We start from the raw sequence: 50771 nt of genomic DNA on the forward strand, positions 1-50771 counted from the left end.
TGTTCTTGAGGTTCATCCATGTTGCAGCATGTGACTGGATTTCCTTTCTTTTTCAAGGTCGTATAATATTCCACTGTGTGAATAAACCACATTTTCTTTATTGTTGCATCATCAATGGCCGTTTTTGGGTTGCTTCTACCTCTTGGCTATTGTGAATAATGTTGTAATGAATGTGGATGTGCAACTATCTCTTTGAGATCCTGCTTTGAGTTATTTCGGACAAAAACGTAGAAATCATATTTGCTGGATCATATGGTTATTCTATTTTTAATTTTTTGAGGAACCTCCATACCGTTTTCCATAGTGGCTGTACCATTTCCCATTCCCACCAACCCAATGTTCAGAGAATTGGAACCCAGGGCATAAGGGTTCCAATTGCTCCGCATCTTCATTAAGCGTTCTTATTTCCTGTTCTTGTGATACTGGCCATTTTAATGGGTGTGAAGTGATTTTATTTTATTTTTTTTGAGATGGAGTCTTGCTCTGTCACCCAGGCTGGAGTGCAGTGGCACGATCTCGGCTCACTGCAAGCTCTGCCTCCCGGGTTCACGCCATTCTCCTGCCTCAGCCTCTCCGAGTAGCTAGGACTACAGGCGCCCGCCACCACGCCCGGCTAATTTTTTTATATTTTTAGTAGAGACGGGGTTTCACCGTGGTCTCGATCTCCTGACCTCGTGATCCGCCCGCCTTGGCCTCCCAAAGTGCTGGGATTACAAGCGTGAGCCACCGCGCCCGGCTGAAGTGATTTTATTTTGATAATTTTTACACTTGATCTTAGCCCAAAGGCTAAGAAGTTATATCATTTTAATAATTTTACAAACTGTGATTTAAAAATATTTTTCTGTAGATACATTACTGCAACTTGTTTTGTCACATTATATTTCTACATATAGAACTGGTTCATTTATTTTACTTTATTTTATTTTGTGTTTTTTTGAGACGGAGTCTCCTCTGTTGCCCAGGCTGGAGTGCAGTGGCATGATCTCAGCTCACTGCAACCTCTGTCTCCCTGGTTCAAGCGATTCTCCTGCCTCAGCCTCCCCAGTAGCTGAGATTACAGGCGCCCACCACCACACCTGGCTAATTTTTGTATTTTTAGTAGAGACAGGGTTTCGCCAAATTGGCGAGGCTGGTCTCGAACTTCTGACCTCAGGTGATCTGCCCGTCTCTGTCTCTCAACGTGCTGGGATTACAGGCGTGAACCACCCCATGCTCAGCCGGTTGTGTGGTTTTAATTGGCACTGTTTTTCCTTTATTTCTAGCTTTTTTCTTTTCTTTCCCTTCCTTCTTCCTTTCTTCCTTCTTTCCCTTCCCTCCCTTTTGGTCCTTTCTTGCCTATTCGTGGACCTTTATTTATTTTTATTATTATTATTTTTTAGATGGAGTCTAGCTCTGTCGCCTAGGCTGGAGTGCAGTGGCCTCATATCTGCTCACTGCAACCTATGCCTCCTGCGTTAAAGCGATTCTCCTGCCTCAGCCTCCCGAGTAGCTGGAATTACAGGCACCTGCCACCACGCCCGGCTAATTTTTGTATTTTTAGTAGAGACGGGGTTTCACTGTGTTAGCCAGGCTGGTCTCGAACTCCTGACCTCGTGATCTGCCTGCCTCAGCCTCCCAAAGTGCTGGGATTACAAGCATGAGCCACCACGTCTGGCCTGACCTTTTTATATCCATATGGATCTGGAGTCAGTTTGTCTAGTTCCATGAAAAACGCTGGTAAGTTTGTTTTGTTGGAATAGCTTTGGAATTACAGATTTACTTATAGGTTTACTGCCACATTACTATATTGAATATTTCTATCCATGAGCAAATTAAATATTTCCATTTATTTAGATTTTTCTTAATTTTTTAGAGAAGTTTTGGGTTCACAGCAAATCTGAGTTTCCACACATCCTTTGCCTCCCTGCCAACCAACACACAGCCTCCCCAATATCCACATCCCCTATTTCCCACATAAAAGGGGTGCATTCCCGACCAGAGTGATGCATTTGTTGCAATTGATGGACCTGCAATGACACATCATTGTCATCCAAAGTTTATGGTTTACATTAGGTTTCACTCTTTGTGTTGTACATTTTATGGGTTTTGACAAATGTAAATGACATGTATCCACCATTATAATATAACACAATGATTTCACTGCCCTAAAAATCTGTGCTCTGGGCCAGGCGTCGTGGCTCATGCCTGTAATCCCAGCACTTTGGGAGGCCAAGGAGGATGGATCACCTGAGGTCATGTGTCCAGAGTTGGTTCCTGATGGTGGGTTCGTGGTCTCGCTGACTTCAACAATGGAGCTGCAGACCTTCACGGGGTGTATTACAGCTCTTAAAGATGGCACAGACCTGGCCAGGTGCAGTGGCTCACGCCTGTAATCCCAGCACTTTGGGAGGCTGAGGCGGGTGGATCACCAGGTCAGGAGATCGAGACCATCCTGGCTAACACAGTGAAACCCCGTCTGTACTAAAAATACAAAAAAATTAGCAGGACATGGTGGCGGGTGCCTGCAGTCCCAGCTACTCGGGAGGCTAAGGCAGGAGAATGCCGTGAACCCAGGAGGCAGAGCTTGCAGAGATGGCGCCACTGCACTCCAGCTTGGGCAACAGAGAGAGACTGGGTCTCAAAAAAAAAAAAAAAAAAATGGCACCGACGGACAAAGACAAAGCTCCCACAGCATGGAAGTGGAGGCCAGCAGGTTGCCACTGCCAGCTGGGGTGGCCAGCTTTTATTCCCTTATTTGTCCCCGCCTATGTTCTGTTTCTGTCCTATCAAAATGCCCTTTTTTCAATCCTCCCTGCGACTGGCTACTTTTAGGATCCTGCTGATTGGTGGATTTTACAGAGTGCTGATTGGTGCATTTTACAATCCCCTTGCTAGTTACAGAGTACTGATTGGTCTTTTTACGATCCTAGCTGCGAGTGTTGATTGGTGAGTTTTACAATCCTCTTTTAAGACAGAAAAGTTCTCCAAGTCCCCATTCCACCCAGGAAGTCCAGCTGGCTTCACCTCTCAAGTCAGGAGTTTGATAACAGCCTGGCCTACATGGCAAAACCCTGTCTCTACTAAAAATTTAAACATTAGCCAGGCGTGCTGGCACATGCCTGTAGTCCCAGCTACTCAGAAGGCTGAGGCAGGAGAATGGCTTGAACCTGGGAGGCAGAGGTTACAGTGAGAGATCGTGCCATTGCAAAAAAAAAAAAGCAAAAAACAAACAAAAAAGGACAACAACAAAAACATCTGTCTCTGCCTATTCATCCCTCCCTTCCCCTTAACCCATGACCAGGACAGTCCTTTTTACTGTCTCCATAGTTTTGCCTTTTCCAGAATGTCAATTAGTTGGAATCATGCAATGGCACGATCTCAGCTCACTGCGACCTCTGACTCCTGGGTTCAAGTGATTCTCCCGCCTCAGCCTCCCAAGTAGCTGCAGGCGCACACCACCACGCCCAGCTGATTTTTGTATTTTTAGTAGAGACAGGGTTTCAGCATCTTGTCCAGGCTGGTCTCGAACGCCTGACCTCAGATGACGCACCCGCCTTGGCCTCCCAAAGTGCTGGGATTACAGACATAAGCCACTGTGCCCAGCCTCAGATTGCCTTCTTTGACTTAGTAACATGCATTTGTTTCCTCCATTTCTTTCTGTGGCTTGATAGCTCATTTATTTTTAGAGTTGAATTAATATTCAATTGTATGGATGTACCAGTTTCTCCATTTACCTACTAAAGGACATCTTAGTTGCTTCTAAGTTTTGACAATTATGAATAAAACTGCTATAATCATCCATGCACAGGTTTTCTGTGTGGATATGTTTTTAACTCATTTGGTTAAATATGAAAAAGCATGACTGCTGTGTTGTATGGTAAGAGTATGTTTAGTTTTGTATTCCTTTACATTTAAAAATGTTTCATAGTTTTTTGAGAAAACATCTAGCCATCTTTTGTTATATGTATATTTTGTATATTGATCGATGCAGATCATTATGTTATATGTATATTCCTAGGTGCCTTATAATTTTTGTTGTTATTGGAAATGCATTATAAATAATACATTATTTCTTTTTTTTTTTTTTTTTGAGACAGAGTCTCACTCTGTCGCCAGGCTGGAGTGCAGTGGTGCGATCTCGGCTCGCTGCAACGTCTGCCTTCCAGGTACAAGTGATTCTCCTGCCTCAGCTCCCGAGTAGGTGGGACTACAGGTGTGTGCCACAACGCCCACCTAATTTTTGTATTTTTAGTAGAAACGGGGTTTCGCCATGTTGGCCAGGATGATCTTGATCTCTTGACCTCGTGATCCACCCATCTCTGCCTCCCAAAGTGCTGGGATTACAGGCGTGAGCCACCGCGCCCAGCTTTTTTTTTCTTTTTTTGAGATAGAGTCTTGCTCTGTCCCCCAGGCTGGAGTGCAGGGGAGCCATCTCAGCTCACTGCAACTTCTGCTGCCCAGGTTCAAGTGATTCTCCTGCCTCAGCCTCCCGAGTAGCTGGGATTACAGGCATGCACCACCACGCCTGGCTAACTTTTGTATTTTTAGTAGACAGGGTTTCACCATGTTGGCCAAGGTGATCTCAAACTCCTGGCCTCAGGTGATCCACCCACCTCAGCCTCCCAAAGTATTGGGATTACAGGTGTGAGGCTCCATGCCCAGCCATATTGAGAGGTGAAACCAGCTGGACTTCTGGGTCGGGTGGGGACTTGGAGAACTTTTCTGTCTTACAAGAAGATTCTAAAATGCACCAATCAGCACTCTGTAGCTAGGATTGAAAAATGCACCAATCAGCGCTCTGTGGCTAGCTAGAGGTTTGTAAAATGCACCAATCAGCACACTGTAAAATGGACCAATCAGTGCTCCATAAAATGAACCAATCAGCAGGACATGGGTGGGGACAAATAAGGGAATAAAAGCTGGCCACCCCCTCAGCCAGCCACAGCAACCCACTTGGGTCCCCTTCCAAGCTGTGGAAGCTTTGTTGTTTCGCTTTTCACAATAAATCTTGCTGGTGCTTATTCTTTAGGCCCGTGCCACCTTTAAGAGCTGTAACACTCACCGCAAAGGTCCGCAGCTTCATTCTTGAACTCAGTCAGACCAAGAACCCACCAGAAGGAACCAACTCTGGACACAATATGTTCTTATTTGTTGTTGCTACTCCAATAAGCAATTAACAAGAGTGCTATCAGAATGTGTAGTATGATCTTGTATTCAACTAACCTGTCAAATACTCTTATCAATTCTAATGCTCTGCATGTAGATTTTTATTTTCCAAATAGAAAATGAATCATGCATATAAGGATGGTGTTACCTCTTCCTACTTCCTAAGTCTCTGATTTCTATATTACATTAGCTAGAAATGCCCATCAAATTTTGAATAAAGAGCATTCATATTTTTAACTTTTATGGGAATGCTAGAGTTTCACTGTTGAACTTGATGTTTAGGAATTTGGCAAATATCCTTTATAGGGTTAAGGTATTATCCTACTAATCCTAATTTGCTAAGATTTGAAAAATGAATGAATTCATCAAATGATTTTTATTAAAGTTATTATATACTTTTTATCTTTTAATGTATTAAGGTTCAGAACAGGAATTCTTTCCCTGTTGTTAACCTATCCTTGCATTTTTGGCTAAACTCTACTACATATTTGCTTCTAATTTAGATGTCATATGGATTCTGTTTTATTATTTAGGATGTTTGTATCTATAGCTGTAACTAAGCTTGTTCTAAAATGTTCTTACCTTTAATTGCCCTGGCCTGGGCTGAGAGACAAGGGCATACTGTATTACAAAACAAGTTAGGCAGTTTTCCCTTTTTTTCCACCCAGTAAAAACAGTTTGTATAAAACAGAATGTATCAGTCAGGGCTGGGCATGGTGGCTTACGCCTGTAATCTCAGCATTTTGGGAGGCCGAGGCAGGCAGATCATTTGAGGTCAGGAATTTGAGACCAGCCTGGCCAACATGGTGAAACCCCATCACTAATAAAAATACAAAACTAGTTAGGTGTGATGGCACGTGCCTGTAGTCCCAGCTAGTTTGGAGGCTGAGGCACGAAATTCTCTTGATCCCGGGCGGCGGAGGTTGCAGTGAGCCGAGATAGCGCCTCTGGACTCCAGCCTGGGTGACAGAGCAAGACCCTGTCTCGAAAAAAAAAAAAAAAATGTATTAGGGCTCTCCAAACCAACAGGACCTATTTTTTTTTTTTTTTTGAAATGGAGTCTAGCTCTGTCGCCTAGGCTGGAGTGCAGTGGCCTCATATCTGCTCACTGCAACCTATGCCTCCTGCGTTAAAGCAATTCTCCTGCCTCAGCCTCCCGAGTAGCTGGGACTACAGGCGCCCGCCACCACGCCCAGCTAATTTTTGTACTTTTAGTAGAGACTGGGTTTCATCATATTGGCCAGGCTGGTCTTGAACTCGTGACCTTGTCACCCGCCCACCTCGGCCTCCCAAAGTGCTAGGATTACAGGGGTGAGCCACTGCACCCGGCCAGGACCCATTTATTTATTTTGAGAAAGTGGCTTATGTCATTATGGAGGTTGAGAAGTCCCAAGATCTGCAGTTAGCAAGCTGGAGACCCAGGAAAGCCAATGTGTGTTCCAGTCTGAAAGTCCACTGGCTTGAGATCCAAGAAAAGCCAATGTTTCAGTTCAAGTCTATAGAATGGAAAAGACCCATGTCCCAGCTCATATGGTCAGGCAGGAGACCTTGCCTCTTACTTGAGGGAGGGGTGGCCTTTTTGTTCTATTCAGGCCTGATTGGATGATGGCCACCCACATGGGGGCATGCAGTCCGCTTTATTCAGTCAAGTGTTAATCCCATCCAAAAATAGCCTCACAGATACACTCCGAATGTTTGACCAAATAAACCGGGCAGCCCATGACTCAGTCAGGTTGACACATAAAATGAAACACATAGTGAGAATGTATTTTTTGAAGGTCTGGACAACTGAGCTGTAAGTCCCAACAAGCCTGTTATCCTTTGCTCAGTTTGGGTGTGGAAGTGTGGATGACGTATTTTTCATCAGGATAATTCCCCTGGAGCCATTCTTTCCTACAAGGGCCTACATGGGATGATCCTCCCTGGCTCCTCCGGAGAAACCCTGATCTTAGTCCTTGAAGACTAACAGCATCCAGGAGACTAAAAAATGATGGGCTGTTTTATCTGTAGAAACTACTAGCCTTTGGGCGACACCATTTGGGGATTTTGTATTTATCACAGCAGTTATGCTGTTATTTCAATTGACCACTAGAGGGCAGTAATGTCTTATAAAACCGGATCCAGCCTAATAAAAGGGCTTTAAAGAAACTAACGTATGATGGATTAAAAGGTAGATTTTTTTTTTGCCCGGGCGTGGTGACTCATGCCTGTAATCCCAGCACTTTGGGAGGCCAAGGCGGGCAGATCACCTGAGCTCAGGAGTTCGAGACTAGCCTGGCTAAGATGGCAAAACCTCGTCTCTAATAAAAATACAAAAATTACCCAGGCATGGTGCTGGGCCACTACTCGGGAGACGGAGACAGAAGAACCTTTTGAACCCAGGGGACAAAGGTTGCAGTGAGCCAAGATCACGCCCCTTCACTCCAGCCTGGGTGGCAGAGCAAGACTCGGTCTAAAATGAAAAAAAAAGAAAAGAAAAGGTCTTTTTTTTTTCCCTCCCCTTCTCTGTCCTTAGGAACTTCAGACTTCAAGAATCTAAGAAACTTGGTCGGGCACGGTGGCTCACGCCTGTATTTCCAGCACTTTGGGAGGCCGAGGTGGGCGGATCATAAGGTCAGGAGATCGAGATCATCCTGGCTAACACGGTGAAACCCCATCTCTACCAAGAACACACAAAAAAATTAACTGGGCATGGTGGTAGGCGCCTGTAGTCCCAGGTACTCTAGAGGCTAAGGCAGGAGAATGGCATGAACCTGGAAGGCGGAGGTTGCAGTGAGCCGAGATTGCACCACTGCACTCCAGCCTGGGCCATAGAGTGAGACACTGTCTCAAAAAAAAAAAAAAAGAATCTAAGAAACTTGTCCAGGACAGGTGTGGTGGCTCATGCCTGTAATCTTAGCACTTTGGGAGGCCGAGGTGGGAGGATTGCTTGAGCCCAGAAATTTGAGACCAGCCTGGGCAACATAGGGAGACCTCATTTCTCCAAAAAAATAAAATTAGCTGGGCCTGCTGGTGCACACCTGTAGTCCCAGCTATTCAGGAGGTTGAGGCAGGAGGATCTCTTGAGCCCTGGAGGTGGAGGCTGCAGTGAGCCGAGATCATGCCACTGCACTCCCATTCCATCCTGGACAACAAAGCAAGACCTTTTGTCAAAAAATAAAAATTAGAGAAAGAGAGGGAAAAAAAAAGGAAAGAAAGTTGTCCAAATCATATATTCCAGTACATAGCAAAGCTGGAATGTTAACCTACGTTTTTCTGATTCCAAATCTCATGGTTTCTGGTGTGGGTACAAATCAATTATTCTTCTTTCATTCTTTTTAAAAAAATTTGGCCAGGTGCGGTGGCTCACGCCTGTAATCCCAGCACTTTGGGAGGCCGAGGCAGGCGGATCACGAGGTCAGGAGGTCGAGACCGTCCTGGCTAACACGGTGAAACCCCATTTCTACTAAAAAATACAAAAAATTGCCTGGGCGTGGTGGCTGGAGGCTGTAGTCCCAGCTACTCGCGAGGCTGAGGCAGGAGAATGGCTTGAACCCGGGAGGTGGAGCTTGCAGTGAGTGGAGATCGCACCACTGCACTCCAGCCTGGGCAACAGAGCAAGACTCTGTCTCAAAAAGAAAAAAAAATTCATTCAGTCATGGAAAGCAGTATAACAGAGTGGCTAAGAATTCAGTCTCTGGAGTTAGACCATTTGGATTAAAACTCTAGCTCCTTCATATACCAGCTAGCACCATAAGTGATCTGTGCCTCAATTGTCTCATCTGTACATGGGGATATTAGAACTTACCTTGTAAAATTATTGCAAAAATGAAATGACACATTAAAAGTGTTTAGAACAGCTGGGCGCAGTGGCTCACGCCTGTAATCCCAGCACTTTGGGAGGCCGAGGTGGGCGGATCACTAGGTCAGGAGATCGAGACCATCCTGGCTAACATGGTGAAACCTCGTCTCTACTAAAAATACAAAAAAATTAGCCAGGCGTGGTGGCAGGTGCCTGTAGTCCCAGCTACTCGGGAGGCTAAGGCAGGAGAATGGTGTGAACCTGGGAGGCAGAGCTTGCAGTGAACCAAGATCGCGCCACTGCACTCCAGTCTGGGTGACAGAAGTAGACTCCGTCTCAAAAAAAAGTGTTTAGAACAGTGTATGCAATGAAAGTTGCAGAGTGGAGCCAAGATGGCCGAATAGGAACAGCTCCGATCTACAGCTCCCGGCGTGAGCAACGCAGAAGATGGGTGATTTCTGCATTTCCATCTGAGGTACCGGGTTCATCTCACTAGGGAGTGCCAGACAGTGGGTGCAGCGCACCGTGCATGAGCCGAAGTAGGGCGAGGCATTGCCTCACTTGGGAAGTGCAAGGGGTCAGGGAGTTCCTTTTCCTAGTGAAAGAAAGGGGTAACAGACGGCACCTGGAAAATCGGGTCACTCCCACCCTAATACTGCGCTTTTCCAATGGGCTTAAAAAACGGCATACCAGGAGATTATATCCCACACCTGGCTCAGAGGGTCCTACGCCCACAGAGTCTCGCTGATTGCTAGCACAGCAGTCTGAGATCAAACTGCAAGGCAGCAGCGAGGCTGGGGGAGGGGGGCCTGCCATTGCCCAGGCTTGATTAGGCAAACAAAGCAGCTGGGAAGCTTGAACTGGGTGGAGCCCACCACAGCTCAAGGAGGCCTGCCTGCCTCTATAGGCTCCACCTCTGGGGACAGGGCACAGACAAACAAAAAGAGAGCAGTAACCTCTGCAGACTTAAATGTCCCTGTCTGACAGCTTTGAAGAGAGTAGTGGTTCTCCCAGCATGCAGCTGGAGATCTGAGAATAGGCAGACTGCCTCCTCAAGTGGGTCCCTGATCCCCGAGCAGCCTAACTGGGAGGCACCCCCCAGTAGGGGCAGACTGACACCTCACACGGCCAGGCACTCCTCTGAGACAAAACTTCCAGAGGAATGACCAGGCAGCAGCATTTGTGGTTCACCAATATCCACTGTTCTACAGCCACTGCTGTTCTGCAGCAACCACTGCTGATACCCAGGCAAACGGTCTGGAGTGGACCTCTAGCAAACTCCAACAGGCCTGCAGCTGAGGGTCCTGTCTGTTAGAAGGAAAACTAACAAACAGAAAGGACATCCACACCAAAAACCCATCTGTACATCACCATCATCGAAGACCACAAAGATGGGGAAAAACAGAGCAGAAAACTGGAAACTCTAAAAAGCAGAGCACCTCTCCTCCTCCAAAGGAATGCAGCTCCTCACCAGCAATGGAACAAAGCTGGATGGAGAATGACTTTGACGAGTTGAGAGAAGAAGGCTTCAGATGATCAAACTACTCCGAGCTACAGGAGGAAATTCAAACCAATGGCAAAGAAGTTAAAAACTTTCAAAAAAAATTAGATGAATGGATAACTAGAATAACCAATGCAGAGAAGTCCTTAAAGGAGCTGATGGAGCTGAAAGCCAAGGCTCAAGAACTACGTGAAGAATGCAGAAGCCTCAGGAGCCGATGTGATCAACTGGAAGAAAGGGTATCAGTGATGGAAGATGAAATGAATGAAATGAAGCGAGAAGGGAAGTTTAGAGAAAAAAGAATAAAAAGAAACGAACAACGCCTCCAAGAAATATGGGACTATGTTAAAAGACCAAATCTACGTCTGATTGGTGTACCTGAAAGTGACGGGGAGAATGGAACCAAGTTGGAAAACACTCTGCAGGATATTATCCAGGAGAACTTCCCCAATCTAGCAAGGCAGGCCAACATTCAGATTCAGGAAATACAGAAAATGCCACAAAGATACTCCTTGAGAAGAGCAACTCCAAGACACATAATTGTCAGATTCACCAAAGTTGAAATGAAGGAAAAAATGTTAAGGGCAGCCAGAGAGAAAGGTCGGGTTACCCACAAAGGGAAGCCTATCAGACTAACAGCGGATCTCTAGGCAGAAACTCTACAAGCCAGAAGAGAGTGGGGGCCAATATTCAACATTCTTAAAGAAAAGAATTTTCAACCCAGAATTTCATATCCAGCCAAACTAAGCTTCATAAGTGAAGGAGAAATAAAATACTTTACAGACAAGCAAATGCTGAGAGATTTTGTCACCACCAGGCCTGCCCTAAAAGAGCTCCTGAAGGAAGCACAAAACACGGAAAGGGACAATCAGTACCAGCCACTGCAAAAACATGCCAAAATGTAAAGACCCTCAAGGCTAGGAAGAAACTGTATCAACTAACAAGCAAAATAAACAGCTAACATCATAATGACAGGACCAAATTCACACATAACAATATTAACTTTAAATGTAAATGGGCTAAATGCTCCAATTAAAAGACACAGACTGGCGAATTGGATAAAGAGTCAAGACCCATCAGTGTGCTGTATTCAGGAAACCCATCTTATGTGCAGAGACACACATAGGCTCAAAATAAAGGGATGGAGGAAGATCTATCAAGCAAATGGAAAACAAAAAAAGGCAGGGGTTGCAATCCTAGTTTCTGATAAAACAGACTTTAAACCAACAAAGATCAAAAGAGACAAAGAAGGCCATTACATAATGGTAAAGGGATCAATTCAACAAGAAGAGCTAACTATCCTAAATATATATGCACCCAATACAAGAGCATCCAGATTAATAAAGCAAGTCCTTAGTGACCTACAAAGAGACAGACTCCCACACAATAATAATGGGAGACTTTAACACCCCACTGTCAACATTAGACAGATCAATGAGACAGAAAGTTAACAAGGATACCCAGGAATTGAACTCAGCTCTGCACCAAGTGGACCTAATAGACATCTACAGAACTCTCCACCCCAAATCAATAGAATATACATGTTTTTCAGCACCACACCACACCTATTCCAAAATTGACCACATAGTTGGAAGTAAAGCACTCCTCAGCAAATGTAAAAGAACAGAAATTATAACAAACTGTCTCTCAGACCACAGTGCAATCAAACTAGAACTCAGGATTAAGAAACTCACTCAAAACCGCTCAACTACATGGAAACTGAACAACCCGCTCCTGAATGACTACTGGGTACATAACAAAATGAAGGTAGAAATAAAGATGTTCTTTGAAACCAACGAGAACAAAGACACAACATACCAGAATCTCTGGGACACATTCAAAGCAGTGTGTAGAGGGAAATTTATAGCATTAAATGCCCACAAGAGAAAGCAGGAAAGATCCAAAATTGACACCCTAACATCACAATTAAAAGAACTAGAAAAGCAAGAGCAAACACATTCGAAAGCTAGCAGAAGGCAAGAAATAACAAAAATCAGAGCAGAACTGAAGGAAATAGAGACACAAAAAAGCCTTCAAAAAATTAATGAATCCAGGAGCTGGTTTTTTGAAAAGATCAACAAAATTGATAGACCACTAGCAAGACTAATAAAGAAGAAAAGAGAGAAGAATCAAATAGATGCAATAAAAAATGATAAAGGGGATATCACCACTGATCCCACAGAAATACAAACTACCATCAGAGAATACTACAAACACCTCTACGCAAATAAACTAGAAAATCTAGAAGAAATGGATAAATTCCTCGACACATACACCCTCCCAAGACTAAACCAGGAAGGAGTTGAATCTCTGAATAGACCAATAACAGGCTCTGAAATTGTGGCAATAATCAATAGCTTACCAACCAAAAAGATGGATTCACAGCCGAATTCTACCAGAGGTACAAGGAGGAGCTGGTACCATTCCTTCTGAAACTATTCCAATCAATAGAAAAAGAGGGAATCCTCCCTAACTCATTTTATGAGGCCAGCATCATCCTGATACCAAAACCTGGCAGAGACACAACCAAAAAAGAGAATTTTAGGCCAACATCCTTGATGATCATTGATGCAAAAATCCTCAATAAAATACTGGCAAACCGAATCCAGCAGCACATCAAAAAGCTTATCCACCATGATCAAGTGGGCTTCATCCCTGGGATGCAAGGCTGGTTCAACATATGCAAATCAATAAATGTAATCCAGCATATAAACAGAACCAAAGACAAAAACCACATGATTATCTCAATAGATGCAGAAAAGGCCTTTGACAAAATTCAACAACCCTTCATGCTAAAAACTCTCAATAAATTAGGTATTGATGGGACATATCTCAAAATAATAAGAGCTATCTGACAAACCCATAGCCAATATCATACTGAATGGGCAAAAACTGGAAGCATTACCTCTGAAAATTGGCACAAGACAGGGATGCCCTCTCTCACCACTCCTATTCAACATAGTGTTGGAAGTTCTGGCCAGGGCAATTAGGCAGAAGAAGGAACTAAAGGGTATTCAATTAGGAAAAGAGGAAGTCAAATTGTCCCTGTTTGCAGATGACATGATTGTATATCTAGAAAACCCCATTGTCTCAGCCCAAAATCTCCTTAAGCTGATAAGCAACTTCAGCAAAGTCTCAGGATACAAAATCAATGTACAAAAATCACAAGCATTCTTATACAATAACAGACAGAGAGCCAAATCATGAGTGAACTCCCATTCACAATTGCTTCCAAGAGAATAAAATACCTAGGAATCCAACTTACAAGGAATGTGAAGGACCTCTTCAAGGAGAACTACAAACCACTGCTCAATGAAATAAAAGAGGATACAAACAAATGGAAGAACATTCCATGCTCATGGGTAGGAAGAATCAATATTGTGAAAATGGCCATACTGCCCAAGGTAATTTATAGATTCAATGCCATCCCCATCAAGCTATCAATGACTTTCTTCACAGAATTGGTAAAAACTAAAGTTCATATGGAACCAAAAAACAGCCCACGTTGCCAAGTCAATCCTAAGCCAAAAGAACAAAGCTGGAGGCATCACGCTACCTGACTTCAAACTATACTACAAGGCTACAGTAACCAAAACAGCATGGTACTGATACCAAAACAGAGATATAGATCAATGGAACAGAACAGAGCCCTCAGAAATGATGCCGCATATCTACAACCATCTGATCTTTGACAAACCTGACAAAAACAAGCAATAGGGAAAGGAGTCCCTATTTAATAAATGGTGCTGGGAAAACTGGCTAGCCATATGTAGAAAGCTGAAACTGGATCCCTTCCTTACACCTTATACAAAAATTAATTCAAGGTGGATTAAAGACTTACATGTTGGCTGGGCACAGTGGCTCACACTTGTAATCCCAGCACTTTGGGAGGCCGAGGCGGGTGGATCACGAGGTCAGGAGATCGAGACCACGGTGAAACCCCATCTCTACTAAAAATACAAAAAATTAGCCAGGCGTGGTGGCAGGCACCTGTAGTCCCAGCTACTCGGAGAGGCTGAGGCAGGAGAATGGCGTGAACCCGGGAGGCGGAGCTTGCAGTGAGCTGAGATTGCGCCACTGCACTACAGCCTGGGCGAGAGCCAGACTGTCTCAAAAAAAAAAAAAAAAAATGACGAGTTCATGTCCTTTGTAGGGACATGGATGAAACTGGAAATCATCATTCTCAGCAAACTATTGCAAGGACAAAAAACCAAACACAGCCATGTTCTCGCTCATAGGTGGGAATTGAACAGTGAGAACACATGGACACAGGAAGGGGAACATCACACTCCTGGGACTGTTGTGGGGTGGGGGAGGGGGGAGGGATAGCATTAGGAGATATACCTAATGCTAAATGACAGGTTAATGGATGCAGCACACCAACATGGCACATGTATACATATGTAACAAACCTGCACATTGTGCACATGTACCCTAAAACTTAAATAAAAAAAAAAAAGGGCCGGGCGTGGTGGCTCACGCCTGTAATCCCAGCACTTTGGGAGGCCGAGGCGGGAGGATCACGAGGTCAGGAGATCGAGACCATCCTGGCTAACACAGTGAAACCCCGTCTCTACTAAAAAAAAAAAAAAATACAAAAAAATTAGCCAGGCGAGGTGGCAGGCGCCTGTAGTCCCAGCTACTCGGGAGGCTGAGGCAGGAGAATGGCGTGAACCCCGGGGGGCGGAGCCTGCAGTGAGCCGAGATCGCACCACTGCACTCCAGCCTGGGCGACAGCAAGACTCTGTCTCAAAAAAAAAAAAAAAAAAAAAAAAAAAAAACAGTGTATGCTACTTAATAAGTACTTAATAAATTCAAGCTATTGTTATTAACTCAACCAGTGTTTCTTAAGCAACTACCCTGTTCTAGTACCACTGTTCTAGGTACTGGGGTAGCAATCATACTCGTACAGAGCTTACCTGTTGGAGCTTAAAAATATTCTAGGAAGGGAGCTGGACAAGAAATAAGAAGTTTATATTTTTCTTTTTCATGAGTGTGAATGAATACGGCCAAAAATACAGCATGGAAGAGTACTGGGCGTGCTGGTGGAGGAAGGCTTGCTACCTAAATGGGGCTGTCAGAGGCAGCTGCTCTGAGGCGACATCCAGAAAAACCCAAAGGAAGTGAGGCAGCCGGCTAGGAGGCTAAGACTCATGCGCATGCATAGGAGCAGAGTATTGGGCAGAGAAGAGTGACGGTAAGGGCTGGAGGCGGGACCACACTGGCCTTCAAGGAAGGGGAAAGGGGCCATGTGATGCTAATTTTATGTCATCTTGGCCAGGCTGTGGTGCCCATGGTTTGGACAAACAAGTCTAGCTGTTGCTACAAAGGCAAATTTTGGGATGTGATTAACATTTAAATTAGTAGCCTTTCAGTAAAGCAAATCACCCTCTATATGGTGGCTGGGCCACTTGGTTGAAGACCTTAAGAATAACGAGTAAGGTCTCCCAAGGAAGAAGGATTTCTGCCTTCAGACCGCAACATCGAAATTCGATTTGAGTTTCCAGCCTTCACACTTGAGAATGCAACATCAACTCTTCCTTAATTTCCAGGCTGCCAACCTGCCCTGTGGATTTCAGAGTTGCTTGTCACCGCATCACATGAGCCAGTCCCTGAAAATAAATCTCTCTTCTCAGGAGTGCTCTAATACAGGCTACGGTCACAGAAGGCAGGGAAGGACGGGGTGAGGACAATGAAACGGGGCCAGAGGTGAAATGAGTGGGGAGCTGATAGGAGGCCTGGAGCCACTGGCCTTTGCACTGGCTGGGGGTCCCTGGAGGGCTCAGAGCAGAAGGGAGACTGGGTGGCCTGCAGTGTTCAAAGCGCCCTCTGGCGGCCAGGAGAAGCAAGGAGCTGCAGGGGCCCGGGCAGCAGGACAGAACCTCCAGAAGAGGCGTGGGGGCCAGGGGACCCGGTGCGGGATTGGACCTCGGCAGTGGCGCCCGCAGTGAGACACGAACACATTCTAATGTATTCTGAAGATGGAGCAGAGGGGATGTGCGGGCATTCTGGGTGCGGGCTGTGAGAGAAGAGGTGTCAGGGTCAACTCAAGGGTTTTTGGGCTGAGCAGCTGGAAGGACAGACAGAGTTGCCATTTCCCCTAGAGCAGGAAGATTTGGGGAGGAGCCTGTCCGGGAGCAGGCCGCGGGGCCAGGAGCTGGGCTTTGGACGTGTTCGTTCTGGATGCCTCTGGGCCTTGGCTGTTGATGTCCAAGCCTGCACCTCAGGGGCCTGGGTTGCAGATGTGAATTTGGCGCCTGTGAGCCGGACCTTGTCTGGACCACACAGGGAGGCCAGCAGAGCCTGCGCAGGACCGGGGCCTGTACGCCTCCCTCTGCGCCTGCATTGCGGGCCTTGTCCTCAGAATTTCTGCCAGCCGCCCTGCGCCTCCCCAGGCAGGGTCTCCCACCAGGAGCACCGTCCTGGGGGCCCGAGGCAGTGGGGGTGACAGCCACTCCTGACCCCTGTTCAGTGCATGGGGCCAGGCCCTTCAGGTCACAGTGACTCACAGACAACAAGCCTAGAAATCTTCAAACCTGGTCACCCATTAACTGGGTCCTGAGTGAGGCCCAGCAGACAGGCCTTGGTTTCTCACCAGAGCTGGCGCCAATTGATCCGGGGAAGGCAGGTGGGTCTTGTCTCCTATTCCTCCCTGGATGAGTTAAGTTTAGCTTTGGGCAGAGATGTCTTACTGTGTCCCAAAATGGTGGGTTCTCAGTGTCACTAACTTCAAGAATGAAGCCGTGGACCTGCAGTGTTACAGTTCTTAAAGATGGTGTGTCCAGAGTTTGTTCCTTCTGATGTTCAGACGTGTATTCGGAGTTTCTTCCTTCTGGTGGGTTCATGGTCTCACTGGCTTCAGGAGTGAAGCTGTAGACCTTACCAGTATTACAGTTCGTAAATGTATTTAGACCCAAAAAGTGAGCAGCAGCAAGACTTTTTGCAAAAAGCAAAACAACAAAGCTTCTACAGCTGGAAGGAGACCCAAGAAGGTTGCTACTACTGGCTTGGGCAGCCTGCTTTTATTCCCTTATCTGACCCCACCCACATCCTGCTAATTGGTCCATTTTACAGAGAGCTGATTGGTCCATTTTACAGAGAGCTGATTGGCCCATTTTACAGAGAACTGATTGGTCCACTTTGACAGGGTGCTGATTGGTGCATTTACAAACCTTGAGCTAGACACAGAGTGCTGATTGGTGCATTTACAATCCTCTAGCTAGACATAAAATTTCTCCAAGTCCCCACCAGATTAGCTAGACACAGAGTGCTGATTGGTACATTTACAACCCTTTAGCTAGACACAAAAGTTCTCCAAGTCCCCACTAGATTAGCTAGACACAGAGCACTGATTGGTGCCTTTACAAACCTTGAGCTAGACACAGAGAGCTGATTAGTGCATTTACAATCTTTTAGCTAGACACAAAAGTTCTCCAAGTCCCCACTAGCTAGACACAGAGCACTGATTGGTGCATTTACAAACCTTTAGCTAGACACAGAGTGCTGATTGGTGCATTTACAATCCTCTAGCTAGACATAAAAGTTCTCCAAGTCCCCACCAGATTAGCTAGATACAGAGTGCTGATTGGTGCATCTACAAACCCCAAGCTAGACACAGAGTGATGATTGGTGCATATACAATCCTCCAGCTAGACATAAAAGTTCTCGAAGTCCCCACCAGACTCAGAAACCCAGCTGGCTTTGCCTAGTGGATCCCACACTGGGGCCATGAGTGGAGTTGCCCACCAGTCCCGCACCATGCCCCCGCATTACCAAGGGTGAGGGGGCAGTAATCCAAAAGCAGTGGCTGCTGCAGGTACAGGCACAGTGGGTGGCTGTTTGTACCAGATATTGGCCATTTGCAATTTACCTGCAAATCCCTGTGGGTCTGTGCTTCAAAGGGGCCATCGAGTCACTGTGCGGTGGCGGTTAGTCACCCAGCTTTTTGACATCACAGGTTGAATGGCAAGCTTTCCGTCCTGAATCAACAGGAAGAGCTCTAAAGCCTGCACAGGGCCCTGTCTCACTCCCAGCCCAGCTATAGAACCAGGGCCTCTCAGCAGCCCTTTGGGGAGAGATTCAGCGGCACAAACAGAATTTGTGCTGTGTTGAGGGCATGGCTGGCCACTGCAGCCCCACAGGTGTCTTTCTTAGTGGGCACATGATCTCAATTAACTGGGAAGACTGTGGTTTTTTTTTTTTTTTTTTTTTTTTGTCTGTTTTGTTTTGTCTTTTTTTTTTTTTTTGGAGACAGAGTCTCGCACTCTCACCCAGGCTGGAGTGCTGTGGTGCCATCTCGGCTCACTGCAAGCTCTGCCTCCTGGGTTCACCACATTCTCCTGCCTCAGCCTCCCCAGTAGCTGGGACTACAGGCACCCACCACCACGCCCAGCTAATTTTTTGTATTTTTAGTAGAGACGGGATTTCACTGTGTTAGCCAGGATGGTCTCGATCTCCTGACCTCGTGATCCGCCCGCCTCGGCCTCCCAAAGTGCTGGGAATACAGGCGTGAGCCACTGTGTCTGGCCAAGCTTTGCCATTTTAAAAGAGGTGAGGTCTCACTATGTTACCCAGGCTGGTCTTGAACTCCTGAGCTCAAGTGATCCTCCTACCTTGACCTCCCAAAGTGCTAGGATTGTAGGTGTGAGCCACCATGCCCAGCTCATTTACTGTTTTTCTGATCCAGGGCAGATTGTTTTACTTGAAATAAGATTCAGTTTCCTCATCTGCATAATGGAGATAATAATTCCTGCCCTGGCTCCTTCAGTTAAACTGTTGGCAGGTGTGCATGAACTAACACATGTGAAAGCACTTTGAAATGTTATGTTGCTGTATGATATGAGATGTTAGTATTTTTTCTTCTTGTTGATTGGGTCCTTTTAGGGTTGCTGGAGTTTTAGGCAGTGGATGGTTCATTAGTTTTCTTTTTTTCTTTTTTTTTTGTGTGTGTGATGGAGTTTCGCTCTTGTTGCCCAAGCTGGAGTGCAGTGGTGTGATCTTGGCTCACTGCAACCTCAGCCTCCCAGGTTCAAGAGATTCTCCTGCTTCAGCCTCCCGAGTAGCTGAGATCACAGGTGCCCACCACCATACCCAGCTAATTTTTTGTATTTTTAGTAGATATAGGGTTTTACCTTGTTGGCCAGGCTAGTCTCGAACTCCTGACCTCAAGTGATCCACCCACCTCGGCCTCCCAAAGTGCTGGGATTACGGGTGTGAGCCACTGTGCCCAGTCGGTCTGTATAGGATGTCTTTGTTGAATAGAGCTTCCTGCTGACCTGGAATGTTCACCAGGCAGTTACATGGGAGACAAATAAACGTCCATCTTCTTTCATCCACAGAATGATTGCTAGGCCTCTTTGTTATAGAGGCTGAGCCTTACCCTTACTAAGCACAGGGGAGAAGAGCATGGCAGAACCAAAGGCTTCCCAGGCTAACACGGCAGTCCAGCCACCAGGCCTGCATGGCTGCCACGGAACATCGCCGGGATTGCATCCCAAGGGGAAGCCTGGGAAGGAAGCAGTGTCCTGTATTGGCTAAGACTGAATCAGACAGGCCTAGGTCTTAATTTTGGCTGGAATATTTATTAGTGTTGTGAACTTTGGGCACTTTCACTAACAAATTGAGTCTCAGTTTCCTCTTCTGTAAAATGGGGATGATAGCGGTAGTTACTCACAGAGCTATGCGAGAATTTTATGAGACAGTGTAGATCAAAGGCTCACGAATGTTTACTGTTATTAATGGGATCAGCTGATAGACCTGATTTTTCCTACTGTCTCTCTCCAGGAAGGAGGGAAGGAGGCTAATGTCTTGAGTTTTCCACAAAGTCATAAATATTCAGTGCAAATAAATTACAAGTTCCTAAGGCCTTCAGCACACCTAATATTTCTTAGTCACCTACTATGGGCCAGGCACTATGAGAGGGACCAGGGGACAGAGAGGCCCTTGTGGAAATTAATTTATGTATTGCTCCTCAGAAAGCATTAGCTTTCTCCAGGCCTACGAGTCCGAGTCCAGTCACCTACTGAATGCCAATCTACCTCAGCTTGGAAAGAAATCCCAACCCTTCTTCCCGCCTCCTGATGAGGTGCCTGGGCCCCACCCCAAGCAAGTTAAATCATAATCTCTGGGGCCTAGGTACCGTTCTTTTTATTTTTAATTATATTTATTTATTATTATTTTTGAGATGGAGTCTCGCTCTGTCGCCCAGGCTGGAGTGCAGTGGTGCGATCTCGGCTCATTGCAACCTCTGCCTCCTGGGTTCAAGCGATTCTTCTGCCTCGGCCTCCTGTGTAGCTGGGACTACAGGTGCGCACCACCATGCCCAGCTACTTTTTGTATTTTTAGTAGAGACGGGGTTTCACCATATTGGCCAGGCTGGTCTCAAACTCCTGACTTCGTGATCCACCCGCCTCGGCCTCCCAAAGTGTTGGGATTACAGGCGTGAGCCACCGTGCCCGGCCATGGATATTTTTAAATAGCATCTAAGTGTTTCCCATGAATAGATGGAGCTGAGTCTGAACACTGCTCCTCGCCAGTCACCCCACATCACTCAAAGTGCCAAGTTTCTTTTTTTTTCTTTCTTTTTTTTTTTCTTCTGAGATGGAATTTTACCTGTCACCCAAGCTGGAGTGCAGTGGTGCAATCTTGTCTCACTGCAACCTCTGCCTCCCAGGTTCAAACAATTCTCCTGCCTCAGCCTCCCAAGTAGCTGGGATTACAGGCGTGCACTACCATGCCCAGCTAATTTTGTATTTTTAGTACAGATGGGGTTCCACTATGTTGGCCAGGTTGGTCTCGAACTCCTGACCTCAGGTGATCCACCCACCTCGGCCTCCCAAAATGCTGGGATTACAGGTGTGAGCCACTGTGCCTGGCCAAGTTTCTTAAACAAGGTCCCACCTTAGCATTCACTTGGCAAAATCTTCCAGGGCTCTCACTGCCTATAGGCTGAAGCCCAGACTCTGCATGATGGTCCTGGCCTTTCAGTTTGGATCCAGTCTCCTCTCATTGATGACACTAACGGCTAAGATTGGTGGAGCGGTTCATATGACCCAGGCACTCTATTGAGAGCTTTACGTGTTATCTCATTCAATTACCACCTAACCTTAGGAGATGATGTCTTAGCTCAGTTTCCTCATCTGTAAAATGGGACATTCCAAGAAAAGCATTGGGTACAGTGTCTGGTACACAGTTATCACTCAACCAATAGTAGCCATTACTGCATCTTCCCTGCTTTATTGATGAGAAAGTTGAGGATAAGGGAGGTTCAGTAACTTGCCCAAGACTACATACAACTCATTAATAAAGAAGTCTGGCTTCAGTGCCCAGGCTAGCCCACCTCTCACCCTGTCACTGAGGGCCTGTGCTCAACTCAGAGCCAACTTCTACAGCTCTCCTTGATGAGGTCCCCAGGTCTTTGCACATAGAATGGTTCCCTTCCTCCTCCTCCTGGAAAGCTTCCTCCCAGAGCCCCATACCCGCTTGACACTCCGGGCAGGGCTACATACCCCAACTCTGCTCCCTTCAGCCTTCCTAACAAACCTCCCTACTCTCATCTCACCAAACTATCATCTTGATGGAGGGTGTGCCCCCCACTCAAAGCAACTGTGTCCTTCCCAGCTCTGGCTCCACTGTGCCTGGCTGGCACAGAGCAGAGCTCTGTGTTTGTTGGATTTGTTGCGAGCGGCATCCATCAGAGAGCCACGCCAAGGGTGGAGAGCAATGCCTGTTGGCAGGACAGCCTGCCTGCTCCCAGCTGTCAGTGTGCACTCGGAGTGGACACTCGCACTTGCCTTTGGCCAGGGCCTCCTGGCTACTTGCCAGAACTTCCAGTCCCTTGGCCCTGGCTCTCACTCTGCTCTGCAGTCTCCCCGCAAAGTTGGCCAGCAGGGGGTTCACCCCTAGAGGGGCCCGGACCATCCACGGCATGAGTCCAGAAGATTTCTCACCTTCTCAGTTCACTTCTTCAACAAGTATTTATTGAACACCAACTATGGACCAGGCCCTGTGCTCAATGCTGGGTACAGAGTGGAGAGTGAACCAGGCATGGCACCTGGCCTCACGAGCTTACACTCGAGTGGGAGGGACAGCCAACCAACAAGTAAATTACACAAATGGATATGCAGTGGTAAATTCCCCATGAAGGGAAAGAACAGAGGCCTTGTGATAGATGAACTCCACAAGTACAGTAGTCGAGGAAGGCCTCTTGGAGGAGGCAACTTTGAAGCTAAGGCCTGAGGGTCTGAAGAACTCAGCCATGCACGGGGTAGGGGAAGAGCATTCTTGGCAAAGGGAACGGCATATGCAAAGTGCTGGAGGTGGGAACAAGGCTGGAATGTCGAGGAAATGAAGGAAGGCCAGGTGGCAGAAGCTCAGGGAGCAAGTCTGGGACTGGCAAGAAATGAGGCTGGAAGTGAGGTTGGAACCAAAAGAAGAAGACCTTTAGAATAACAGAGTAACAGAGTGAGGTTTTCAAACTAGAGATGATACGATATGACCTGCAGCTTTCAATTTCTCTCTGGTGCTACTGAGAACTGATTGACAAAGCAAGAGGGAAGACCTTTCTGAGGCCAGGGCAGTGATCTGGAGGAGGTGATGTGGCCTGGCCAGGGTGGCTGTGGGTGCAGACAGAAGTGGATGGACTCCAGAGATAGTTTAGAAGTAGAATCTACTGGAAGTTTCCAGAAGCACTAAAAAAATCTTTATTGGATGTCCGCAACAACCCCTGTACTGGGGTAGGAGTTGGAGACCCCAGGAAGGCTTAGGGATAGAAACAGGAGATGCAAGTCCTTGACCATGGAATCAGATCACACAGTCACCTTTCCTTCCACAATATCCCAGGGACAATGAAAGCAAGTTCAACCAAGATGCTGAAAGAGCTCGGTCATTCCCACCTCATTTCAGTGGCATCACAGATTCTTTGGAGTTGCATACTTGCAACGTGGAAATGTGTTTCCCACAGCCCCACTAGGGATTCTCAGGCTAGGAAGTTGCCAAATTGCAAGACTACACCACTGACCTGGTATCCCAGGAGCAGCAGGAGAGGAGGAGGAGGAGGAGGAGTTGTCCTTGTTCCTGTCCTGAGTGGGCCCCTTCATGATAAAGGGGAAACTGGCCTTTGCCTTCTGTTACCTCCTCTGTCCCTGTCCCCACTCCTGGGATCATGTGTGAGTTCTGTCTCCCTTCTACCACAGTCTCCTCTCTGCCTCCCTCAGGAGCACTCCCTGCCAATGACCCACTCTCTAAAATGATCCCCCGTCTCCTTGCTACTGCACATCTCAGATGGGTCCAGGAGGACAGCAGTCTGATGGAATTAGCTCACAATAAAAATGAAAGAGGTGCTTTCCTCTTTATCTCTCCTTGAGGAGTCTGTCTTTTCAAAAGAGCTTTCTGGGTCACTCAATGATCTCCTCCCTCTTATCCACTTCTTTGAAAGGGCTCTTTTCCCCAAGGTTTCTGCAAACTCACTTTTCAGTCCATGGAGTCTCCTCAATGCAGCCTCTGGGGAGGGTGGTTCCATCAAAGGGAGGAGGTGGGAGAATCTTCCCAGGGGTGACAACTGAAGTATCTAACCAGTGTGGAATGAGCACCAGTGAACTGCTGGCTCTGGGACTCCACAGCCTTGGATCGACCAGGCAGTAACCAGATCGTAGGAGTCCTGGGGGAACTGCCAGGCGGTGGGGGGGCACCTGGAGTCACTTGGGGGAGTAGCTTTTACCAATGAGTACAGAAGGGTTTCTGCATTTTATCAACTGGTGTGGCAACACTGGTCCCACTGGGTGTCAGTCCAGGCTCCGCTGTTCTGCTGGGAACGATCGCTGGACCATTTGTTTTCCTCTGTTAGAAAAAGTGGCCTAGGGTGGAGCCGGGGAATGAAATGGCTTTTGAGCAGAGCCAGCTCTGTGGAGTCCTGGTGAACAGGATCTCAGGCCCTCGACCCACTGCATGACCTTGAAGGGCTGAGGTGCCTCGAATCATCCTTTCTCCTGCCCCTCCTCGCAGTTATTTTTGTCCAGCCTGACAGCCCTTGGCTGTTCCAGCAGTCTGGGCTCTGTGAGCCGGATGCAAACCAGGCAGCACAGACGTCTGGTGCTGAATCCCAAGAGGTTCCTCTCTGAGCACCATCACATGGGGCCACGGCCCCTCTGCACTGTGCACCCAATGGGGAGGGACCACACTCCTGGAAGATAGCAACTGTAAGACGCGGGGGGCTGGGCTCTCCATTGCTCAACCCTGGCTCCTGTCTGGGAGAGCTGTCCAAGGCCTGGTGTGAGGACACCCTGTCACAGAGTTTTGCTGCTGCCTAGAAACCTCCCAGCTGGGTTGATCAGGCCAGCTGTGTGCAGGGACCTGTTAGTCAGTGAGAGGGTGGGTGTTGGCTGCTGGGAGGAGGGTGGGAGCAGGCTCTGCTGGGCCCTCAGTCTCCAGGCCTTGGCTGTGGCGGCGAAAGGGTCTGTCCTGTGGTTCAGTGTGATGGTGTGGCCCAAGGACAGGTGGGCAGGGGCAGACAGGGTTCCCAGGAGACCTCTTTGTAGCCCCTGCTCAGTTACTATCTCCAGGAAGCGAGGCAGACACTATGTTCCAGCCTCTTGGCGTGGGAAGGCTGTAGCGTCAGTCATTGCTCCTGACTGGGGTCTGACCGCTCCAAGGAACAGCCTGCCTTGGGTCCTGGTGCCCTGCAGGTTAAAACTTTTTCCCAGACCCAAACTTCATGCCTGCTACTGGCGTGCAGAGGGCAGGAGAGGGGTCTGGGCGCATCTCTGAGGGTCTCTCCCAGGACTTATCTGTGCAGGTGAGAAATGGAACCAAGCCTCTGAGACCAGAACAGTTCCAGGAGAGCTGGGTGGATAAGCTGGGATAACAGTGAGGAGGAGAGATGGGCTGGAGGAGGAGGGGGCCTCTTGATGGCTGGAGAATGTGCCTTCACATATGAGTCAGTCCAGGAAGCAAAGCAGAAAAGGCAGTGCCCTTTTTTGGGCTCCTGGTAAAAGAACCTTCCTTATTCCTTGGGGCGGGATGGTGAAGGGACAGCTCAGAAAGCCCCGATTTCAGTGATTTCAGAGACCCAGGAGTGGTAGAGCATGGCTCCCGCTGGCCTCCCAGCTGGCCCTGGGGAGGATGAGTTGGGGGCGGGAACAGCCACGTAAGCAGCGGACTCTGTAGGACCCGGGGGTGTTGGGGAGGAAGGCTGCAGAAGGGGAGCGATGTGGCTGCTCCTGGCAGCCCTGCTGCTGGGGGCTATAGGCACAGGGGTCACTGGCCTCTCTAGGGGGCGGGCCCTCCGGGTGGAAGATGCACCTCGACTGGGCAGTACATTCCTCCGGGCTGGCAGGATGATGCCTGCGGCTCTGCGAATGGGAGCGGTTCGGAGGGCTGGGATGGGGTAAGCAGGAGAGGAGGCGCCGGCGAGGACAGGGCTGGGCACTCTTCCCAGGACGGCGAGCTGGTTGCTAAGGGCTGGTAGCCCCGGGTAGCTATGGAAGAAAGACCAGGGCCAGGCAGGGAAGGCCAGGGGGCCAGTGGGTGCAGGCGAAGGCTCCATCTCGGCTGCATAGCTGTTGAGGTGGGAGAGAAGGCGAATCCGGACGGGGTCCACACGGCTGCTGGGCCCTTCAAGGACCCCTAGGTACCTGATGACCTCGGTGAGGCACTCCCGAAAACCAATGCTCCGGAAGTCAACTGCCAGGGCTCGGGCATCAAAGAATCCTGCAAAGGGAGGTGTGATGAAGGTCATGCCAGGTGTGGGGAGAAGCATGGAGCCTAGGTCTTGACTGTCTGAGTTCTGGACCTGCCTCCTCCACTCACTCCCTGGGCAGCCATGGCCATGTCACCCTGCCTCTCTGAGCCCGTCTCCCCATCTGCAGAGTGAGAACAAAAATCCCTGCCTGGGGTGGAGGGTGATGGGTTATAATGATCAATGAATTCACTAAACTATGAAATGTAAAATACTGCTTTCATCACAATTCATGATTAATGCAAAGAAAAATCTTTGTGGCCAAGATAACTTCATTGAAGTAGATACTTGACAGATATGAAAGGTTGTGCACTTGGAGGTGTAAACAACCCTGCCTGCTGAGAGGGGCAGATGCCCAGGAAGGGAGGTGGCAGCAGCAGCCATCAGGAGGCCCCTTGGAGAAGGCGGCGTAGTGTAGCAGTGAAGTGTGAGGTAGTCGGAGGACAGGAGAGCTGGGTTCAAATCCTGGCTCTGCTACTTAACTAGCTGCCTGATTGTGGACAAGTCTCTTTATCTCTCTGTGCCTCAATTTCCTTAGCTGTAAAATGGGGATATAGCAGTGCCTACTGTATAGAGTTGTGAGGGTGAAATTAAAATAGTGCACAGAAAATGCTGAATAAATGAAAAGTTAGCTATCCACTTATATTACTGGCTTGGCCTTGTTGGCATCTGAGTTTGTCCCTTGGCTCAAAAGGCAATCTGGAAAGCAAGACCCCACTGTGACCCTCAGCTGCTGTTATCGGCCAGGGACCCTCTCTTTGATGGATAACCAGGTGAACTTCCTGCACAAGTATTCACATCCTCACTGCCTCTCCATACCTGTTCCTCTCTTGACCACCTTCTGGGCAAAGACAGACAGAACAACCCCAGCCAGCACTGGTCTCATGACGATGGCAGCAAATATCTAGTCCTTGGTTCATGGCCCCCACAGAGGAACAGCTCAGCTGGAGACTATGTTTGGAGTCAGGTCAACTTGTGGGTGAGAACCAACTCTGCTATACACTTAGCCATGTAAGTTCAAGCAAATCCCTTCACCTTTCTGCGTTTGCTGTTCTTTTTTTTATTTTTTTCAAGATAGAGTCTCGCTCTGTCCCCCAGGCTGGAGTGCAGTGGCACGATCTTGGCTCACTGCAACCTCCGCCTCCCAGGTTCAAGAGATTCTCCTGCCTTAGCCTCCCAAGTAGCTGGGATTACAGGCAACCGCCATCACAGTAGCTAATTTTTGTATTTTTAGTAGAGACAGGGTTTCACCATGTTGGCCAGGTTGGTCTTGAACTCCTGACCTCAGGTGATCTGCCCACCTCGGCCTCCCAAAGTATTGGGATTACAGGTGTGAGCCACCGCGCCTGGCCTTTGCTATTCTTTTCTTTTTTCTTTTTTTTTTTTTTGAGACGGAGTCTCGCTCTGTCGCCCAGGCTAGAGTGCAGTGGCGCGATCTCGACTCACTGAAAGCTCCGCCTCCAGGGTTCACACCATTCTCCTGCCTCAGCCTCCCGAGTAGTTGGGACTACAGGCGCCCACCACCACGCCCGGCTAATTTCTTTTTTTGTATTTTTAGTAGAGATGAAGTTTCACCGTGTTAGCCAGGATGGTCTCGATCTCCTGACCTCGTGATCCACCCATCTCGGCCTCCCAAAGTGCTGGGATTACAGGCGTGAGCCACCACACCTGGCCTGCTGTTCTTTTCTAACTAACATTTGCTGAATTCTTACTAAGGATTTCATCAAGTTATCTAATTTAATCCTCATAAAACGCTCTAATTATTCCCATTTTAGAGATGAGGAAACTGAGGGAGAGGTTAAATCATTTGTCTAAGGTCATAAAGCTAGTAGCCAGTAGAGCCTGATTCAACTCAAAGCCTACACCGTGAACCACAGTTCTGTCTTCCCATTAGTTCACAGTCAGAAAATGGTGGTAACGCTAACCCCCATCTTGCAGGTTCTTTTGAGAATCAAATGAAACAACACAAGTGAAAGCATTTGAAAACTGTCAAATGATGTCCACATATTAGTCACTACTTTTCTTTTCACTGGATAATCATAAATGTAATTTGAATCTCCCCCATTGGTTCATTAGAGATGGAAGTCTCCACTCTTAACAATGCATTTCTTTGGCAGAAGTTCCCAAATGGACCACCTGCACCAGGATAATTGGGTAGCTTGTTAAACTTGCAAACTCCTAAACTTCAATCTAGACCTGCTGCCTCAGAATCTCTGGGGGATGACTCCTGATTCTGCCTGCCCCAAGGTGACAATGATATACACTGAGGCTTCAGAAGCACCAGAATGGGCCACTTAAAATGCTACTGTCCTCTTCTGGAGTAGTAAGTTAGGTCTCTGGAACTTAGGTCTTTGTGGCCAAGGCCTGTGGAGCTTTCAAGGTTTCCCAATTTCGAAATCACCAAATACACAGAGAAACTTTGAGTAGACAGAATTTCTATTTGTCTGGAAGTGTCTTTAAAGCCACTGTTCCCTTACTTTATTGTAACTGATGGGCTTAAAATAACAAAACGAGTTAATTTGTGTCCTGTTACAATCCTGAGACCTGTGGTGAGCATGATATGTCACCCCAGCACTGCCAAGGACCCCACAATAGCCCAAAAGGCTAGACCAGTGGGTAGGATACCAGGCTCCTCCTTGGGTTCAGGGGGTCAGATTCCCAGTGAGAATTAGCTCATTCAGGCGAATCCTTAATGAGGTCCTGGGTTGGGGAAGGGTGGGACCCATAGGAACAGTCTGTTACAGAAGAAAGCACCTCCCAGGTCTAAGACTGGAGGGAGCTGAATTGAGGAAAAGGTTGCGACAAATGGAGACACTGAAAGTGGAGAGGGAGATGCTGAAAGGAGAGAGAGAAGCTTTGCAAATGTTCCCTCCATTGACTGAGCTCTTCAGAGTGGGCAGCGTGTGGACTTTGCTCATCAGCGTATCCCCAGGGCCCAGCCTCAAAATATTTGTTGTATGAATGACGCCTGAAAGAGAAGAGCATGGGTACCTGTCCCGCCAGTGGCATGGAGCATTTTCAAGTGATCCACCGTCATCTGCAAGACCTCGGCTTTCTCCAGCTTGGAAGAGCCCTGCAGGTACAGAAGACAGAAGAGTGGAGCCTCCAGCTGACCACGTCACTGTGCGGTGTCATCAGCATTCACTGTCTCGATTTTCTCACCTTCCTCCCACTCCACTGCTGCCTGCAAGTGGGCTTCTGCTTTGGCCAAGTTCTCCAAATCTAGAACATTCTTTTCAGTTCTCCTCTCAGACCACCTGTCCACTGTACAGCTGCCGGTCATCTTTCCTGAAACCACTCCTCCCTTGCCTTGCACGACACCACTGTTTCTGGGCTCTCCTTTCACCATGCCCCTTGCTCTGCCGTCTCTTAACACAGTACTGTCCCTTCTGTGTCACTTCGCATTCTGCTGCTCCCTGCAGAGGGGCTTGTCACTTCCATGGCTTTAGCCACCATCCTCAGAATGCCTCTTAAACCAGCTCTTCAGGGAATCCAACTTCAGACTCAATGTGCCCAAGATCTAGCTCATCATCTTATCCCCAGACCACTTGCTCTTCCTCTTTTCTCTCTTGGGAAATGCTTCCTAAGCTTCCCAGGTGAAGCCTGAAGATCAGACGCTCCATGGGAGTCCTTTGAAGGCAGATACTAGGTCTAGTTCATGGCTGGTCCTGTGACGGTTTTAGTGAACATCTGTGGGATGACTGACTTGTTCTCACCAACATAAGGGAAAGCAGAGGACCCGTGACCTATGCCTTGGTGCATAGGGTGAGAATCTCTGAGGCTGAGTCCACTGTCTGATTCCCTACTGTAGTTCCCCCACCCTAACAAGCTCGATGGCAGAGTGCTCACTCCCTGGGCAGCCTGTTCCACTTTCAAATCACTCTGGAAATGTCTGTAGTGCAGAGGGATGGGGGCTTGAGAATCACACAGTCCTGTGCCCTGCTATTTACTAGCTGTGTGATCTGGTATAAGTTACTTCACCTCTCTGTGCTTCTATTTCCTTACCTGTGCCATGGGCATAATAATCCCTACCCTTTGGGATCATTTTGAGGAGTCAATTCAATGGGATGATAGACATAAAGCCACCTGAGACATCTAAGTATAAATTTCCATTCCTTTTACCCTGGCCAGTGACAGATATTGGTAAATGATCACAGCATCTCAGGCAGCTGCTACCAATCAACAAGAGATGCCATGAGAAACGAACCTTATCTGCCACCCACACAGTATTTCCTCTAGCACAATCAGCAATGTCACATACCTGTTTCTCAAAGGCAGTGGGGACCAAGCGTCGCAATTCAGAAAGGCTACTGTTGATGCGGTCTCGACGCCGTTTCTCTATGATCTAAACAATCATGACAAGAAGTTACTCACAGGTGCATCATTACAGTTTCCAAAGTGCCTTGATGGACATCAGCTCATATTTACCCACACGGTATTTTTGTGAGGGAGATCAATCTAGTCTTACTTTATGGTGGAGAAAACCAAGGCCCAGAGAAAGACAGTGATTTGCTTAAGGTCACATAGCAAGAAAGCGCAGAGCTGGGAGTACAACTCGGATCTCTTGTCTTGGTCTATAGGGGTGATATTCAAGATGTTTAACCACTGGTACAGCAGGGCACAGCCAATCATAATGAGGACACCAGCCACGGTGCTACAGCAGGTCCTGGAGGCCCCTGCTGGGCCAGGAGGGTGACCCCATCATCTGTGAGGTCATGAGATGGTTTGGGGAGTCCCATGTGTTGCTCTCTCTAGCTGCAGGCCCCTTCCACCCACACACTCTCATTCGTCCCTCCAATACTGGTAGCAGAACACCAGGAGCAGGACAGATATGACCCCATTTTACAGATAAGGAAAATGAGGGCTGGAAGGAAGTGGTTTGCCTAAGGGCTTACAGTCAGTGAGTGTCAGGCTGCTCTCTGCCAGACCCCAGTTGTCTGGACTCCCAGTGCGGAAGCACAGCTGCATCCTGGGAGGAAAGTGGGGCTGAACATGACGGACAGATGACAGCAGCAAGCGGGGATCTTTCTTCTGTCCCCTCCCCCACCCCGGCACACTGAGGGGGATGAAAGTTCTGGACTCAGACAGGAGACAGAAGATAGGATGGGGGGGGGCAGGCTGGAACAACAATCATAATGGCCTATTGTGTGTCTGCTATTGTTCAGAGCATTACATTAATGCACTTAATCTGCAAAGCAGCCCTTTGAGGTGGGCCCTGTCATTATTCCAGTTACACAAAGGAGCAAATCAGGCTCAGAGAGGTTAACAGGCTTGCCTGGAATCACCCTGATAGCTAGTGACAGAGCCGGGATTTGAACCCAGGCAGTTAGCTTCATGGTGAAGTTTCTGCCCAGGGTTCTCCCCGCCAGACTGCAGGGGATTCATGGCAACCCTTTGTTGGGCAACTCAGAGGCTGAGACGGACACTCACCCCTCTGCGTTTCTTCCTGGCTTGCATCTGCGAAGGGCTGGGGGTGGACAGCGGCCTGGCCATCTGGCTGGAAAGGAAAAGAAAGGCTGATTTTTCAGGGCTGGGGGACCGTCTCCCCGAACTGGGCTGACCTCGGGCCAGGAGGAGCCACAGGGCCGGCCTGGAAGGAGGAGCTTGCTCTCCCCTTCTTCCTGGGGGCTCATTTCAACCCGGGTCAAGTCCTCTCATGCACTCTGGGCCCGCTTTGGGCTCTTGGTCCGGACCTGCTGGGCCTTGCCCTTCTCCCCTCGCCCCTCGCCCCTCGACCCTCGCGGCGGCCGTCGGGGAACCGCGCACCGGGGCGCGGTAGCTCCGGCTCCTGCAACCCGATCCCCGGGGGCGGGGCGGGCGAGGGCACTGGCCGGCGGCGGCGGCGGGGCTGGGCCGGGCGGGTTGGGTTTCAGAGGGAGCCGCTGGGAACGAGCGTGGAAAGAGCAGATGCCGCTGCTTCCCACGGGCCGGGCGCGCCAGCCGCCCGCCCTCCGCCCCGCCTGCAGCTGCCGCCTCCTCCCACGCGGTGCGGCCAGGGGCGAGGGGGAGGCGGCTTCTGGGTCACAGGCCCCTCTCGGATGCTCTGGGACACTGCCCTGGCCTCCCAGAAGGCCCCGTCCCCCTAACCTCGGCCTCTCCTCCCACTCCGGGCCTTCCCTCTGCAGCCCCGGTTGAATGATGGATGTTTGCTCACACCCCAGGAGCTCCCATTACAGAGAAGAGGCTCAGCCCTGGGGGGGGCTTTTCCTGCCCAGATTCTGACCAAAATAATCTCCAGCCCAACTGCTAACCCTTCTTAACGTTTTCTGCTTCAGAAACTCTCTTAGAATGGTGAGGATTCGCTGGGTCCACTGAGGCATCATTCATTTGGCCAACACTTCTAAGGCCCTATTCAGGCCTGGGTGGGTGCTGGTGCACTCAGCCAGACCCCAGCCCTCCCTCAGCTCAGCTCCAGTGGGCAGACACTGCACCAACAAACAACAAACAAGGTGACTCCCCTGCCGTTTGGGAAGACACAACGCCACACATCTGAACAGGAATCTGCAAGCTGGCCTTCACCCACACCTGCTCCTGCTGCCCCTGGGTTTCCCCATCTCAGTGAAGGTACCCCAGTTCTGCAAGGTGGAAAGCTGATGCTGTCTTTGATTCCTCCTCCTCCTCACCCCCACCTCATCAAAACCTGCCCACACTATGTCTAAAATACATCTCATGTCTGTCCTCTTCCTCTCCTCCACTTCTCTCAATGCTACGCCTCTATCATCTTTCATCTGGATGACTGCAAGAGCTTCTTGTTGGGTCCTTTTACACCCTCTTTTACTCTCTACAAGCCTATCTCCACACTGTAGGCAGAGTGATCATTTAAATCTGATCATATCACTCACTTAAAACTCCTCAGTGGCTCCCCAATTATTTTGTTTGTTTGTTTTGTTGTTGTTTTTTTTCTAGATGTAGTCTCGCTCTGTTGCCCAGGCTGGAGTGCACTGGCATGATCTCGGCTCACTGCAACCTCTGCCACCCGGTTCAAGTGATTCTCCTGCCTCAGCCTCCCAAATAGCTGGGATTACAGGCACCCACCACCACATCCAGCTAATTTTTGTATTTTCAGTAGAGACGGGGTTTCACCATGTTGGCCAGGATGGTCTCGAACTCCTGACCTCAGGTGATCTGCCTGCCTTGGCCTCCCAAAGTGCTGGGATTACAGGCAAGAGCCACCATGCCTGGCCCCAATGTTTTTTTAAGATCAAGGCCACCATCTTTCAGGTGGTCCAGCTGGCCCCTGTCAACCTCTCTAGACTAAACCATCTTCCTCTGTATGCGCCAGCCTATGAATGCACTAACTCCTTCTTGCAGTTGCATGTACTGTCCCCTAGCCTAGGTCCACCATCTCTGGTCCACCCATCACCCCAAGCCCCAGTTCCTTTGCCCCGTAACTTCTACAACCCATCAGATCTCAACTCAGATGGCACCTCCCGGGGGAGCCTTTTCTAACATTCCTCCTCCCACTAGTGTCCCCTGCTCAACACTCTCCTAGCACCCTGCTTTCACAGCATTTATGCCAGTTTGTTGTTTTATATTTATATGGTTATTTGACTGATGTCTTTCTCTCCAACAAATCCATAAGCTCCATGAGGCCATGAGCCATGTCAGCTTCAGTACTCAGCAAGGGCTTGGAATACAGTAGAACTCATGGCAGAGCTTTCTTCTCTCACCCATGTCTTTGGCATCACTGGGGAACAGAGACATAAGCACCTACAGCCTAGGACCTTGTGGAATGGGGGCATATATGACTTACCAGAAGGGTCCTAGCCCATGTGACTACCCTTTTGGCATTTGAATTTGGATCGCTTTCATCAATTGCTCAGAGAAGTTGCAGAAGAGACAAGATAGCATTTGTCAAATCCTACTGCTATGTCCCTGGCTTTGTCCAGACATATCTGGAAAAGGATATCTCCCACCCAAACATCTGGACAAGCAGACCTGGTAAGAGGTCTGTAAGGGCTCCTGGGAGGGAGGACCCAGCAAGCTAGGTCCAGGGCTCAGATGGCCAGATCCTGAGATCTATGGAGCAGCTTGTTTACAAAGCCTCGCTGGGTCACTGGGGACAAACCCCAAGAGCCAAGACACACTGAGAAACACGGCCTTTGTTCCCCCAGCTTGATAAAGCGTCTGTCCGGGTATTGGGTTAGCCTTGTGCACGTCACTGCCTCTCAGCCTGATCCCTCCGCTGGGACCATCTGTTGGAGGCTGACGCACCCATTTCAGGGCAAAGCAGTGCTGCCATCCCTTTTGCCAATCTCCTGGTCAGCTTATCCCTGTTGTATTATTTTCCCCCTTCTCTTCTTCCCATATCTCAGAGGCAAACCTCACATTACGGTTTTCTTGGCAACATTATGTGTCTTTCCCTCCTTTGAGCCTTACAAAAGCCCATCTTACAGACGAGGATGCTGAGCTTCAGGGAGCTAAAGCAGCTTGCCCAGCCTACCCAGCTGCTAAGGAGCAAAGCCAGCAGGGAATCCGCATCTTCTGGCTCCGCTTCAGCATTGTTTCCCTTCTAATTCCTACTTCCTGTCTGTCTGAATAGCCCTCCAGTCCCCTTATTTTTAAAGTTCCCAAGAGCCCAGCCAGAGCTCCCTTCCAGCCCGCGATCTGGCCCTGACAGTGGGATGAGGTGTGGGATTCTCTTGTCTGAGAATCTGAAAATGACACAGATTTTCATGGACCCAGAGAAGATATGTTGACCATCAGGATCTGCTCCGTAGGCCTCTAGTGGCTCCTAGCCAGAATTCTGGGGCGGTCTCTTATAGGGGGGAAGCTTTCCAGGTGGTCCTGACCACCCTCAGTGCTGACTTCCCCTGGGAACTCCCCCATGAAACCCTTGCAGATGACCCTAATCATTTTGTGTCAGAATCACAATGTCCCAAATGAAGGGATCTCAGAGAGAACTGAGTCCATTTGTAAAATGAGGAAACTCAGAGGGGAAGGGATCTTCCCCAGGCCACACAGCAAATTAGAGGAAAATCTGGAACTACAGCCATGTCTAGTCTAGTGGCTTTTTTTTTTTTTTTTGGAGACAGAGTCTTACTCTGTCGCCCAGGCTGGAGGGCAGTGGCGCAATCTCGGCTCACTGCAACCTCCACCTCCTGGGTTCAAGTGATTCTCCTGTCTCAGCCTCCCGAGCAGCTGGGACTACAGGCACCCGCCATCACGCCTGGCTAATTTTTTTGTATTTTTAGTAGAGACGGGGTTTCACCGTGTTACCCAGGATGGTCTCGATCTCTTGACCTCGTGATCCGCCTGCCTCGGCCTCCCAAAGTGCTGGGATTACAGGCATGAGCCACCGCGCCCGGCCTCTAGTGGCTTTTCATCTGGGGCTTTTGCCAGTGTACCCCATATATTCATCATCCCGTCATGTAGATCTCGGAGCCAGTACTTTTGGTTCTGTACTGCACTTCCACATCCATTTGTCTAATTTACTGCACAATAGCCCTGTAAGTGAAGTATTTTTGGGGCCATTTCACATTTAGGAAAAATAATCATTTTACAGGTGGAGTGACAGAGACACTGGAGTTAAGAATCACTCCAGTAAGTCCAGTCTTCACACTTCCAGTCTTTTCATTAGACCATGCTGTCTCATAAATATGTTGCCCCCCAACTGAATGGTGACTGCTTTGAAAGCAACGTTTGAAAGCAGGGAGCTATGTTACTTTATGTATGTTACTTCATCAAACCTTATCCTGTGAGGCAGGAATGCTAATGCATTCCCATTTTGAAAGGGAGAAAACGGAGGTTCAGAAAGGAGGAAAAGTCACTGGCCAAAGTTAATGGTGGTAAGATTCAAACTCAGGTCTATCTGACTCCAAGGCCACCACCTTATATTGTGCAGGAACAGGACCCTGATCCAGTGTCTGACATGTGGCAGGTGCTCATTAGATGTTTGCAGAGGGAGAGGAGAGGCTGTACTCTCAGTTTGGACTCATCCTGTGTCATGGGGCCAGGTTGAGATGAGAGCTCTGTGGGTGAGTTTCACAGATGTGGCAGGACTGCCACCAGGCAGATGCCACAGTGACGGTGGAACACCCCCTGCTCTTTACTCTCATGTTTCTGGGTGTGGGGGATTTGCGCCGTGCCCCTGACCCCGAGAGGCTGGCTGCCTCCGTCCTGCGGCCCTTGTCAGTGTTTATCTGCTTTCTTTGTACATGAAGCTCTTCTTCCCTGAGAGTTCCCTGAGGGCAGAGGCTGAGCAGGATACATCTGGGCCCCCTATTCCCAGCCCAGGGTCTGGGCCACAGCAGGCATCGTTCAGTGCTCCCTGAATCGAAGCATTGATGTCTGCTGGGGGGAGGGCCCTTTGGTGAGTGCTACAAAGGGGCGTCTATAAGTCAGCCTCTGCCAGATGTCCAACTGCTTTCTCTCCTCAGAGGGGTCTGCTCCTCTAAGAACAGTGGCTAAAAATGGGCTCTGTATATATAGGAAATGCTGTATGTATAGGAAAAAACTGCCCACTGATCCTTTATGCCTCATGTGAGCAGTTGCCCAGATGCTACCGTCTTCAAGAAGGCCTCCTTGCCATCTTTGATTGATTGACCTCTCCTTGCTCAAGTGCCCTCACAGCCCACAGTGTGTCTCCTTTCCATCCTGTCCATGGTGTTTTTATGACCTGGCAGGTCACTGTCTGGGCTGCAAACTTGTGGAGGACAGAAGCCAGCTCTGATCAGTCTAGTTCTCTGGCATCAATTTTGTGCCTCTGATCTATGAAGACCCAATGCCATTGAATTTGAGACCCCGCTCCACCACCCCCACATGGTGCTTAACAGGCACAGGCTAAGATAACTGCTTTTCTAAATAGCAGTTTCTGCTAAACAATTAAGAAAGGCTAATACGTTGCATAGCGAATTGTGTTATACTCCCTAAAAACAAATCTACAGGATGCAAGAGGAATATCTATTATGGCATTTTCCTGGGATTTGTGACTGAGGCAGGATCCTTGGATCTCAGAAAAGTGGAGAGCACTAAAATTACAAAATGTCCTCAAAAACATCCCTAAGAATTAACGGGGCCCGGCTCACTGGCTTATGTCTGTAATCCCAACACTTTGGGAGGCCAAAGCAGGAGGATCACTTAAGCCCAGGAGATCAAGGTTGCCATGAGCTATGATCATGCCACTGCACTCCAGCATGGGCAACGGAGTGAGACCATGTCAAAAAGAAAGAAAGAAAGAATTAACTGAATTCCCCTCCAATCTATTCTAGTCAAGTCTAGATGAGCCAAGAGAGATGAAGTATATCCCTTTCTTTTCCACTGCTGTCTTTGTTTTACTGATGGGGAAACAGACTCAGGACAGGCTCTGTCAGGGAAACCAATGGCCCAAGACCACAAAGTGAGTTGGTGGCAGATTTGGGGCTGGGACCCAGGTGAGCAGACTCCCAGTCAGCCCTGCAGCTCTTTCAGGGTGCTGGGAATCACATGGTGTGTGCCTAGGCATGTGCTGTGCTAAGCCCTTGACATACTTTGCCTCATTTGGTTTTCCCAATACTTCTGTGAAGTTGGTTCTATTATTCATGCTCATTTAACAGATAAGGAAACTGAAGCTTAGACAGTTCACAGAACTGCGAGGTAGCAGAACTATACAAGTGCAGTTTGTTGGACAGGTTTGAAGCAGGTCAGACTATCTACCAGGAGCTGACAGACACTGGCAGTGTGGGGGCATGATAGGAGGAACACTGGAATTGGACTCTAGGCCCTTGCAAGTCGCTTATTATTTTCTTCAATACTAAGTCCCTAAATCCAAACTCCAATTTGCTCAAAGGAGGACACATTTTCTTCTTCCTGAAATAATTTGTGGACTACATGAAAACTGCATCCAAACTAGGATAAAATTGGGAAAGAATGGGGTTACTCTGCATCGTCAGCAGATTCTGGACAGGGGCCGGAGTACCATCAGTCTATGAGAGTTTTCTAAGATCTCCAGGGAAAACTCCTTGCCAATGGCCTCCCCTAGGCCACTTCGACAGATAGAAGATAACCCACTAGCCACCAGATCCCCCGAGCTGAACTCTACCTCCATGCCAGCATCCCCAGCCCTGCACGACCCAGAGCGCGCAGGATCCAGGCACTCGTGCGTGTAACGGCACGGCCCGCACACGCCCTGCACGCCGACACCTGTGGCCCCCGCGCTCACCTGCCCAGGCGGTGCTGGAGAGCTGGCCAGCCTGCTCGGCGAGTCCGTCGGGCCGACCCCCACCCCGCTCGCCCTCTGCCTGCTCAGTCACCGCATCGTGGCCCTTACCTCAGCTTGCTCTCTTGGCCCACGTCGATGGGTCCGTCGGACTCGCCCTCGGAGCCGCTCGGCTCCTTGGGTCGCTTCATGGCGAACGCAGGCTGCCTGGTCTCAGCCCTGCGGCTAGGGCTCCCAGTCGGGAAGTCGCGCCCCGCCCCGGCCCCGCCCCGGCCCCGCCTCGGGGGCGCCGCCACCGCCCTTTCCCAGGGCCCTTTCCTGCGCAGCAGCTCCGGGCGCTCAGGCGCCCCCTCGCCCCCGCGGTGACGCGCCGCCGAGCCGTGGGAAGGCCCTAGGCGGTCGCCGCCTTCACCGACGGCTGGGAGGTCCGGCTCTGCTCCGCTGTCTCGGCTGCCGCGCGCTGGGTGGCCTTGGGCAGGTGCCCTGGGAGGCCCCGCGGGGAAGCCAGGAGTCCCCCTCTGTCCCTGGGTCGCCTGGGCGCTGCTGGCCTGTAGAGGCACCGCTTCGATGCCCGGGATTCCGCAAGGGTCAACCCCGCGCGCTCCTGCCTCCTGGTGTTCTGGAGGCAGCAAACACATCAAGTTTGTCGAGGTTAGTCGTGGTGGTTGTGGCCTGATCCTCAACAAGAATTCCCCAGCAGCAACTCCATAGCGGCCCAAAGCAAGTGGAATAGTGTGGTGAGGGCAAGGGGAAGACACTTACACTTCTGAGAGGTGGTAGTCACTCCCAAAAGGGACAGCTGAAGTTGTGGCCACCGCATCTGAGAAAGCTGGGCTCTGGCCGAGGTCCCTAAAGGCCTGGCTTGGTGGCAGTGATGGGTTGTCCCCGGGAATCAGTTCCCAGTTCACCAGAGGTCGAGTTGTCCTGGGCGGCCAGGAGGCCAGGAAAGGGCTCCTTCTAGGCGCTATGGCAGGGCCTCAAAGTCGGAGAAGGAGAGGAAAAGGGAAGATACCCTCCAGCCTCTCTTCCTGGGGCCTCTGCTTCTGGCAACCCACCAAACTGTTCACTCAGGGAAGGCTCTAGCAGCCCTGTCCTTAGGGAGGGGGACTTGTGGGAAGTTCTCAGATTCACCGGTCATCCTCAAGCGCCCAGTACCTCAGAGAAGCTCCCAAGGCTCCAAAGGAAGCTGCATGAGAGCATCCTGGAGGTGGACTTCTTGGGCAGGGAAGAGGAGATAGAGGAGGTCTTGGTGTGTTGGGTTACATATGGGTTAGGTATTTCCTTTTTACCCGCCACCAGGTCAGACCCTGAGGGAAGCCACCGTTTCAAGTGGGAGAATCGGGCTGGTCATCTGAGAATAATTGTGCTTCCATCCCCCCAGCAAGGCCTGCTTGCTGGCGGACACTTGATTACTTGATGGGAAAGAACGTTCCTGTGCCCTCGTCCACACACATCCACAGACACAAGCATTTGACCAGGTATGCAAACACATACACACAGACAGACTTACAAATACATACTGGCAGGCGCAACTGTCATGAGCGATCAGTACCAGGAAGCCCTGGTGGTCGCCCCAGCCACAACTATGGACTCTCATTCCAAATGCCCTCAGAACTCACATCACGTCTGTGGGCACATGCCAGTCAGTGGAAACCTCAACTAACAGAGAAGTGGCACAATGTGCTATGCATTCCCTGGGAAGGCAGAAGTCAAGGAAGCCTCCCAGGTATCTGCCCTGTGTAATTGGCTGAGATAGCAAAGATGGGAAGAGGAGCAGATTTGCAGGGGAAGGTCAAGGGCTCCGCGGTGGATGTTTCACGTGAGATGTCTTGGATCATCAAAATATAGTGCACAGTTAAATAGGGGGTCTGGAGTTCAGAAAAGAGGTCTCAGCTGGATATTAAATTTGGACGTCATTAGGTGATTGATGGCATTTAAAGCTATGGGAGCAGATGGGATCACTCAGAAAACGTGGATGGAGACAGAGCAGGGGCCTAGCTAAATACTTAACATTTGGTGAGCACTTATTATAAAACCTGACGCCGGGCGCGGTGGCTCACGCCTGTAATCCCAGCACTTTGGGAGGCCGAGGCGGGCGGATCACAAGGTCAGGAGATCGAGACCATCCTGGCTAACACAGTGAAACCCCGTCTCTACTAAAAAATACAAAAAATTAGCCAGGCGTGGTGGCGGGCCCCTGTAGTCCCAGCTACGTGGGAGGCTGAGGCAGGAGAATGGCGTGAACCCGGGAGGCGGAGCTTGCAGTGAGCCGAGATCGAGCCACTGCACTCCAGCCTGGGCGACAGAGCGAGACTCCGTCTCAAAAAAAAAAAAAAAAAAACCTGAAACTATTCTAAGTCTTTTGTAAATATTAACTCATTTAATCCTTGACAACCCTATAAAGTAGTAATATTATAATCCCCACTTTACAAGTGAGAAACAAAGGCTGAGAGGTAGACTAACTCTACCTAAGGCCAACAGGCAATAAATGGAAGAGCTGGAATTCAACAAGGCAGTTCAGTTCCAGAGCCAAAACATTAGGCTTTATTACCTTATACAGTACTCCTCCTTCTTTTAAAAATAAAGACAAGGTTTTGCTCTGTCACCAGGCTAGAGTGTAGTGGTGCTATCATAGCTCACTGAAACCTTGAACTCCTTGGCTCAAGTGATCCTCCCACCTCAGCCTCCTGAATAGCTCGGACTACAGGTGCACACCACTATGCTCAGCTAATTAAAAAAAAAAAAAATTTTGGCCGGGCGCGGTGGCTCACGCTTGTAATCCCAGCACTTTGGGAGGCCGAGGCGGGCGGATCATGAGGTCAGGAGCTCGAGACCATGGTGAAACCCCGTCTCTACTAAAAATACAAAAAATTAGCCGGGCGTGGTGGCGGGCGCCTATAGTCCCAGCTACTTGGAGAGGCTGAGGCAGGAGAATGGCATGAACCCGGGAGGCGGAGCTTGCAGTGAGCCAAGATTGCGCCACTGCACTCCAGCCTGGGCGACAGAGCGAGACTCCGTATCAAGAAAAAAAAAAAAATTTTGCCGGGTGCGGTGGCTCACGCCTGTAAATCTTAGCACTTTGGGAGGCTGAGGCAGGCAGATCACGAGGTCAGGAGATCGAGACCATCCTGCCTAACGCGGTGAAACCCCATCTCTACTAAAAAATACAAAAAATTAGCCAGTGTGGTGGCGGGCGCCTGTAGCCCCAGCTACTTGGGAGGCTGAGTCAGGAGAACGGCGTGAATCTGGGAGGCAGAGCTTGCAGCGAGCCAAGATCGCGCCACTGCACTCCAGCCTGGGCGACAGAGCAAGACTCCGTCTCAAAAAAAAAAAAATTTTTTTTTGGTAGAGATGAGATCTCACTATGTTGCCCAGGCTGGTCTTCAACTCCTGGGGCCAAGTGATCTTCCCACCTTGGCCTCCCAAAGTGTTAAGATTACAGGAGTAAGCCACTGCACCCTGCCAATTATACAGCTCTTAAACATTGTGATATATTATCCAGTACTGAGCCTAGAGCTATGCCATCAATATAATAGCCACGAACCCCCTATGGCTATTAAGTACTTGAAATGTGGCTGGTCTGAATTGCTATATGTGCAGTGAGTATGAAATACACACCAGAATTTTTTTAAGTGTGAACTATCTCATTGATATTTTTTGTTATGATTACATGTTGCAATGATAATATTTTATAAATATTGGATTAAATAAAATATGTTAGTAAAGTTAACTTCCCTTGTTTTATTTTTAGGTTTTTAAAAATGTGACTACTAGAAAATGTTAAACTGCATATTCAGCTCCCATGATATTCCTATTGGATGGTGCTAATCTGGTGCAGGGTTTCTTTTTTTTTTTTTTTTTTTTTGAGACGGAGTCTTTCTCTGTCCCCCGGGCTGGAGTGCAGTGGCGTGATCTCGGCTCACCGCAACCTCCACCTCCTGGGTTCACGCCATTCTCCTGCCTCAGCCTCCCGAGTAGCTGGGAATACAGGCGCCCGCCAACACGCCCGGCTAATTTTTTGTGTTTTTTTTAGTAGAGACGGGGTTTCACCGTGTTAGCCAGGATGGTCTCGATCTCCTGACCTCGTGATCCACCCGCCTCAGCCTCCCAAAGTGCTGGGATTACAGGCTTGAGTCACCACGCCCGGCTGAGGTGCAGGCTTTCTTAACCTCAGGACTACTGGCATTTTGGGCCAGATCATTCTTTATTGTGTAGGGCTGTTCTGTGGATTGTAGAATGGTAAGCAGCCTCCCTGGCCTCTATCCACTGGATGCCAGTTATACCCGCTCCAGTTGTGACCATCAGAAGTATCTCCAGATAAAATACCAAATGTCCCTTGGGGGGGAAATCGCCCCCAGTTGGGAACCACTAGTCTGGAGAAACTCCAAGATTTGAAGGTTGTAGAAGAGAAAGAGCTGCCAGAGAAGACTGAAAGGGCAGTGGAAGAGAGTGGGGTGTGTGTGGGGGGGGTGTGGGCAGGAGCCAAGAGAGTGTTTCAAGGACTTGGTCATGATCCTTTTAAAATGCCAGTCAGATCATGTCACTTCCTGCCCAAAACCGTCCACATGCTTCACATCCCATTTGAAATAAAATGCCAACTGCTTACCATGCCCTATACACAGAACAACTGTAATAACCTGGGCGCCTTCGAGAGTGAAAGGAGGCAATACTAATAATCATGCCAGGGCAGTTTAGGGCACACTAGAGGTACCATCCCCTAAGCTCGGGCCCCTGCCCATCTCTCCAGCTTCATCCCCAACCACTTTCTGCCTTGTCCACTCACCCATGAGAGTCTTCTTGCCATTTGTATTGGGCTATTCTCACATTGCAGGGGCCAGAGCTTAGGACGACAAACATATAGCAACACATACAATGTAATGTCAGTGATATTAATAGATGCTGTGAAATGAGATAAAGTGAGGTGGAGACATAGGGTGACTGGGGGATTGGTGGCTATTTTACTTAGGGGTCAGGAGATCCTCTTTGAGGATGAATCATTTATGCAGAGACCCGAATGGAGAGAGGGAATCTAAGAAGATCTGGGGAAGAGGATTCCAGGCAGAAGGAACAGCAAGTGGAAAGCCCTGAGGTAGGAACAAGCATGGAATATCAATGGAATGGTGATATGGTTTGGATCTTTGTCCCCATCCAAATCTCACGTTGAATTGTAATCCCCAATGTTGGTGGTGGAGCCTGGTGGGAGGTGAGGGAGATGGATTTCTCATGAATGGTTTAGTCCCATCCCCTTGGTACTGTTCTCATGATAGTGAGTTTTCATGGATCTGGTGGTTTAAAGGTGTGTGGCGCCTCCCTCGCTTCCCCTCTTGTTCCTGTTTTTGCCATGTGACGTTCCTGTTCCCCTTTTGCCTTCCACCATGACTGGAAGCTCCCTGAGGCCTCCCCAGAAGCAGATGCTACTATGCTTCCTGTACAGCCTGCAGAACCGTGAGCCAATTAAACCTCTTTTCTTCATAAGTTACCCTGAAATACAGGGAGGTTAAATAACTTACCCAAGATCACGCAGCTACTAAGTGGTAGAAATAGGATTCTAACCAAGCAATCTGGCACCAGAATTCATGCTGGTAACCACTGCATCCTGCATTGGAGCTGGGTGAACCAATCAGGAGACTCTTAAAATAGGCCAGGCAATAAGGACTGGATTCGAGTGATACTGGGTTCCTGTCTGGGTGACTGAATGGATGAAGGTGACAAGCACCAAGGAGAAGCACTGGAGAAGGGAAGAAGCCCACTATGGCCATGCTGTTTGTGAGACCTGGCGCACACCCAGGAGAACCCAGGGAGAGGTCTGGGCTGGAGTAGCGATTTGGTGGCTGAAGACATGGGGTACATGACATATCTGTCCCAAGGAGCTAGTACAGATCCAGAAGGGAGGAGAACCTAAGCTAGGACCCTGGGAAACAATAGCCAAAGATTCTCTGGGAAGAAGGAGGAGAATCCTGCGAGAATGGAGCACCAGGGACCAAGGCAACCAAGAGCCGAGAAAAAGGCTTGGTCACCAGTCCAGGGGCTCTAAGAGGAAAGAAGTGTGATCAGGAGGTCACAGATGCCTTGGGATGAATGAACGGAGGCAAGGGAGGCAGAGGCAAGGGCAGGATGTCATGGACTGGGAAGTGTCTGGGGTAGAGGGTTGCGGAAGTAGGTTTAAAAAGGGGGCACGTCAGCCAGGCATAGTGGCTCATGCCTGTAATAGCAGCTACTCAGGAGGTTGAGGTGGGAGGATCACCTGAGTCCAGGTGGTCATGGCTACGGTGAGCCTTGGTTGCACCAATGCACTCCAACCTGGGCAACAGAGTGAGACCCCATCTCTAAGGGGAAAAAAAAAAAAACAGAAAAAAAAGAGGGGCAGGTCAATGAGAGAGGGCACCCCACGCAACTCCAGGGACCAGCAGAGCCTCAGGAGGAATTTGCTCACTGATGGAGAGGGAGTCAGAAGTAAGGAAAAGGGTGAGAGGCCCAGGAGTAGCAGGCAGCCTCAATCCAAAGGGAGGGAGGACGAGACGGGACCTCTATTCTACCCTCTGCTCCTTTCTCTCTGTCCCAGAGCTGAGCGAGCTGTAGATTTTCAGCGACAGGTTTCAGTTGCAGCAATACTTTCTCTATCACTGAGCCCACACTAGGTCAGCCCCATCTGCTCTTGGGGCTGGTATTCAGATCGCTAAACTGATATGGCCTGGGCTCTGAACGGTTGGCTTGCACATAGACTATACACTGGAACAGGATTCCAGAGACCACTGTGGCAGGCACTGAGCCTCTAACTGCTGCATGGTGGAGGTATCTGGGGGGTCTCAGAGGAGAGGATGATTGGCACAGAGATGCCCAGGGTGGTGGTTGGTGGTTATTAATTGTGGAATAGTTTATGTCTGTCTGTGGCCTGGGCTGTTATCCCTGTAAAAGCAGGAACCATGTTGGATTGTTCACTGTGATCTCCCTGATGCCTACCGGTGTCTGGCACAGGTAGGTGTTTGGTAAATATTGGCTGAGTGTCCAGTGATGGGGAGGTGAACTGAGGGGCTTCTGAAGGCCTCCACCTTGTCTGGGAAGGAGATGGTTCCTGGTCCCTGGAAAAACAGCAGAGACGTACAAGGACTTTCCTGGCCCGTGGCCCAGGATGAAGTAGGGGGAAGAAGGGACCTGGAGCACCCAGGTGCCACTCAGTCTTCCCTATGCAGGACCTTGTCCTGCCTTTGAGCCCAGGGACACTGAGACCCAGAGAGGGACAGAAACATCCCCAGGGCCACACAGTGAGACAGAAAGTGAGCCGGGACAAGAGTAGCCTTCCGTGCCTTGGTTTTCTCATCTGTAAAATGGGATGAAACCAAAGCGACTCACTCCACAGGGCTGTCGTGAGAGTTAAATGAGGTAAGATGCAGAGAGCGATGCCTGGTGTTGAAAGTGAGTGCTCTAATGTTACATTTGGGTTTGGCCTCTGTCTCCATCCACTCTCTCCCTAGTTGGTTCACCTACTCCCTGGCTTTTCCTTCTATGAGCCAATGATTCCCAAATTTATATCTCAAATGCAGACTTTTTTTTCTCAGGTTCAGACCCATAGATCCAACTGCCTAGTCTTTTTCCTTACACTCATGTTGGTCCACCCACATGCCAAGACCTAGCCGGGGTGTGCTGGGCCTTTCCTGGACCTCTGCAGGCTCTCTGTGCCACACCCAGATGTCAGGCAGCCCCATCATCACTTTCCTGCTCCATGTTCCATCCTGAGAACAGTCTGAGCCTCTTTACCTCCCCCTCCTCCCACCCTCTGCTCATCCCAGGCCCTTCCTGTCCTCCCCTTGCCCTCCTCCCCCGCTCCTCTGGGACCCATCTGTGCTCACTTTCCACCTCCACAGCTGCTGCCACAGCTGGTCACTGACGGAATGTGCAGCTGCTGGGAGCCACATGTGCAGAGCAGGCGGCGCACAAGCTACCCCTGGGGCTAGCGAGGGTGGGGGCTGGGACCATCTGTCTGTGTCTGTCTGTCTACAACACACACATGCATGTACATGCACACACTTCTAAGCTCCTTCTCTAAATAAGGTGATAAACATGTTGGTTTGGTTCCCCTTCCCTGTCCCTGGGCTGCAGAGTTCATGCTCTACTTACCTAGGCCCCTGAGAGCAAAGCAGCTGGGCTGGCCCTGCTGTCTTGAAGCTTATACACTCCCACCCCTACGTTCAGGCAATACAAGTCCTGCAGGAGCCACGCAGGGGCGGAATGGCAGACTGGATGTTCAGAGCTTCCCTAGCTTTCCCAGGCCCTGGGGGGTGGCCCACCATGGAGGAAGCCAGAAGCTTCGGACACATTCCAGAGCCCCCTTGGCAGCACCCAGAGGCTCTGGAGGCATGGCAGCCTGGGGGCAGGGCCAGCAGCATCTGTCCTGGTTCCCACACTCTGGCCTCTCTGGAATCTCGCATATTTCTCTTCTGTGTGTGCGTGATATCAGCAGGACAAGGACACTGGGGGAGGTGGGAGGGGAGGGACTGAGCTCCTTGAAGTCAGATGGCCATGGGGGTGGGGGTGGGAGCTGGGGGAGGGCCTGGTCCCTACCATTGGTCACACAGTACGAAGAGGACGACGCCCTGGCCTCTAGCTCCCAGGCCTGACTGGGTCCTGATACCGCCCAGTGCATTCCCATCAGAGCCCCTTTCCATCTTTCTGGGCCTTAGTTTCCTCATCTGTAAAGCAGGAATAAGACAAGCATCTACCTCTTAGGGTAATAGTAAAGGTTGTAGAACCCAGATCCTCCTTGGAGTCCTTTTTGCTCTGTGGACAGCTTACTCTCCCACCACTCCCCTGACCCCTACCCCAGTCCTGCCACTTTCCATGTTTTCTGGAACATCTAACACAGGTTCATACCTCTGGGCCCTTGTATTCTGTCTTGAAAGCCTTTCCCTTTCTCTGTCTGGAAAACTCATACTCATCCTACAAAGCCCAGCACAAAAATACCTCTATGGGAGTCTTCCCTGCCTCCCCCTGGCAGCGAGTCCTTCCTCCTTGTACTCCTGTGGCTCCCTGTGAACACCTCTGGGGCAGCCCGACCTCCCTATTCTGCCACTGTTTACCTCCCCTGATTGTGGCATCTCGCGAAGCTGTGGCTGAATGGGAGCTGATGGCCACCTCAGGAGCCCAGGCACAACACCCCACAGCTGGTGGGTGTCAGAGCACAGTCAGGACATGGTTCTAGGCCTGGCCCCCACCCTGATCCTTCCAGGCAAAGCTTTCCACCTATACCATTTAGTCTGGACTTAACAGGCAGAGGAAGGAGCTTGGACCTCACCAGCTGCCACAGCATTTCTTAAACCAGAAGCAGCCATTGTTCTCCTTCCTCCACCCAGGCCAGCCAAGCTGAAGTCCTGCTGTACAGATGGAGTAACTGCAGCTTAGACAAGGGAAGCCAGCAGCAGGGATTGGATTAGAATCCAGGGCTCTCATCCCCGGTTCAAGGCCCTAGGCTCCTTTCTGTCCCCAAACTCCCTCTTTGATGAAGGATATGGAGACTGGGAAGTGATCACGGGGTTGAGGCAGAGCCTGGGTGAGGTGGGAACTCAGGGCTTGGGAAGCAGCTGTCCCTAACCTCTGGGTATAGCTGAAATTGGAATCCACCATGTCCTCTGGTGTTGACAGGAAACCCACACTTCTATTTCACCACTTAGCAATGATGGAGAATTTTAACACCATCAGGCACAGCCCTAAGCTATCCTAGGGGTGGGGGAGAAGATGGATGAGCATGGGTCCTATGGCTCAGAAAAGGTGTGTCAGTTCAGGCCTTCTAGGAGACAGATGCTAAGGCCAATTGGAGATGCAGAACATTTACTGGATAAATTGCCTATAAGGGTAAAAGAGAGGGAGCAGGAGGAAGCAGAAAGAGCCTTTTGACCATGATGCAGGTCTGACATCTGTGAAGGAGAGTGAGAAGGGAGACGGCTTGGTTAGGAAGAGCCTTGGACTGCAATGCAGCTCTGAGAAAGTCCTGATTGGGCCCAGAGTAAAGATGGGGTCCCACGTAGGACAGAAATAGCCTGGTGTTAGCTTCCCCACCATGCCCAGTCACCACTGGGAGCAGGCTAGGAAAAGCATGCATCTGCCCCATGAAAGCTGCAGCAGACCCAGAGGGGCAGCTGCTGCAGGCTGTTGGGTAATCATGCTCCTTGCAGCAGGTTCTCTCGAAGGAGATATGAGTTATGCACTCTCCTGGCAGCCACAGAGGATACATGTTTTGCAAGGTCACCTAGCAAGCAGGTAATGAGTTCATATCCTCGGGCTGTGGCTGTATTATTCTCACACTGGGGTGAGCTTTATACCACTTGGAGCTTCATAGGGCTTCTAAGGGGAACTTTGCCAGAGGAATGAAAGAATGAAGATTCATGGATGGGTAGGTGCAGCAAACCACCATGGCACTCCTTTACCTATGTAACAAACCTAGGCCGGGAGCGGTGGTTCACGCCTGCAATCCCAACACTGGGAGACCGAGACGGTTGGATCACCTGAGGTCAGGAGTTCAAGATCAGCCTGACCAACATAGTGAAACCCTGTCTCTACTAAAAATACAAAATTAGCTGGGTGTGGTGGTGCATGCCTGTAATCCCAGCTACTTGGGAGGCTGAAGCAAGAGAATCACTTGAACCCAGGAGGCGGAGGTTGCAGTGAGCCGAGATTGCAACACTGCACTCCAGCCTGGGTGGCAGAGTGAGACTCCGTCTCAAAAAATAAAAACAAAAAAACAAAAAAATAAACAAAAAAAACCCCAAAAACCCTGCCTGTTCTGCACATGTATCCCAGAACTTAAAATTAAATTAAATTAAATTTTAATAAAAGAATGAAGATTCAAATTGCTATGGCCTGAATATACCTCTCCAAAATTAATATGGTGAAACCTTATCACCAACGTGATGATATTAGGAGGTGGGGCCTTTGGGAGATTATGAGATCTTGAGGGTGGAAGCACATGCCATCATGCCCAGCTAATTTTTGTATTTTTAGTAGAGACGGGGTTTCATCATGTTGGCCAGGATGGTCTCAATCTCTTGACCTCGTGATTCACCCGCCTCGGCCTCCCACAGTGCTGGGATTACAGGTGTGAGCCACCGTGCCCGGCCAAAAATAATGTTTCTTTAAGTGACCTATTGGAAAATAAAACTGGCTACTAGTAAGCATAAGAAAAAAAGCAGAACACATAGGCCTCGGGTCATGGATGAGCTTTGCAAGTTGAAAAGGGAGTGCACACGGGAGGAGAAAGAATTATGCCTGTGATTTCTTTATCCGGTTACTCTTTTTTTTTTTTTTTGGTTCCAGCTCTGAGCCACAGTCACATCTGTATCACATCATGGGGTTTTTATTCCCAAATCCAGTCCAAGACCATGTCAGAAAGTAGAGGATTCATTTATGGCGCCAAAGGCTGGGGCTGATATCCAAGGCCTAGGAAGGAGGGGGTGTTAGGATGCCACCCTTCCCCCACCCCTGCCTTCCCCTCACCTTGGACATGGGCCACTGGTTATAAAACAGGGCAAACAGCTCTGGGACCACTGGCCTTATGGACATTATAAAAATTTTACCATGAGACTAAGTTAAGACATCTCAGATCACAGTTTCGATGATGTCCCCAAGTAGGTGACTCCAAGGCCCCTGAAGGAATGTTGGACAGGAGGCGTGGGAAGGAAGTAGATGAACAATCATATTTCTCTTCATTCCTGGTGACTGGGTGGGGACAGGTGGGAAAGCGAGGGGACTTCATGTTGGAGAATCCAGGAGACACATTCAAGTCTAGTCTTGCCACAGGGCAGAAGGACGGTTAACGTAACCTTCGGGGCCCCTGGTATACCAGACTGATGGACGTATAATAATATGTGGCAGCCAGCCTCCAAGATGGCCCCTAATCATCTCCACTTCCTGATATTCACCTCCTTGGGTAGTCCCCTCTCATCTCGTATCAGGGTTTGTCTGTGCGACCAATGGAATATGCTAGAAGTGATGACATGTCACTTCCAAGGCTAGGTCATAAAAGGTGGTGTGGCTTTTGGCTTGCTGTCTCGGATTACTCACTCTCAGGGAAGCCAACAGCCATGTCATGAGGACACTCAGGTAACATTGTGGTGAGGAACTCTGGTCACCTGCCAACAGCCATGTGAGTGAGCCATCTTGGAGGCAGCTCCTCCAGCCCTAGGCAAGCCTTCCATTGACTGCAGCTCCACCTGGCAGCTTGACTACAACCTCATGACAGGCTCTGAATAAGAACCACCCAGAAAAGCCACTCTTGGATTCCTGCTCTGCAGACACTTTGAGGTGCAGGAAGACCCTGGGGTGTAGGAGGACCCTGGGGTTCAGGAAGAAGAATGATGTGAGGGCTGGAGTCTGAGTTATCCCCTTCTTCCTTCATCTCACTTCCTTTCTCATCTTCTCTTCCTCCCACTCCATCCCCACCCTTGGTAGTTCCAGATGGGAACACCGAGTCCATGTGAGGAGCCCT

The 50771-nt window shown here is 49.4% G+C and overlaps 1 protein-coding gene across 3 annotated transcripts; it reads right to left on the reverse strand.

Moving 5' to 3' along the window:
* Window positions 1-21665: 21665 nt before the first annotated feature.
* HEYL (hes related family bHLH transcription factor with YRPW motif like) lies at window positions 21666-46518 on the reverse strand. Of its 3 annotated transcripts, none has more exons than XM_058442456.1 (5): window positions 46412-46518; window positions 31591-31657; window positions 30422-30505; window positions 29152-29233; window positions 21666-26132 (listed from the first exon to the last, which is right to left on the reverse strand). In XM_058442456.1, exons 2-5 carry the CDS (start codon window positions 31651-31653, stop codon window positions 25459-25461), a joined length of 903 nt encoding a protein of 300 aa, XP_058298439.1. In that variant the 5' UTR covers window positions 31654-31657; window positions 46412-46518; the 3' UTR covers window positions 21666-25458. The 3 variants fall into 3 exon arrangements, with proteins under 3 accessions (XP_058298439.1, XP_032016263.1, XP_032016264.1); XM_032160372.2 differs by lacking the exon at window positions 46412-46518 and adding an exon at window positions 38408-38510; XM_032160373.2 differs by lacking the exon at window positions 46412-46518 and adding an exon at window positions 31854-31929.
* Window positions 46519-50771: the final 4253 nt, after the last annotated feature.

This window comes from Hylobates moloch, unplaced genomic scaffold, assembly GCF_009828535.3.
Source record: "Hylobates moloch isolate HMO894 unplaced genomic scaffold, HMol_V3 SCAFFOLD_8, whole genome shotgun sequence".
In the NCBI taxonomy this organism is placed as follows: domain Eukaryota; kingdom Metazoa; phylum Chordata; class Mammalia; order Primates; family Hylobatidae; genus Hylobates; species Hylobates moloch.

Excerpts from the sequence above, each read along its gene's own strand:
- HEYL (XM_032160372.2), bottom strand. The coding sequence starts at position 38,487 with ATGAAGCGACCCAAGGAGCCGAGCGGCTCCGAGGGCGAGTCCGACGGA. Across the intron at positions 31,658-38,407 it reads GGCCAAGAGAGCAAGCTGAG|CCAGATGGCCAGGCCGCTGT; the intron begins GTAAGGGCCACG and ends TTTCCTTTCCAG. Across the intron at positions 30,506-31,590 it reads CCAGGAAGAAACGCAGAGGG|ATCATAGAGAAACGGCGTCG; the intron begins GTGAGTGTCCGT and ends ATGATTGTTTAG.